We start from the raw sequence: 72,089 nt of genomic DNA, 5'->3' as shown, positions 1-72,089 counted from the left end.
GAGGCTTCTGGTGGGAGCACTTGCAGCTCTGCCTGCAGGCATAGTGTAGGGTTCTCAGTCTGTAAATCACTCCAATTTGACAATACTCACGGATTTGTGAAACCAAAGATGGTTATTGGTAAACCAGACACAGGCACAGATGGCTCTAAGAGAGACTTTCTAGACATTAGCCACTCTGCTGATGGACAAGAATTATTTTCAGTGTTTATAAGTTCAGCCCAGTCAACTTATATGTGTATTTAGGGGGTTTGGAAATGACCTGCACCAAAATCCTTTGAATAGTTTTATATTCAGCTTGTACCAACTGATGAAGTGAATGCATTGGAATGTTATACCTAGTGATTTATGAAGAGAATGAGTCTGTAATCTTTCCTCTAGGTTAAAGCCACCTGGCAACTATGATGTGGAGATCTGCCCAGGACAGAGTCAAAAACATTTACCCACAGATAGCATTTCAGCCCTACAAAACCCAAGAAGATCATTAGTATCCATCATCTTTTTGAAGCAGAAACACTGTATTTATGTGATAGATTCTTTGTCTTTTGATGTTTTTCTGCCCCTTCCCATCAATACATGAAATATTTTTTTTGTTTATCTGGGCTTCTGTTGCGGGTGTGTTGTGTAATATAAGGAGATCTGAATTCTCCTCTGGAAGTGTCTTTCCACTGACTGCATGGAAAGCCTAGCATAATTATACTGTCAATTTAAGAGAGCCTAAAGTCAGGGAAGCTGAATCTAACATATTGTGGCTCTTTGTGAAAGCTAAATCCACAAGGACCATGCCAACATGAGTGAACTAAAATGAGCCAGGATATGGGTCCTTGCCCTGGCACACAGTCATCCATACAGTTTACCTTTCAGCATCATCCCTGACATAGTTTTGGCCATGGCCAGCTAGCAGTCCCAGCCAGTGCCTGGGCACAGTTCAGGGGTTAGACAAGCCAAGGACTGCTTTCAATGGCAATTTGGATGCAATCTTCCTATTTTGGATGAAGAGTGTGGTGGGGAACAGACATGACAATTCAACTGTATGGAGGTGAGTGATGACATGGCAGCTGGCCTTGGGGCTGCACAACAATTACTGGTGCATTGTATTTGGTAAGGCAAATACAGAAAAAAGGACTTTACAGTTGCATCCCTTATATGTGGTCTATCACCAAGTAGAAAACAGTAAGACCCTTTCTTCAAAGCAAAAGGAGTGTTAGCAAAAAGAATGATCAAAGAACTCCTAGAGTGATACAGCAGGACATGCTAAGGAGCAGAATAAGACTTGGGCCAGATCTCTAAAAATAATTAGATGTGTGTTTTCACTTGGGATTTTCAGCTGTGATTCCTCTTGTTGAGGTAGGTCCCTTAGGATAGAGCTTTTCCTACAAAGGGTCATGCTGAATACTTTCAAGGAACTCAAAGTAACCAATGAGCCAGGAAGAAGACTGAGAATTCAGATTAGTATCTCAGTCCTTAATTAATACTAATTTATACAGAATGCAGAAATTTTAACTGAACTAGACTCAGACCAAGTTTGATGCTGTAACTTGGCTAAATGAAAAATCACTAGGTACAGAGTAAATTTCAGTCCCTTGTCAAATACACGGTTGCAAGGGGTCAAGAGAACCAAACACCTTAAAAAAAATTCTTTGTTTTCCTCAAGCTTTTTTTTTTTTTTTTTTTTTTTTTTTTTTTCTGAGAGAATAATCTGTTTTACCTAAATCAGATGATGAAACATGTCTGAGCCTAAATGTAAGTGTAGTGGAGTGTGCTGAGATCCTGCTCTGTGGCTCATCCAGACTGGAGTTTTGGTAGAAAGGCAGCAGGACCCTTTCACCTGCTTCATTGCATGGTGAGTTTTCCTCTCTGGGTACTGGGGAAAGAAGGTGGTAACTTAGGTGCTTGTCTACAATTTGGCGCAGCAGAACAGTAAAAATCACTTCAGACACATTTAGAGTTGAAGAACTAGTGTGAATTATGCTGAGGTAGCCTTTTATGTTGGATTTAAGTCTAATTTCATAAGTCATAGTATTCCATTTCTGCACTTGCCATTTGAGATAGGTACCTTTTACAGCAGAGAGCATTTTAGGCCTATTATTTTGCCCATACAAGACATTTGTAAGATGATAGCATTTAGTTATATTGTTAGTACTTTATCCAGCACAGAGCTACCTCATGCTGGTACCTTTCTCCTTAGCACTCTGAGTATTTCCAGCTGGTGACACCAAATAGTCTCCATTTCCTCATGTGGAACACTCACCAGTTGTTTTACCCCCTCCTCCTTTCCTTTTTATTTTTGCTGCTGGAAGGATGTGGGTGATGATTTATAGAGCATGTCCAGTTGGGTCTGTTTGCCTGTACTGGCCTGCTTCATGCACACTGAGGTCAGTGCTGTATTTGTAGGTAGCCTTCCAAGGAAAACACCTCACAGCAGGCAAAAATGCAAACTAAGTAAAACAAACTCAGGAATGTGATCATCTGTTTAGCAAAGTTTTCAGCAGTCTTTTCCATTACACTAAGGTTTCAGTCCAGTTCTACAAATTCAGAAATGAACATGGTACTGAAATATTCCAGGCAACCTCAAGGATATAGGAGATTTGATTTACTGAAGAGTGCTTGAATGGGGGAACAGGGGTATCTCCTTTCAAATGATGGAGTTAGCAGTATGTATATTTTTGTCCCAAATGTCAAAGGAAAAAAAAAGCTGTAGGCATGAAATTAAAAGCTATGAGGTTTGTTAAAGTTTTACAAGGCAAAACTAGGATTACAGAACAAAAATGATCTCCTGTTGCCCAATTGTTAACTGCATAGCCCTTTCGCCTACCTCTGATCTGATCCCCAATGAGAAATTCTGCTGATATTAAGGGGAGTTTTGATCTCATTTACACAGCTGGGAGCTGACACCTGTCTCAGGTTTTCTGCAGTTGTAAGGCCAAAAGTATCTTTCATCATGATCGAGTACAGAATGAGTGCAAGAATTCCCAGTTCTGCAAGAGGGCCAAATGCATTGGCAGGCCCTCCACAGCGAGCACCCTGTGCGAGGGGCAGGAGCGGCACCCTGGGGCAGCGGCCAGGGACCGGCTGAAGCCACGGCCACAACTTTCCTGGCGGAGCAGCCTGGCCACAGGCAGAGTTGCAGGTTGTGTTTTCTGGCCAGTGGCTTCCTTGAATGGGTATAAAAAAGGGCTCATGGGAAGATAATTATGTGGAAGCATGTGAGAGTTTCATGGCATCTAATCCGCTGCCAAATTCCCTCAGCACGGAGCGACTGGGCCGCCTGGTAGAAAGTGGCACAGAAACGGCAGGTAACCTGCAACACACATGTTCCCCTCTGAAGATCAGGTGGCATATGCTGTGCTCTTTACAAATTGCCTCCCCCAGCCCGGGCCGGCTCCCGGCCGCTCTTTGGGGTCGGCAGTCACACTGTGCCCATCTGGCAGCGCCGGCGGCCGCACCTGGCGGCTCTCGCTGCTGCGCCCGCCTTTGCCTTTGCCTTGGCCTTTGCCTTTGCCTTTGCCTTGGCCTTGGCCTTGGCCTTTGCCTTGGCCTTGGCCTTGGCCTTGGCCTTTGCCTTGGCCTTGGCCATGATTAGTTTGTATCTGATTTCTGCTCGTATGGATATGTACAGGGATAGCAAATTACTTGCAAGTGATTTGTAGATTCTGTGAAACCTTCTTTTTCTTGCCCAGCACTGCAACCCAGCTGAAGAGCTATCCCTGCAAAAGCAGGTTTTTTCTTTTTTTCATAAATAACTACAGCTGTGTATATCCCTCTGTCATCGCTATCCCCAACTCTGCTTTTTTTATACTTGCTTCCAGCCTTCTCTTTCCTCAGCAAACTTGCTTATGAGACAGGAAAGGCAAACACTTCTTCTTGTTTTTTGGTGTTGTTTTGTTGGTTGTTTTGTTTTTTTTTTTTTTTTTTTTTTTTTTTTTTCAGTTTTATAAAAGCTCCACTGTATTTTGAGAAGTACAAAAGTTTTGACAGATGAATCTCTACCGGAAAGACCTTGTCCAATTGTTTTTAATCCAGCAGTCTGGGTTGCAATAGTCTAATTCTTAAAACCCTTACACAAGGCAAACTCTCTTAATGTGGAGACAAAATCACTTCTGATAATTCAGAGGAATTTGATCTAGTTTGTTAACATCATGCTTGATTTTTAGAGGCGTTTAGGGATCTATCAGGTCCATGTCTGCAGCTAAGTCAACAATATTTAGGTCCCACATATTGCAGAGGTAAACTGGCACAAGCCAAAGGAATGAGCTGTCCTTTAAAGGAGGCTGTGTACCTATATGATAATAGGTGGAAAAACAGGAAATCAGTTGCTACTGTCAGAGTCCACACATTTCTGTGAATTAGTAAAAGATTTAGCAACAAGGAGCCTTACTGCCCCTACAGTGTGTCTGTGTCCCAAAATCAGGGCACTGCATTCAGCTTTCAGGCTTTTCATATCCTTGGTACTGAGGTAGATGGCAGGCATCTGCTAATGAACACGTGGCTTCATAGAAGTGTTTCTATAATCAAATCAATTCTTTTAGAACTTCATTATTTTTGGCCATAGAACTGTAGATGCTATTGTGCTCCATCAGCCAAGTCTGTTACCAGTAGATAAGAAAGAGATGGATCAAATTTGCATTTCTACATGTGCAAATGAGAAGTCCCCAGCTTCCCCTCCCCCCCTCTTTCTAATGCTTGTCTTTGTTTTTTCAAATCTCTTTTTTTTTTTTTCTGAAATACTTGCCAGGTGGTTAAAAAGCCTGCTTTTCTCTGTAAACATCATGTAATACAACACAATGCACTGCTTTATTTTCAATGATATATTGGTTTCTATGTTTTTATAAAAACAGTTATGAGGCCAGAAAAAGCATCTACATGTTTTCACCCAGATTTATTGCATATGTTATACTTTTTCTACTTCAGTGGGCTTCTATCTCTGCACCGAGCAGGACAAGTGTCTATGTGACCAAACCCCTCCTTCTTCTGCACACATGTACATATGAAGCCAAAAACCTGCTTTTCATTAGCATAGCCAGCACAATGGAGGCAAGAGTGGAAGCAAGGAGAGAATTTGAGATTTATGGCGTCAGACATCTCATGTGAATGAATGTTCATGCCTTAATGTAACTAGCCACAGATAGAAGATAAGCCCAGCACTGAAAAGAAAAGCTGCTGTTTCATATTGTGAATATATTCACTTACATTGAATTCTTTCTCTGGGTAGCTTCTTATTTCTATCTAATTTACTACTTATGACCTGAATCCCAAAGCGCATTGACTCATTCACACTGGATACAGATGTGTACACACTAAGAGCACATGTGGAAAGGTAAAACTTCTGCCATAGCTGAGAGCAGCTTTGTCAGCACAATGGCTGCAGAGTTAAGGGCTCCAGGCTAACACAAAACAAATACAGAGCTCTGGGTACATACTACTCTGTTTACAAAAAGTGTGTATCATAATTTGTCTTCATACAAAGAAAATGCATTTTAACCCTACTTTTCTTCTCCATTTTAGTTTAATTTTGGACATCAAATAATAACAGCACGATATATTTAACAGGAAGAAATTTTTTAGTTTTTAAAAAAGGAATATAATTTTTTTCACATTCAGCTGCAGAGTAATTTAGAAAATCTCTGATTTCCTGCTGAGAAATTGAACCAAGACAAGGTTCAGTTATCTGAGTACAGCATCAGGAGTCACTAATCCTTGAGCACTTTTTTTTTTCTTGTGGTGACTTTCCCTGAAACTGTGATCAGGTTGTTTCTCCTCTTTGTACATAAATGCTTTTTAGAGTAGATTGCATCCACATGTTCTGAACATCCATGCATTATAGGTATTAAGGGATCAGATCCAGGCTGCATGCAAATGGATCCAAGTGCATGAAATTCAATGCTATTTAGTCAAGTTTCAGTGGCATCTCTCCCTTATTTAAGTTTTTCTCAACATTGTCAAAGCAAATTTGAAGGTATATATTGTTAAATATAATTCTTAGATGAAGCTTACAGGTGAGCCAATGTCCATTCATAGGGAGATAAATTAATCACTTGGGTAAATACCATGGTTTTATTAGTTATACCAGAAGTTGATATAGTTAAATTATTTTCAGTGAATAAAAGTTAGTATGTGGATTTCAAAACTGAATGAGGCTACAGAAAAGAGGAAAAGATGTCTTATTTTCCCCCCAAAAGTCAGTGTTGCTAAGCTGAACTATTGTGGGTTCAATAGCTACACTAAGAATTATCTGCTGGACCTTTTCAAAGTTTTGCTGTTACAGTACTCTCCTGCTGAAGCTCCTTAACCTCATGGCTTTCAGTCCACAGCAGCCAAACCTCTTACAGTGAAGCATGAAGCAAGAACTAATCTGTGTGGTGAACAAGTATGGTTTGGCATAGTAATAGAGCTGTGTAATAATATTAAAAACAGCAAATTCAGCCAAAAGTTGATTGTCCCCTACGAGTCTGAGTCAAGCTCCCAGCATGGCTCCAGCTGGCCAAAGCTCAGCCACTTCCACGAGAGAAGTGAAGGAGGAGGTGAGAGCTTGGGTCATCTCCTTCCCTAGCTGTGGGCCAGGGGCATCTTCTAAACCACTACATGCTACAGCAATAATGCCTCCTCTAGAAATTTTCTGCTACTAATAAAACACTGAAAAGGATCTCTGATACAAATTAAAAGTACCATGAGAATGCACTAACTGTAAGACATGGAAGTCTGTCACTTCCACGTGGACTGCCTGGGTGCCAGTCTGTGCACCCCTGAGCTTGCACTGACTGAAGCAGCAAGAGAAGGAGATTGACAATGTCCTGCTCCTGCACAGCCCAGAGAATAAAGCACAGTCTTAACAGTGGGACATGGATTTTTTTTTCTTTAGGAGCCAATGGAGTAGTTTAACATGATTTTTTGTATCCTGAAATTACCACAAGGAAGCACTCTCTGCTTTTTGCTTTCTAATTTCTGTTTAGTTTTATAATTTTAGACTACTTATTTTGCTTTTCTGAAGCAAACTCTATCTCTTCTGCTTTAGGTAGTCTGGAACATTTCTTTTAAATGAAATTTCAGGGGAAGGGGGAGTTAAGAAAACAACAATTGGTTTGATCTGATTTTTTTTTTTTTTTTTTTTTTTTTTGTTCAACAGCCATAGTGAAAAATCAATTATTTACACTGCACAGAAGGTTCATGACCCTGACACAGATCCAGGGCTGGAGAAGACTCAGCACAGAATATGGTGCAATCCTGCATTACTTTATATTTACCAACCTCCTCCTGAATCTATGACATAAAAATTTAGTTGTTGTAGAAAAAGTAAACTATCCAGGTTCTCTCTTTTTCCCCATTTGATATCTGAATGAAAAACACATTATAAGTGTATTATTATTGCTATTATAATTAATATCTATGTACGAGGCTCATGTTAATGTATCTTTCTTTACCTTATCTCATCAGCTTCTCTATAAGTAGCATGGAACTAGCACTACAATCCTGGCAATCAGACTGGCAATAATAATAGATCATTGTGAATGTGGAAAAAAAAAAGTTCTCTTTCTGATATTCTTTCTACATTTTTGTTATAGGTCATGTACATAACAATAAAAAAGATATTCAGAAGATTTGCAGCAAAGATAATCACTGAATCACAGAATATTCTGAGTTGTAAGGGAAAAGAGAAAGGAAAAGGAATGCTAGGAAGGAATTCACTCAGTTGCAAGTTTGTGTGGTGTCACAATACCCACATTTTGCCAGAGAAAAGGAGAAAAAAATATTGATTTCTCTATAGCAAACTAAGACATCTAAACAATGGAGCCATCTCAAAACATTTCCATTTCTTCTTTTTAACAAAAAATGTAATTTACTGTTCACAATAATATTCCATTTTGACCTAGTTACAGCAATCAAGGTCAGAAGCTAATGACAGAGTTGGTTAATCCCTCATTTATTTTGTTTAAAATCTTCTTTATGTTTATATATAATGTTGAGAATTACTCTTTGCCCTTGGACATCACAAGAACAAAACAGCAGAATGCATTTTCTGTAACCAAATTTCTAAACCTCATCTAACTGGAAGTTTGCCCCCAAATACCAACATAGCTGCTTTTCAGCATCATATCCCAGGCATCTCCTAGATGCTCTCTGGTCTTCCTCGACTTTCTCTGCTCATTCTGCTACAAAGACACACAGATGGACTCAAATCAGTCCCACTGTATGTCCATTCAGTGCTGGACCACTTGGATGGCATGGCCTCTTTTTGACAGCATTTATTCTTTGAAAACAGTTCTTCGTTACTTCACCTGTCACCAAACAAAGGAACAAAGCTAGTTCTTCCATCATGTAGCCCCTGCAGAAATGAGTATAGCCCAGGCCCAACCATAACATGAATAATCTTATACCATATAAGATATTCCAAGGAGATATTCCCTTTCTTTATACTGCAAAGATGGAGACCCCTAACTGGCACCTAACCTAAACATCAATTAAAGTAATAATTTTGTATTAGTGAGTATTATTTTTATGTAGTTAATCCAGCTTGTTGCATTTCTTTGATTTCTAATCTGACAAAGCTTAAGCAAAGTCAAATAAATATAATTTTTTTTATTAATTTATTTTTTCCAGAAGCCTTACATGACTTCCACCTCTTTCTACAGGTATCAGACAATAAAGTAGACATATTCAGAGCAATGGCTTTATTCAATACCTGAAACTGAACATCCTAAGGTGAACCTGAGGTGTAAGACTCAGGCCCATTTTTATGTTGACTAAATATATGATTTCAAACTCGTATTTAACTTTGAACCATAGACTCAAATAGTAAATAGTATTGAAAATTACCTCTAAAGTTTAAAATATGATTTTTCAATGTGATTTGGTTATTCCAAACACAGATTCCCACTTTGGAAAAATAAAGCTCTGGAATTTGGAACTTGACACTTTTAGTTCTGTGGTAGCTGTAGCTGCAAATTAAAAAAGGATATTCAGCTTTCAGATCTGTCTTAGATTTTATTAATACAATGTTGCAGATAATGAGCACTGCCAGATTCGCACTAGCTCCCTACATTTGTCTGCTGAAATACAAGAAACCTCTCTCACAATTAACATCCAAATAGTGGGATGATTACCATATTTAGATACAAGAACTAAGGGCAGTGGGAGAAGTCAGCCTCCTGTCTCCTAGACATGTAGGTTTTTATTTTCTCCAATATGAAAATATTTCTGATGGATAGGGGAAAGATGCATAATAGCATTTTAAAGAGTGCAAAAAAAGAATGTGGTAGAATATTAGGAAGTCAACACGGCCTTGATGGTTAAGTGATGGCTATTTTGCTCAGGCAGCATTGGTCCTGGAGTGCTCCTTGGGAATGCTCAGTCAAAAGGATTAGACAGGCTGTTGCTCCTCCTCTCATGAGCAGCAAGGCAGACGGTAACTGTTCTTGATTATAGCTCTCATATAGTGTTGAGCTGATCTTACAGACAGTGGCAAGGAACCCCGGAGTTCCCATACACATGTCTGGCAGGCACTGGGGTGTAGATGAAGATGTGGCTGAACTCTCCATGAGGCCACTGTGGTTGCGAGGCCACATGTGCTATGGCACTGGCAATAAAGGTGTGGACATGGAGACAGTGCACCTGCATTCTCATACTGCCAATGTCAGTGCTGTCAGCAGTTCAGCTCAGGTGACCACCCCAGATGTGTGTCACACAGAAGAAACAATGCCTAAGTATGTCACAGTATTATATTTTTGCATCCTGTAATGAGCAACCAGATGCTGAGGACAGCCTGAGCTCACAGTGGTGGTGTGTGCTACCTGTCAAAACAGGGTAGGTCTAGGATCAATGGAGATAGATTCAAAGAATCACAGGATATCCTGAGTCGGAAAGGACCCATTAGGATCATCAGCATCATCAGGTCCATCTCCTGGCCCTGCACAAAACAATCCCAAAAAACACCCCATGTGCCTGAGAATGTTGTCCAAATGCTTTTTGAGCTCTGTCAGTCTTGATGCTGTGACCACTTCCCTGCAGAGACTGTTCCAGTGCTCGGCCAATCTTGTTTCAAAGTGTCTGGCTCTTCTGAGGCCTTGCCTAGAAACCCAGGCTTTCACCCAGTGCTGCAGATGCTGCCAATGGTGTTCCTATTTATCCATGATTCCTTAGATCTTTTTTTGATCTGCCTTAGCCTAAGCCTTATATTCATGAAACTTAATTCAATGATTGCGACAACAATTTCCATTCAATCACTCTCACTAAGGTATTTTGGGTCTTGTGATATTTCATTCAACTGAGAACAGAAAATAACTGTTACTGTGGTGAGGTGATAAAAGTAATAACTGTTAATAGATAGTGACTAGACTAGGCTAGACTCCAAGTTAATGGTCTGTGTTGAGCAAGGAACTGAGCCCCTGAAACAGATCATGAAGCAGCCTGTGCTAAGGCTGCCCTAAATGAGACTTTCCAGGAATCATCTTTGCAGCCTGGCTTGATGGATCCTCAGCTGGGGCCTCAGGAAAATCTGGCTACCATGATCATGCACAAAACTGATTGCATTATACTGTTCTCAGTCATAAATGAGTATACCCTCAGTACACTTGTATGTCTATATCTTGATTGTAAAATAATATTGACAAATTTCATTGCTTTATTCTAAGTCTTGTGATATTTGGAAGTAGGTCTTTCACTTGAGATGTACATAAGACTCTTACGCTGTGCATTAATAAAAAAAAAGTTGTTTTGTTACCAAAGTCAGAAAGAAAAAATAGTACAACCATGGTCTAGGTGATCAAATGTTACAAAGGGATAAAACCGGAAATAAAAAGAAAAATATTTAAAGTAGTCTCAGAAATTTTAGAGACCCAATTAATAATTTTTGAATGTCTGAAATTACAACATTGACATGTCATGTAATCTGTAAAAACTGTTGGATGTGTACATATTTTAATTTTTTAATTTTTTGTTTGTTCCTAAAATACATATATAGAGTGTTTGAATTTTAAATTCAATTTCACAAAAGAGCTAGGGGTCCTCAAAGTGCTATCCACAAAATGCTGGTTTACATCCTTCCATATAGAATGAGGTTTGTATCAATTGCATCTATGGAAAGGGAATCGATGTGCAATGATTTGGCACATTCTACCTTTATTTAACTCTATTGATTTTAAGTTCGCTTACTGTTGTACAGTCCTTCTGGCATATTTCCCTTTGTAACTAAAACCCACATATATTTTTACCCATCCCACAGCTGTGATTTGAGGAAAATAATTTTATGCTTAAAGAACTATTAAAATATTTGCTTAAGAAATTATCCAGTAATTATTTGCAGTGGGCTTGGCTGCAGGTGGCCTTCTGTAGCTAGTATGACAGGATGCACTATTGTGAGGAGACACAGTTTTGGAGGCACAATTTTTGACAAGGTGGGCACACTACCAGCCCACCATAACTGCTGCCAGTTTCTCTAGTGCTTGGAAGCAGGCAAGCCTGCCTTACATGTGGCTCCTCAGAGCTGAAAAACAAGGCTGGCTGGCTGTACTTTGCTTCTGTAAAAGTCGAGGCTCCTGAACCAGCAGGAGCTGAGATACCCCTAGTACTGGGGGGCAGACCCCCAGTGCCAGGGTCATCTGGCTCCCATGTAGGTGCAGCTGCTGGACTGGGAGGGAACTGAGCCCCACTGGTGACTGCGCCCACAGCTGAAGATAAGGCTGCTCAGCTGACTTCAGGCATCTCTACAGGAAGCAGACACTGATCTCCAATATCTTAATCTGACATATAACCGGAATTTGTGGCTACTCAGGGAGTTAATAAAGCCTTGTACCAACTACAGACAACAGATCTTTTCTGAGGGGGGCAGCTATGTCTCCCTCCTTAGCCACTCTCAGTTCTTAAGCAACCTGATTCTTGCCGAGATCAGCATCATTCCATATGATTTGGAGCATTGCACGTACACATATGGAGTCAGGTTTTCTTCTGCTTTACACCTTGTATGCATACTTACACTAGCACAGGGTGGATGAGGATTGCCCTTTATTTTTCAATAGCACTTAAAATTCTTCAGTAATTTAAATGAACACACAAGATTGAGGGCAATGACAAATCTAGTCTGTGCTCTTTCAATGCATGTCAGCTATGTTCACAGATATTAATTTGACTGGACTTTTACTTTCTTTTATGGCAAGTCTTTTCATTAACAGTAAAATAGCATAAGCAGTTCCTTGAGGGATTGAGGGTTTACCAAAGCTCATTTGAAAAATGGCAAAATAGTTTTGAATTTTAGAGCTGCAATTAGCTTCACAGATCTGTCATAAGGCTGATTTACAGAAGCACTGAGAACAGATAGCTCCTATAAGCTCTAATGAGCCATGGGTTCTTAGTCTGAAAAGTCAGTCCCTCAGCTGAATATCTAAAAGGTAAAGATCCAAATTATAGTATTAACATAATGTTGTGGAGAATGTCTTAATCAAGTAATAAGGAGAAGCACAAATGCATCTTCACATAAGGCAAAAGCTAAAAGCTTTGTATTGCACTTCTTATGAAGATGTAAGAGGCTCCCCCCTGCTTCTTTTACCCCTCAAAACTATTTCAAATCAAGCTTAAAATAGAAAGGAACTAAAATTAAAAAACAACCAAAAGGTTTGAATCCTCTTGTTCACTCGGTTATTGCTTTCATAAATCAAAACTAGACAGCATATGAATTGGCTGTGCTCACATTGTTGTTTATTTGCCGTGCAGTTATGGGGCCATGGCAAAGCAAAACAAGATGATCATTGTTTCAACCAGACCTAGAGTCTTTAGCCTATCCCCTGCTGTCTGTTCTGGCTTTCTGGTCAGACTAGAAAAAGCAAGAACTAACGTGTTTGACTGCTGCTTTATTTTCCCTCACTCTTTTTAGAAGCCTGATTGACTTGAGTGTGATTTAAAGGAATTCAGTTTTATTGTGGCAGTCTGGGAGAAAGTCATATAACAAATGCCAACCTCACCAAAAATGGTAAATGCCATGGAAATCACAATGGTTTTAAGAGCCAAAACTTGCAGGTATTTATGGAAGGTAATGTAATTGTAAGCATTTTAAGAACAAAAAAACCACAGAAACTAAAAACAAGCCTAGCAAAAGGCAGTGTTATGCCTTCTAGGACCTTTTTATTATTTCTACATAATGGTTCCTTGACACTTAGAGCTGAAATGAAAGATGGCATGGGCAAGTTAAACATACAGGCAGACAAGATGAATTGCCCTGTCAGAGTGTTTCTCCTCATCATCCCCAAACAGCTCTGCAATTAAAAAAAAAAAAAAAAAAAAAAAAAAAAAAAAAAAAAAAAAGCCACTGTTTACTTATGTATCTATAAAAAAGGAAAGGTCTTCTGACAACACCATGAAAAACTTTAGGTTTTTTTATGGCTCCAACCTTCTGCATATCCTCTCTCATGGGCCCTTGAAGTTTACTGAGTTCTCAGCACAAGATCAAGATCTCTCATGAACTGTTCTTTTCAACTGCTAGCACTAGTGCTTTTCCCCTTTTCTGTATTTGGGTCTCAGAAACATATGGCTGGTTTTGCTTGGCCATCATGAATGATGCTCCTATATTGTCATAGCTGTCAACTTGCACAGAAAAATTCTCAAGTGTCAAATTGTGTTTACTAATATAAATAAACAAATTGAAGAATACAGACTCCTCCCCATGCCTTGGCAACCCTCCTAAAGAAACAGCTGTGTTTATAATCTCTGCCTCAGTTGCTCTCTGTTCATGCTTGCTACAATTCATTTTCTCAAAGTTGTATACCCAAAGCAAATATTAAAGCTATGGGGAAAAATTCATCAATACCAAAAACTGCTCAGAGGGTGCATCAAGTGTATCTCATTCATTGTGTGATTTCAGTTTTTCGTTTTTCATAATCAATCATCTTCAAGCAAAGAAGAATGTATTAAAAAATTTAGAGAGGCACAGGACAATGTAGTTATTTACTTATTTTTGAAGTACTAAGTTAGAAAGGCATTTCAAGAGTAGGTTCTTCACCTTTAACATATGGTAAATAATGCCACTAACTTGAATGGATTAATTGTGGATTTTCAGGTAGTTTAAGTGAAAATACATTTTTCCTTTAATATTAAAACATGCTCATTAAAGTTGCTTTTTACTGTGTTTATACCTCTCCCTTTAGCAGTGTCACACTCTCTGGTATGTCTTTTTTTCACTCAAATAGTCAAAGAGTTATGAAAGGGCAGAAAGCAATTTTACTGTTCAAAGCTCCATTATGCCTGAAAAAGAAAAATAAACAAACCTAAAGACAAACCCATTCCCTCTGCATTCAATCACCATGATGAGAGAAAATGCACATTTTTGTAATCAAAGCTGTATGAAGCCTTCAAGTTTCTGTGACATGTGAATGGCAACAGATTAGTGGGTCAGTTCACATGATCTGAGTTGATATTGCATGCAAACACGTTTCTCTAAATATTTGCACCACTTGTCAATTTCCAATGGGGTACCTGCCTAATTTCACTTAGTTGAAATTATTGTAGCAAAGAAGCAAAACTTGCAGCCTCTAGAGTTTGCAGTGGGAGCAGACATCGTCTTCTGGATCTAGTCACACAAGTCATAGAGTTTACTCTGGGCTTACTCAGATCACCCGTTGAAGCTGTGGGATCTAAACCCCTTTGATTTTGTCTGAAACAGATTAAGAAAAATTAAAACCAATGCCTCTGCCAGCAAAACTATGGGGGCAATAACCCTGGTAGGTTTAAAGAGTAACTGGGAGATACTGGGGAGAAAAAAATCTCCTTCCTTTGCATGGTTGGATGTCTGCCAACAAACAGAATGACTCTGGACAAGAGGAGCAGCTCCACAGTGTCAGGAGCAGTAGCTTTCCAGAGCTGACCTGCTGACCTCAGATGGGCAGACTTGAAGCAGAACAGGCTTGTTTATTCCTGGTCTGAGACAATACCCATTCAAATGTAGGGAAATATTCTCACTAACACAGTCATGCTGAGCAGCCTTTGGCTACTTCTCTAAGACTGTTGACAAGGGCCAGCAGTTACTGTGGAATATGTGGTTCAAGATGAAATCCTTTCAGTGATTTTGCTAGGGAGAGAGGCAGAGAACAGGGTACAGCTGGTGCTGGAAACAGCTTTGAGCCCTGCCAGTTAGGATGAGGAGTTTCTCTTTGCTCCTGGGGGAGCAAAGCCCCCTGGGTGTTGTGCAGCAGCTGTGGTCCCCGTGCTCCCTCCGGGGAACATCGGCTCTAACCACTAACACCTGACATGAGCGAGATTTAATTCCTGACTTGGAGGTGAAACACAGCGCAATTACTGAATCTGGTTTGAATTATAACCCAGCTTGAGTACAGTCTGAAAGCTACAGCCCTCCTTGCTAAGCATTTGTCCATGGCAGACAGAAAGGCTTAAATAAAGTTTATACATTGAAGCCAGCCTGACAGCAGCTGGGAAAATGCTGGAGTAGGGACAGAGGGGAGCCTAGCTTTCACCTCCTCCCAAAGGAGGCAAGACAGGAGTCAGATGGAGACTTTGCTGGGGGAAGCATTCTTCCCACCCTGTCCTTCTGTGGGGCAGTACATGGAGTCCCCCAGAAGGGAGGAAGGTGTGCATGGGCATCCACACCACGGCAGGACAGAGGCCGCTGCTCCTGCACTGCCACAGGGCAGACCCGGTTCTGCTGGCCACCAGCATGGCTGGGCAGAGTGGAGGAAGCACCTTCCCTCCTCTTCCTCTCCACTGGGACTCTCTGCTTTGTCTCTTGGGGGCAAGTCAGGCACTGCTGTGGGGTGGACACTCGTGGCCTCCAGGCTGTGGCAGACCCCAGCTGGACCCTCCAGCAGGGAGATGAGATCAAGAAGTGAAATCCCTGAATCCCACGTAGCACTTGCAAATCCAGCTAGAAGCTGAGGCATGGTGCAGACACTGCAGGATGTTTATTCCCCACCACCTCCCTGCTGGTTACTGACAGTGTGTATCATTTTGGAGAGGTACCCCAGCATCTTGCTCCTCCGTGATGGAGAGGCACAGAGGCACAGCTGTGCCTGAGTAGTGGAGGCCCCTCTGCTATTGATTCTTGCCCATTCAGCCCTGCTGTGGTATATAAAGTAGGTTTAGTGTGAGCTGTTTGCACCAGGGTTAGATTTATTCTCAGTGAGCATGGCTGTGTCTGACATTAGGAACACAAGTTGCACAGAATCTCATTTTTAACATCCGCTATAACGTGCTTTGTAGTAAAGTGTTCAACAAAGGAAAGGAGGATTTTTGGGAACAAACAAAAAGTTAAGCCAACATGTTACAGCAGTTTCTAATGTAGGATACCTCCAAAACCAGAGCTCACCATATGCTAAGAGTATCGTATATTTCTTGTACCTATGGGAAAGATTTTTCTCTTATATCTGAAATGGACTATATTACAAACAGCTTGTTAAATGTGTGACAGATCGGCTTGAAACTATGGTCCTTGTACTCCACAGGCCTGCACATTTGCTAATAAACTGACTAGATATACAAACAGTCTGTTCCAGGGTTTAAGCTCCTATTACACTGGTTCATGTTTCAACATGCAGCCACTCCGTAGTTTGTGTTTTCAGCAGAACGAGTAAGTGGATGCATATGCATTACAATTCCAGACATCATTCCATACCAGATGTGGTGCCTTTATTTTTAGTACTGCAGGAGTGTCTGCTGACCCTTTCTCACCCCATGTCTAATGAAAGATTGACTGCTCTGGGTTTTCTTATGTTGAATTATATATTAGAGGACAGTGGATTTAAAAATTAATTCAAGATTAATTTAGGGATGACTGCACATGGAATTATTTGGCCAACAGATGAAAAATGAAAATTTCACTACAAAGAAAAAAAATTGTAGAAGTGTCAAATTTTAATCCAATTTTCTATAAAGAATGATCATATTCTGAGACCCTTCTGAGGAGTACAATTAATCATTCAGAGTGATACCCCTTTTCCACTTACTATGCAAGCTCCCCTCTGAGCCAAAGCACCATTCGTGCTCCTCTGAAGCAGGGATTCATGTGCTCAGTCAGTAAAATAAATTAGCACTGTACCAAATGGCTCCAAATTCAGGAAACACAATGGCTGAAGCACACACTTAGGTGAAAGGAGGCACAGCTCTTTTTTTTCTTTTTTCTTTATTTTTTTTTTACATGGACTAAAAGGGAAAAAATCTAGTCCCACTTCTAGCCAGATTTACAGCTTCTACAAAAGCTTGTAACTTTTTAGGCAAATGAGAAATGAATCAAAAGCCAGAAAATGGTTCTCTTTCATTTGAGGCTCTGTTAAATTTTAATGGCAGTGCCAGATGTAATACAGACACCCCTGCTTCACTAAATCAAAAGGAAAACACAAAAATTGACTAAATCTTATCTTATATGTTTAACTATTGTTGGACTTTTATATTAAATAAAAAAAGAAGAGACTATAATGAAAAGCAGGCTAAGCAGGCTAACAAGGTGGATTCTAGCAGCTCAATTTACTGAGTGAGGATACAAATGTTTCAAAAAAGGAATAAATAATTCCTTTTAACTAGTAAAACATATTTATGAAAACAAGACCGTGTTAACTAAAACTCTCAAATTGTCATTATTTCAGCGATGTGGTCCCATGTTTATTCTCCTTCAGTCTAAGTATTTTAACATTGCATAATTTTTTATTGTTTGTAGGAATCCTTTTCTGGACATAAGGTACATGGAGGAATGAAAAGAGGAAAACAGACATAATACACTGTATTCTTCAACTGGCAGAATTCTTTCTGGAGATAACTTCTCTGTATTCTCATGTCCACAACTTAATTTGTTTGGATTTTTTATAGCAGTTTTTAAAATTTTACAGTGCCTATTTTTCAAAGTGGTGACTGAAATGCAGATGATGAAGCCTCATGCAAATGAAACTGTAAGCTGAAAAGAATTGTATGAAATTGAATGCACCTTCCATTGTGGAACATAGGAAATTTAAAGGCCTTGCTGCAATACATGAATAGTACTAAGCACATAGTATATGTTAATGACAAATTAACTGGGCAGCCGTGGGTGCAGGATAAAAATTGCATCAAATCAGGGGTTGCAGCCTGCAGGAACAGAGCAGCTGATCTGCATAAGCTCTCCCTATCTCCCTGTCCGTGCAGCACATTTCTCTGGTTTGTTACCTTATTAGAGAGGAAAACATTTATAAAGGGACTCCTGGAGGCTGGCTGATTTCTTGCTGAATCAGCCAGCTAGCTATTGAATTGATTTCTACATCTTCCACCTCAGGAAACTAGGAAATGTTTTTAATTGAACATTCCCTTAATTTACAGGACATGCTGGTGCAGAAAAGGCTGAGAAAGGCAACTAATGCAAAAAATGTATCCTCTATTTATATACATAGCAATGATGGGGTCTTTTATATATTGGAAATGAATGGGTATTTAATATGTGTTATTTACAAAAACCAGTGCATAAACCATTAAATGTATGCAACAGAATCATAGATGAAGTAGCATTCGATTCTGAAAAGTGAATAGAATCTAGTGCGGGGGGAGATTTTGGATAAGGATTTGCTTCCAGTGTACGATAATAAGAATAAGGGCCTGTTCTACCCATGATCAGACACCAGTGACACTGGAAATTGTTTTGACAAGATCACTAGTTTTCAAATTAATCTGCTGAAGCTCAAATACATTTAATTGTGTTGGCAGCAGAAAGGAAATTTTTCTAACTCTAGTTGAATAGATCTTTTTTCAGTCAAAAACTTCTAACTTAAAAATGCTTCTAAGAGTGTTTAAGAAAAAAAAATGCAGAAATCTTTTCTTGCATGGTGCAAGATATATAGGTCTATTAATTATAGCCTTATGATAACTCTGTGGAAATCTGAAGTTTCCCCTGCATATACAAAGCCATTTCTACTAGGAAGCCTGGTCTCCCATACTGTCTAGCCCAAACTTAATACAGATTTCAATTGAGAAGCAATACAAGTTGGATTTATTACTACCGAAATTACCATCTACCATTTTTTGGAAGTTTAGTATTTTTGGATGAAAGCAGTCAAATATACTGACCTCTGCAGAGGACTTGAGGGGAAAAAAGGTGAAAAAAAGAGTATGTAATCAGTCCTACAAAATTAACATTTAACACATCTTAAATGCTTTAAGATGTAACATCATCCTCTGACACCAGCTCAGGGTGAGCAGGTCCAAAGTTTTATTCCAGCCCCTGCTACCAGTCCACTGTGTAACCTTGGAGAAGTTTGCAGCGTGGGGGATAATGATTACTGAGCTGTAGCCTCATTGACCTAAGCATTTGTATTTTCGTGCTTTTTCAGTTTTTATTCCAATCTGTAAGTTTACAAGGCAAGGACAGTACCTGACTTCATAAGCAAGTGTTCTGGGAGGGATATAAATCTCCAGGCTTTGGGGCATAAGGCAGCCTGTAATGCTAAACAAGGGAAACTTAGCTTGCAGGCAGATTATCTCCAAACTGCCAGCTGTAGCATTTCTTTGTCTGAAGCAGCTGGTACTGACCACTCTTGGAGATAGGGTACTAGGAGAGATGGATCACTGCTTTGATCCAGTATGGCAATTCCCAGGCTCTTTGACAGTGCCAATAATATTACTGGCATTCAATAACAATAATAAGATTACTGGGAGGAATTTAACTAATGAGATCAAATAAAGAATCAAAATTTGGTGGGGTAGGGAAGGTTCATCATATGTCCAGATGTCCAAAACATATCAAATGGAAGAAGGCTTTTTTTCCCCACGGTAATTTTAAATACAGATTTTCAAGTTTCCACTTTTGGAGTCTGCTAAAGTGATATTAGCGGTTGCATAAAAAGAAACTTGAGAAGGGGTGTGATATACAATTAATGGATATGAAAGAAAGTGGGATGAAGCAGTAGAAAGTTTGTAAAATTTTGCAGGATATAAGTGTGCAGGTTGGAAAGTGACAAATAATACTGAATTACACAAGTAACCACAAATGGAAAGGCAAGAAATAGAGGAAGTCTTGTTGCACTGTCCTTAGAGTACATTATAGTGTGTTTTCCAACAACAGAGTCTGGGAATCAAAATTATGCCAGCAGTTAGCAGCCAAGATCTGAAAGCTGCAAAGCACTGAGTTCCCTCTGATGGAGGTGGACATTTGGAGATTGTGAGCACTAGGAGGATTCGAGCTTTGATTAGGGGCAGTGGCTTTTGCTTTGCTTCACTTTGCTAGTAAATTCTGTTGTAGGAAAGGATAGGGAGCCGTGACTCTGCTGGAGGTGCGGGTAGTCTGTAGTTTAGAGTACTGTGATCCCAGATGGTTGAAGCAACGCCAGCTGGTAGCACTTGGACAAAGAGTTCAGTCTGATGAAACACAGCCTGACAGCTGGTATCAGATGCTGGAGAACTGTAAGTTTCCGTGAACGTGTTGCTATTGGAGTCATGACAGAAATTTCAAGGGAGAAAAAAAAAATAAAATTTGAGAGACATTAGTAGAGGATCTCATTTCCATTGAAAGAAGAGCTCAGCCATGCTTTGCTGATGTTGCCAGTTCAGGACTTGGCCTGAAGTTTCTAAGGGCCTGTTTACATGACAAAATAGCAGGAACTTAGTATGATTTCTTGTTCAGAGGAACCAGTGATATGTTCCAAAAACAAGCTTATACTTGAGGCCATTAGCTCATTTGCTAAACGCAACTTACTTGCCTAACTTACAGTCCGTTACTATCAGTTGTAGTCCAAAAGCAACAAAAAGTCAGGATTCAAACTTTTTGAAGATTACAAATTAAAGGCCAATATTTTTGACTGCACCTAAAGATTGACCAGAAGAGCAAGGAGACATATAAAGGGAATGCTCTGCATGCAGATGTGGCTGCATTTTGTGACATTTGGGCTTCCAGCAGACACAGACTTCAATAGATTATGTCATGGATATGACAATGAAACAGATGTTTGTGAGACAAGAGACCACTTTGAAAGAAAAGTCTCTTGTCTTGGCACAGGTGGAAAGGCAGCCAGCCTCACATGTGATGGGCACTGCGCCCTGACCATCAACACTTAGGGAAGAGTCCAAGGTACACTTCTCTTATAACATAAGAGATGTTATCATATAACATATATCTCTTATAACATAACTGATGTCATCATATAACTTATGCAACAGAAGGTGCTTAATAAAGAACTTCGTGTTTTGATAATTGTGTAGTTACCTCATAGAATATGCACTAGGAAGGTAGAGAATATGCATTAGGTGGGTGGGTTCATGTAAATTTTACTGCATAGAAAAATGCTGTGCAAACGATTTTGATTGTGGCCAGAATTTGTGAAAATGGATTCAAAGTTTTCAAGTAAGTTTGGTTAGCTAACAACTTTGTCTCCTTAAAGCAGATTTAACCTCAAAACAAGGTGCATTCAGCCAAGCCTGAAACTTATGGTCAACTAAATATATTGTTTGAGGTATCTGCTAGTCTGGTATTTTCTTTGATCATCTGTGCCAGTAGTTTCTGAGTATTTTACATTTAGAGGTCCCCACCCCATGCCAATATTTCTGATTTTTGACATATCATCCAAGACTCTCTGTCTTTCCTAAGCAGCCTGTAGCATATTTAAGCATATTAACACTTTTGGGGCTGGGATGCATCTGAAATTATTTTTGCAGCCTAATGCTAGGCATCAAATCAAAGCATCTGGGCTTTCACAATAGCTAATTGAGAGAATAAAACGTGATGGAAATAGGTGGCATGAATTGCCATTGACAGATGCCTATTGCCCTCCATTGGGTATAGAAAGAGAGTATAATGGCCTTCTCAGTGCAGATGTTATTAGTGTTTGTTTAGTTAAAATCTGGGTGGGTCAGTCCCACTGTGTTTGATATTTTAAGGCATATCCCTCTTGGCATGATTTGTTATGTAGGTTAGGTGTGTCCCCATTCATCACATCATTGTGGTGACTCCTGTTTGCCAATAGCTAAGTCTTTCTTTTCATTGTAGGAAAACCAGCGTTTTACTTGGGGCTGAGATTCTCGTGGCAGCACTGTGCCCTGAGATATCTATGCCCTTTTATGGATTTATCTCTAAATACCAAATGAGCAGGATCTGGGAGGTCTTAGAGTAATTTAAAAGACTGGATACAAAAGGAGGCATAAAAATGTGTGTCCATACTGATGCACCAGGCGCATGCCTGCCACATATAATTTTGTCCTGGTTTAGGACGGTCACCCTAGGACAGATGTTCTGACATAAACTCAGTAAGAAAACCTCTTAAAGAGATGGAGTATGAGTTAACCTTGGCCAAGGGCCACACACCCATCAAGCCACCCAGTCACTCTCTCTCTGCAACAGTACAAGAGGAGAAAGCAGGATGAGAAAACTCCTCAGTCAAGAAAAAGACAGAGGAATCACTTAACAATTGCTATCATGGGTAAAACAGGCTCAATGAAAGGAAAAACAATTTATTGGCAGTTAATATAGATTCATAGTGAGAAACAAGATAAAGCATTAACCAACACATTTCCTCTTCACTTTCTCAGGTTCAAGTCCAGACTCCTCTCCCTTTCCCAAAGGCACAGGGTGGGTGGAGGAGATAACAGTCCAGACAAGAGTTCTTCCTCTCTGCTGCTGCTTCACATTCCCACCTTTCCTGTGCAGGTGTTCCTATGGGCTGTAATCCTTCAGGAAAGACCTGCTCCTCTGTGGGTTTTCCATGGGCTGCAGCTTTCTTTGAGGCACAGCCACTTTCTGAGGTACAAGGTCCTCTGGTCCATAGTGTGGGTATTTGCTCCATCACGGTCTACCAACTGTAGGGAAATACCTGCCATAGAGCTCTTCCTCTTCCTAGGCACCAACAACAGGTACAGGAAATACAAAGATCTTCCAAGTACTTACTGTAAAGATACTTCTGTTTCCATGTTTGGCTTTCGAATTTTCCCTTTCTAAATATTTTTTCCTAATTTTTTTTTCCTTTTTCATTTTTTCCATTTGGCTTCAAAAATAGAGGGTGGAAAACGAATGGCACACCACAAAAGGAGAAAAGCAGGCAATGTACAGAAATGAAAGCCTTCAAAAGCAAAGCATTTTGTTTTGCAGTTTTGTCTTAAAAAAAGAAATCAAAAACCAAAAACCAAAAAAACAAAAACAAATATAAAAAACAAATAAAAGAAAACAGAAACAACACCAAAAACACCAAAGAACTTTTCCTAGAAATTATTCTATAGTCAAAAGTGGTTCTTTTCAATGTGTCGTTATGAAAAGCCAGCAATCCAACCTTCCAAAACAAAATAATTAATGACATTGGGAAACCTTTTATTTCCTTCTTTAAGAGTGTCGTCAGATTAAAAGGGCAACCTCATTCTTCTTCCAGAGCTCTAAGGACAAGGAAACTTTTATTTTCCTGAATGGCACCTAAATGTAATGAGATGATGTCCAAAAGCCAATCTTAGAAAGGCAACAACAAAATGCTTGCTATTCTATCTATATTTTGTAATTACTCAGAGTTATTCTAAATCAATAATCAATGCCATTTATTCCAGTGAGAATTATTTAATGGCTGAGGGAGATCAAGTCATAACTCATTCAATAAGTTGCATGTGTTTCCTCTTTCCTTGTTCCCTCTCACTGTTTGTCACATACACCCGTTGTATAATGTTTTAAATTAAATGGAAAAATAGAGGACAGGAAGTGTGTTACTTGTTCGTCAGATTATTAAAATTCTCTTTTTCACTGGTGCTTTTAAATGCTGTTTCAACTGGAATAAAGAAATCTGGCATAATTTTAGTTCACTTAAAGAAATGAAATATTTATTACTTTAATTAATCAGTGGAGTTATTAAACTGGATTTTCCTTACTTTTCACTGTTTTATTTTTTCTTATTAAATATGTTTATTTCTTTTTTTTAAATTAAGTTATTATTATATTTTTGCTAATCACTATGTGGGAACCCTTGTGTTACACTACATAATTACATCAGCATTCAGAAGCTTTTCTGAAAAAGCAGTAAGAGAAAATGAGATCTTAACACAGAAATCTGCACTTAGTAGAGCTTTATTTAATGCAATTAAAAGAGCCATCGTTTTTCTTACCGCTGCTTGGTGGCAGGCACCAAGCTGCCACTTGCAGAGGTGCCAACAGCACGCACCATTGACTACCCTTCCAGCAGATGTGTAATTTACCAGAGTACAGGACTGAATGAGGTGAAATGGAAGCAAAAGCTGAGCAAAATAAGAGAAATCAACACTGACCTTTTGCACTGCTGAAGTCCTTGCAGTGAAAGGTGGGGATGACCCCCTGATCCACCCAGGGAGGGGACAGGTATCATGGCACTCTGGAAGTGCATTAGAGGAGAAAAGAGCAGACTGCAAGCAGCAGCAGGAAATTCAGTTTCAGGAGATTTATGAGCAGAGGTGTCCAGAAACCCGGTGAGGAGCCTCTTGAATGGCAGAGCTGTGTTAGCTAGGAGAAGCTTATTCCCTCCCTCTTCCCCAGCATGGGCACGCTGGGCAGGTGCTAGGACATTCTGATGTCTCTCCTTGATTTATTTATTTGATGAAAAATAATGAAAGGGATGATTCTCAAGAGTCCTTGGAGATTCCATTAACTCTGCAAATTGAGCATATTGATAAGTTGGTGATTATTTTGAAATGAACTAGAGAAATTGAAAGGAAAAATGATTGTAGAAAGGGCCTATTTAATGTGCTGAGATTTTAAAATGCAGGTAATATTTCAAGTGTATCAAAATACAGTAAAAAGACCAGGGGTTAATTATACTGGCATGATAGCTGGAACCACATTATTATAATTCTCTTGGATAGCACTACGGAGCATATGGAGCAAATGAGGGGCCTATGTGTGCATAATAAGTTCTGTATGGGGATAAGGTGAAGGAGCTAGAGCTCTCTTGTGTGTAAGAGGCACTAAATAAGGGGAAGAAAATGATTTAACTACTTGAAGAACCAACCTTGTACGTAGACACACATTTGCAGTGCCCTATCTCTTAAATAACAACATACATAAATTCACTCATTGCCATGATTCATCTTTACTTTACACAGCAAATTACCCCAAACAGTCTAGAGAGCACATGCTGGAGAATTGGCTGTTCAAAGACATGCTCATATGGCATCAGAAACTTGGTGTTTTGTGCAGTGCCAAACTGTTAAGTGTTTGCATTGCAAGCTTGCTTCCCTGCTACCGATTCTTGTTTGTTTGTTTGTTTTGGGATTTTTAAATATTTTTTTGCCCCTTTTTTTTTTTTTTTTTTTTTTTTTTTTTTTTTTTTTTGGGGGGGGGGGTTGTTGTTTGGTGTTTTTTTGTTTGGTTGGTTTTTTTGTTATTTCTGAATAGCTTTTGATGTTTCCAGTTCTCAAGTCAATGGAATTTTTAGTATGTGCAGGGATCTGACTTGACTCTTAGAGAGTCATCTCAGTAATGGAGACTGAGAGAAGACAAAAGACTTCCTTGAAGTTAGTCCTTGATTTGAAAAGATTCTGCTGGTGGCTTTGAAGTGTGGGTATTTGTTCACCTCACTAAAAATTAATTTTAAGCATTTAACAATAATGTGTTAGAAAAAATTTAAACCTCAAATTTTTAGATGACTAAAGATAGGTGCAGTGAATCCAACTCAGAAGACTGATGCTTGTTTAAAAGGAAAAATTACACTGGATGAAGAATACAGAGAGAATTCACAGAAAAAATTAATCATAATTTGACTCTTCAGCCTAGTTTCCATTCAGCAAAGTCTATGCTGAGCAGAACCTTTAGTTCATGCAAAAAACATTCTACTAGTAAGCAGTAAATTACTCAAGAGATAAGAAAAGCAGCCCAGTTCTGTAGGTGGAACACTGAACTAGGGTCTGATACTAGTTTTAGGCCAGCACACCTAAATATTTTTAAATCTTTCAGGGACTTGATCATGTAATCAAATATTCCATGCTGTGAGATTCAGAAAAAAAGTGTGGAATTAAAGTAACACCTGGATTTTATTTTTTTTCTGCCTATAGAGTGACTGGTATTTTTTCTCTTATATTGTTTTAGCAGAATTGTTGCATGCACTAACTAGTAACAATAAGGCGAGAAAGGCAGTAAATGCAGTGTTCACTGAAAATATTCACTGAGCTTTGCCAAACTAATCTCTCATGCTCAGTTTATAGGATTTATAATACATTTGGGACTATATTTCCACTTTTCTTTTAATGTCTGCATTTACTTTCACCTCTAATGAATTAAGAATACCAATATTGATACTTTAACTGGTAAAAGTCTTCATTTACAGCATTTCTACTATAAAATAGAAAACAAACAAACAAAAAGCACCAATTGCTTTAGAAACCAAAATCTGTTACAAAAACTTACTGTGTAGCTGATGCCACTTTTAGGAATCTACTATAATTGACTTAATTTTCCATTACCAACAAAAGAAAAAGAGAATCTGGAGTTGTTTATAAGACTGCACCATATAAAGGAATCATTTTCAGCAGTTTATCAGATTTACACTTGAATCCAACTGCCATGAATCCAGCTGCCACAAAAAAGCCAAACTATGAGGCAACACAACCGCTTCAGTAGTAGGATTCTTCATAAAACCAGTCTCACAAAAAAAAAAACCCAACCCGCAACATATATATATATATATATATATATATATATTTGTATCTCCTTAAAATTTTTTCTTTAACTGAAAGCCAAAAAAAGGTCAGCCCTTGCTAGAAGACTTTACAAGACTTTACAAGAATTGACAGTCTTTCTCCAAACTCAGTCCCGTCTTGCTAAGAGAACAAGGAAGCAGGTAATAAGGCATAAAGAATATGTTTTAAACATTTTAAGGTTAATCTTTGACCTGAAGTTGTCCAGGTATAAGCTATTAAAATAATGCAACATTATTTTGTGTAAATATGTCATTAAACTTAGGGTTATAGCTACTGCATTGTGTATCAGTATTCAAATATGGTGTCCACTGGAAATACTGTAGTGAATTCCACAACAGATGGACAAATAAATTAGAGATTAGAAAATAAACGGGCAAATAAACCAAACCTGTTAGGCTAGGCAAAGAGAAGGATGAAAAGTAACTTGGTGACAGTATGTACACAGTTAGGTTTGGAACCTGAAAATAATTAGGCAAGGGCATTTTAGCATTACTGACAAATGTATATTTATCTAACCTCAACTTTCAGGCAGTGTCTGGAAGCTGTTCCTTATGTAAGTCAGAAACTGTCTAGTAATTGGAAGCTGAAGTTAAACAAATTCAATCTCAAAATAAGAAGTTATTTCTTAACAGAGAAAGTAACTAAGGATTAGAAGCTGATTTTGCTTCACATGAAGATAGTGAATTCACCATTAGTTTAAATGCAGTTGTAAAACAGGGACACATTAATCCAGCTTCTGAAAGAAAATGTGTGGCCTGTGGGAAATGCTGAAGTGAGAGGACTGACGGGTATTTGCTACAGGCTCTCTAATGGATTCCTTGTTATTGCAAGGATACAAGGCATTAATGGAAACTTTAGTCTGTCTTGTTCCTCTGAAGTGCTTTCATCTTATTCAAGTTCTCCGGCACGAGTAGATAGGGATAAGAGGATGAAATTCAGTGGCTTCAGAATATTGAGGTTAGAGTCCATCCCCCTGGACCTGCAAGCAGTGAAATGATGGATGTGAGAGATCTGCAGCAGATTTGCAAGGAGTCCCTTTATGCCTGAGCCTTTGCACAAACCACGGTGTACACAGCTCCAGCTGGCAGTGTGTTTGGATATCACTTGGGCCATCCAGGTGGAGCTCTGTTCTGCGGTGCCTAAGTTTGTACCAGGTTTACATGTCATTAGGAGACCTACCATTCTGCTGACAAGCTTCACATGGGTGTTCCAGTCAGAAACACCCTTGGGGATCCAGGAGGCACATTTTCCTAGAGATGAAAACAAAGATAAAAATGAAAGCAAGGGACTAGGGAGAGGAAGCTGAAGTTTGTTCTGTTTCAACAACTGGAGGCCAAAAGGGAGGCACCCTATTACATACAGTGAGACCAGTGCTTAGATAAGCAAAGGAAATGGGGGAAGAAAACAGATGTGAAGTGCCTTTCCCAAGATCACACAGCTGGCCATCTGGGACCCCATCCGGAGCCTATGAATCCTCCAGCATTTCTGGTGCAAGCCATTGAGTTGAAATATATTTATAGTTTTGACTCCTGCAAACAGAAGTAGTCAAGGGGAAAATGTCATCGTTTGCATCAGCTAATTTCCATATCTGCATAAAACAAGTATTAGAGACCTCAGGAAAGACATCCTGACCATTACTAATTTTCAGTAATGGTACAGTGATGACCTAAATACAGGAAAATAATTGATAGTATTTGTTCATATTACAATTTTGCCTTCCCTCTCTCTAGTGTCTTTTGTTTGACTCTTAGTGTAAATAATTGGTTGTGTTGTCTAAAGCATATACCCTGTTTATTGGGTGGGAGCATAAAACAAGGCTCCAGATCGGTCTGATCGGGACCTCTTTGTTCTTCTCCCTCCCTTATTAATGAAAACATTGAAAAAATAATACCAACAAAAGTAGAATCCAATAGAGAGAGTGTGTTCAGTGAACCTCTGTACCCCCCCTGTATGTTCCTCCTCTGCACACCCCACTGTAAGTCACATACAAGAACAATTATAACACATGCCTCTAGCCAAGGGTAGCAACTGGCAAGCATTTCCAGTGTGCTGCAATGGGCTACAGCTCCCTGGAAAAGTGAGATTTCATCTTCACAGCTATGCTGAGCCAAACAGGGATCTGGAAGAAGAAATGCTACCAGCCACTCTGAGCTCCTCTGCTTTGGCATGGTAACACACTAACTCAAGCAGAGTGTGTTATAGATATTGTGAAAATATTACTTATAAGTAAAAAAAGCTTGGTATTTTGGCTAGAATAATAGAGAACATGACACTGTCTCACTGTCTTTTCTCTCATTACTTTTAAAAAACTCATTTTGGAGAACCAGAAAGACAAGTTTAACTTAAACCATGTGCATTCTGCTATACAGCCTTGTCAGGCACTCAAGCCTTAAGGACAGTCAGTTCCTTGGTTTTCCAGAGGTACATTTTAACTCTACTATTCAACTTCAGCAAGGACCCTCCATACCCACACAAAATCTGACTATGACTTGATCCATACAACCACCTTTCTCTGGGACAGAAGGAGGAAGTTTACTTTTTACCCTGTTTTGACTTATTAATTTCATAGCTTCTCAGCTCCTGTGCTCTCACAAATTTAGTATTAAATCATGCTCTATGCACCTACAGAAACGAGCCCTGCTTCCTAGAAGCAAAGAGGGCAGCTGCAACTGCAGCATGGGAAAGGGACTTCCCATCTCTGTTGCTGCCTGGTGCTGCCCTGGTTGCTCCTACTTGGCTTTGTCCTGGCAGGCTGTGCTGGGCTGTGCTGGGCTGTGCTGGGCTGGGCTGGTGTGGGCTTTAGGGAAGTAGGCTGCATTCCCACATGCCCAACCCCTTCCCACCTGCTGTCCACCCACTGCATTGCAGGAGCTTGTAGGAAACTCCAGAAAAGGTATTAATAGGCTATCTCAGAGTAAGGGTCAACAGAGGAGCACACATACTGCTTAAATTAGTGTGCTATATTTACAGCAATAGTTGCAAGTTGCAGTCACTGGGAGCCTCTTGAAAAGATATGTGGTCTCTATGCTCATGACAAATCATTATTTCTTTCTCTGAAGTTATAAGCATGGACACCTACAGTAATGAGTTATGAGACATTTTAAACTAGGATTATATCTGTGCTTCTTTTTAAGGATGTAGTATATAACTGAGTGATCTCAGTAGGAGATTAGATAGAACAAAGCAAAATATTCTAAAAATTCCTAATAAAGTCATCTGTCAGTCATGAATAAGCACATAAGCAGGCCTAAGAGAGGACCTTTTTTCATATATGTGATGAAAATAAATTATGTTAAATGAAACAAATAGAAACAGATAACAAGAATTCAGCATGGAAGTAATTTCAAACTTTTTTTTTCAGATTCTCACAAAAGCAGGACTCTTCTAATTTTACTCTATTTTACATACAGTAATCTTTTTCTAGAACTTACAGTTCTAGAATCTCAATGAACCTTGTGTGTTTAGAATCAGTTAAAGGAATGCAGTCTGTGCTCTTCTTACCAGTAACCCAGCTTGCAAACTTTGCTGGTTGCATGGCTCTGTGGTGAAAGTACCATGAACACAGGTGTTTGCCTGTGAGGAGATACCACTTGGCAGACAAAACCTCAATGTTGCTCTTCAATACTTGTTCAATAACCAAATCTGTAAGATTTGTTTCTTGATGTATAAATAAGCTCATAGACGAAAATGGCCACCTTTAGATCATGGAGAGAAAATGGATTACTGGAGGCAACCTTTGACCATACATAAAGTACAGATAAAGGAGACTAAATGAAAGTTAGGCTAGAGTGGTTGATAACTTTCAGTTTGGAAACTCTGAGCCCTCTTTGTTTTTACAGCTGCTACTGGAATGTCAGAAAATAACTTCTTAGTTCTGTAGCATTCTCCATCTGGGCATCTCAAGATTTGTCCATTTTATGGTGTAGAAATAAGTTGAAAGGGTGACACTTCACAGGATGATAAACTGAGCTCCAGAAACTCAGAAAAATGTTCCACTTTTCAGTCTTTGGCAAGATGTGAAAATAGAATATAATGTCCTCATATGTAATTTCCTGCTTCTGTAAGCTTGGCCTTGGTCAATATAAACCAAGAGAAATCTAATCCCAAATTTCCTCCCAGCAAAGAATATGCATGAGCTTATCTGAGAGAGACTATGCTGCTGTTCTTTTTATAAGAAATAACTCAGGCCACACCTTAATACCAAGCAATGAACATTTGTGGCATTTGAGCAATTGATTTCCCAGACAACATTTCTTATGGTGACTGGCAGAGGATGTTGTGTGGGTTTTCTTTCTCTCCTCGTCTTCCCCCACTCTCCACCCCCACTGCTGGTCTTACTGCTGTGTCTTTATCATACTTTATATGATGGCATGTCTACTTTGGGAAATGATGATTCCAGTGTGGGTGGATGGAAAGAGATCTGCCAGAGGGTGCAAATTTCAAATTGCTGCCACAGATACACCCTTCTGTGCTGTCTTCTTAAGATACCAGAAAAAGTCTCTAAGGAATGCCTGGGGCTTGACTCTGGTGTAAAGATAGATATTTACACCATGCATTTTTCTTTCAATATTAAAGAAATAGACAACATAAATAGAGCTGGTGAACTCAGATTGCCTTAATCACTTTTTCATGGAGGTGGTTATTATGAAATACTTACTGGAAGTAATGCAATAATTGTATATTTGTTTCATTATTGGGCTTGGAAAATTGTTTAAAATGCTGCTTCCAAGTCAAGGTGACTCAGCATTGGTGATTTTTACACTAAAGTCAGACCATGATTTTAAAATATCAAGAAGTACAATGTATAGAAAATATTTCAAAGAAGGGTGTAATGCTTACAACTGTAAATGTTTTGTTATGTGAAATAGATGAAATAGAAACATCAGGGAAGTAGAAAAATTGTGCCTAAAATAATGTTAGCAATGATATACCATATCTACCTCAGCAAATACCATGCTTTTCTCAAATTAGAAGAGTGCCTGTCTCTAGCTGGGTAAACTGATTACTCTGGTTTAGTTTCTGGTTCCCTGCATATCTGTCCTTATTAAAAGGAAGTGCAGAAGTTCAGCTGTGCTGTAGCCTGTGCTGCTGACTCTGTTTCAGGAGCAAGGCTGGAGGGAGATGATACAAGGAGGAAAACAAAGATTTCAGAGACAGAATATTTATAGTAAAGCATTAACTCAAGAAGTCTCTTGCTCAGGAAATATTTTGCTTAGATTTAAAAAAAATATTTACATCCCTACTTAAGGTTTCTTTTCCCTCAGTGTGGTGTGTACTCTCAAGTGGACGTTTCACTGGAGTTCTGAGTTGCCTACAATGTCTGCGTGGATTTAATATTTTGTACATGAAAACCTTTGGCTGATGTAAATCCTTCATCCTCCTTGAAGAACGAGACCAGTAGATCTAGTTTGCTTTCCATTAACTTGCATACATGTGTCTGTTACCCAACACAGTACTTATAAGAAAACTCAGCTAACCCATAGTTTCTGTTCATCAGAGCAAGATGCAAACACTAAGAGAATAAACTGGCCTGTCTGCTTGTTCTGAGTCCCATTGCACATGCAGGCTCTATCCCTTGGATCCATCAAACTTCTTTTTTATGAGTATTAACTTATATTATGCCTTCTTTCCAACAGTCACATTCAATCACTACAAATGCATAATGATTAGAAATTGTAGGACTTGTTAATAATAATATAGATGCAGTTGCTTTCACAAATAACTGCTTGGAGTAGAGAATAGTGCTCTATATCAGTATGCTTATTTAGTACAGGAAAAGAAAAAGCAAATTATCTATGTCAGTGATTTTAAAATAACATTGTTCTATGAAGAAATCATAGAAATGAGATTCAGCAAAGCTTAGGCAGTAGCACTCTCTTATTTCTTGGCTGAATTAGTGCATTATGCTGGTTACTGTGAGAGGGAGAAGCTATATTATTTTCTTTCCCAAAGAACCCAGGTTCCTCTGCTATGGGGACACTTTCCAGGCTGTGTTAGACTCCAGAAAGTCTCAAACAAGATTAAAATCCATATTCAAGTAAAAAATGATTTTCCCTTGTCAAAGAAAATAGCCAGATTCTCATACGATGTTTGGTTTTATGTTAATAATTTATTAGGAAGATATATGGAGACCTAATGTTTTACTGACACTTCTTTTTATTTTACTCCATCTACCAGTAAATGTGTGTAGAAGGAATATATCTGTTCATTACACATATCTTTCAATTTGTGTGCCTATGTAATGTATGTTTGATAAAGATATACAGAGCATCGTATCCCCCTATATGTTGACTCATATATGTCTGTCTGTAAGTATATATATGCATACATCGAGAAAGACAAATATATTTAAGCTGTAAGAATCAGGCTTGACAGCATCAGTGATACAACACAGCTGTTTTAAAGTGGTTAGCTCACCACTTATCTATTACAACCAGGAACAATATCATCGTTATCATTGTATTATAATAGCTCTAGATTTTCCGAGTAGGAAAAAAAAAGGAAAAAAAAAGGCAGATGCAAGTGGATGCTGTTTAGGAATGACAAAATATATAAAATTTTTTAAACATGACAGAGTGTACCTGAATTCTCAGTGGAAAGGGGAAACAAAGCCATTGACTCTTAGTGTCCAAGCACAAAAAAAGTGAAAAAATGTTTGTTTTCCAGAAACAGTTTCTAGTCTTTATTGTTCAGTGTACTGCTAAAGTGTCCTGCTCCTTTTGCTTGGAGCTTTGTGAACCATGAAAGCAACCTGCTGCAATGTTGCTGCATTGGTGTTTAGAAGCTCTCATCTTGATAGACTCAAATTTGAAGATTTTGGCACATCAGTAAGTAAGCAAACAAACATATATCTGGTCCATTTAAGCAAAACCACAGGACTCTGGAAAAGTCCAATGGACAATTCATATGCATTTACAGCCTTTTTGAAGGATTTCAATAGGTGTTTGTGTATCTTCTTACTAAAAAAAGTTTAGAAAGCCACTGCCTTTGAAACAGGTAACTCAAGATCAATGGAGTTAAAGCTACTTTACTTCTTAAAAATATTTACTATTGACACAAGAAAACACTACTCTTTTGAGAAGTCACTTGAGTTTGGGACCATAAATCTTCACATGTTCCTGAATATTAAGTTAGTGAACTATCCGCTTATGAGAATTTTAACCACAGTAAAATGTGAATCAAGGAGCAACATTGAAACATTTTTGTATTCTCATATTCAGAAGTTTTTGAATAATTAGATTTTCTCAAAATCTCCTGAGTCTGAAATAAGTAACTACTACAATATACTGACAAAATTTAAGAGACTATCATGTCATATATCCTTACAATTCCAAACAATTCAGTCATTACAGTTGGCAAATTATTTTTTATCAGACATCCACATTGTGTGAGTATATGTGAGCTGCTTGCCTTGTGCCTGCTGCAGTTGTAAAATAAAATCTATTAGCATAAACCTCCTCTTTGGTTTCATTTTGTTTTAGCAAGAAGGCAAAACATGCAGATGAGCCATTATGGCACGTTGGTTGACAAGTGGTAACTAAGTTCTTACAGTTGGATTGTTCACAATGGTTATGTCTCTAACAAACCCTTTTCTGCTAAAAAAGTACATATTTTTTTCAGCAAAGAATTGTGTTCCTGAAATTTTAATCTTCATCCAGTGAAAAAGAAGGAAGAGCTCTTTACCTATTGATGAAATCATGATAAGTATTGCTTTTTCTGTTTCACCTGAAGGCAGAGCTCCTGAGAATGCTTAAGAGAACAGATTTTAAAAACATGGTAAAATTTCACAGCCTCAACCACGACTTTCTCTCATAACATTAGTTACAACAATGTACAAGGTGAGATGCTCAGGACTCTGGTACAGAGTTTGTTGCTCCACTGAAACCCAGTGACGTGGCTACACATTACACAACCAAAAGTTAGACATAGCACATTAAATCCTTCTTGCATTAGACTGCTACAGATATTGACCTACAGAATATTCTCCTCTGGGACACCTTTACTGAAATAGCAGAAGTACTACAAGAATGTCTGCTAGCTACTAAGTTCTGCCACGACAGAAGTGTCTGGATGTCACTGGGCTCTCAGCTGACCAGAGTTACTGTGATTGCCCCTGTTCTGCTCACCTTGTTTGAGGGTCTGAGGTGGGGTCTGAGTCAATGAATACTACCCAGTCAACCTTACTGTCCTGCCAGGCTCCTGGTGCCTCTGCACTTGTAGGGAAGTCCTACCCCTACTACTCTTGGAAAGGACTCTCTTCTGCAGTAAAAATCATTTTTATTCTGCTCTGCATTGTGAACTTAACAATTATTCTTGAATAAAGTTACTGTAATAGCAAATTTCTTTATGTAGACCAGATCTAAATGGATTTACTATTTTCAGAATTGGAGGTTTCATGGAGGTCACCATCTATAATCTGGAAAATCCTTTGCAGTATGGATACAACATGTAGAGAATTAACATTAGTGTTCTGTGAAGCATTTGCAATGAAGCTAGACAGTACAAAATTGACCTCTTTCGGGATTTCACTACAAAGTGAGAAAAATAGGCCTGTGTTGCCAAGAGGTTTTTAGTGTTTGCTGGTGATACAGGTCAACCTTGACACCTTGTGTTTTGCTTTGCAGGCCAGGCAGTGTTTGCAAGTTCTTGTGGCTTTTATGCCACATCTGATGTATTATTTTGTTACTACATTTTGGTTTGTATTTCTGAGTAGATTTCAACTAAGGGCTTAGGAAAGAGAAAGTGTGTTTAAATAGCTTAAAAATTGTGAAGAGTATCAATGAAGAAATATCAGAATATTTTTCATAAAAAGAACAAACCCCAGTATTTTATCAAAGACAGCAAGTAGGATAGCCCAGGTGTCTATTAATCTGTTTTCTGATATCAGTGAGAGGAGAATAATAGAAAAGGTTGTATGGAATTCAATTGAAAAAGAATCAAAGGATCAGAATATATTTAATGCCAGACAACAGGATCTAATAGAAAATAGGTCTTGTCATAAAATCCTGAATTCATTTTTTGATGAGAGTTCAGGTTTGATCAACAAAGAACCTATGTAAATGCAGCATTCTTAGAGTTATGCCAGGATTTTACTTCCTGGGGTAAAAGGAATAAAGGAGTGAATTATGCCAAGAAGGCACATGGAAATGAATTCATAATTGGTGGATGCTCAGTGTCAATTGGACATCAAAAAATTGACATTTGATCTGGACAGGCTGGACCGATGGGCCAAAACCCTCTATGTGAGGTTCTGTAAGGCTCCTGCACTTGGTCACAACAACCCCAGACAGTGTTCCAGGCTGGGAGCAGAATGGCTGGAAAACTGCTCAGAGGAAAAGGACCTGGAGGTGCTGGTTGACAGTCAGTTCAACATGAGCCAGTGTGTGCTCAAGAAGGCCAACAGCACCCTGGATTCCATCAAAAATACTATGTCCAGCAGGACCAGGGCAGGGATTGTCCCCCTGTACTCTGCACTGGTGAGGCCACCTTGAATCCTGTGCCCAGTTCTGGCCCCTCTCTACACGAAAGGTATTGAGGGGCTGGAGTGAGTCCAGAGAAGGTGAAGGGTCTGGAGCACAAGTCCTATGAAGAGTGCCTGAAGAGAGGAGCTGGGAGTGTTTAGCCTGGAGAAAAGAAGGCTTTGATGTGGCCTTATTGCTCTCTACAATTACCTGGAAGGATGCTGTAGCCAGGTGGGAGTTCGTCTCTTCTCCCAGTCAACCAGCAACAGGACAAGAGGAAATGGCCTTAAGCTGTTCCAGGGGAGGTTCATGTTGGACATCAGGAAGAATTTCTCCATTGAAAGTGTTAAGCATTGGAACAGGCTGCCCAGGGTGGTGGTGGAGTCACTAGCCCTGAAAATGATGAAGAAATGGCTGGACATGACACTTAGTGCTCTGGTTTAGTTGACAAACTGGTTTTTGTTCAAAGGTTGGGCTTGATAATCTTGGAGGACTTTTCCAACCTTAATGACTCAATGATTCTATTCTATAGCATTTGAAAAAGTAGCTCTCTATGGTGACCCATCATAAAAGACAAAGCTGAGTGGAAGAGTTCTGCCAGTATTAGTGTCAAACCTGCTTCTATAAAACAACTTTTCCAGTGATGCTAAATATACAAATAATAGTGATAAGGTTTTCCACAAAGGTTAGTGGAATAATAAATAGCAATTAGAACAAGGAATGGAGACATCTGCTCTGCAAGACCCATGGTTCTGACTAGCTTATTGAAAGCAAGACTCAAAGTGGGTTGATTTTATTGCAAAAGAATCTTCATGGGGAGAAGATGATAAATCCTGAAAGATAGTTTAACTTGGGAAAAAGGAGTAAAACAAAAATCAATGATAGAGGATTTTAAGTCAAGCAAATTTGCATTAGAAAAATTTGGCAAAAAATTTGATTATTTGGGTAGTCCTGCTCCTTCTGCTTATATGTATATGTAAGAAGACCAACATGAATGATTCCTAATGCATCATTTGTGGCAGCTCCATGACCTCCTTAATTTAGTAGACAGTCTTAATTATACTTAATTATAATTGATTAATTATAATTATATTATCTTCAGGAAATGAATTATGCCTGGAGTTTTTTCAGCACCTTACTCAATTTTTACATTCAGCACAGTCAATGTCCTTTAAGCTTTTTAGTCACAAACAGTTGTTTACAGCCAGCTATGCCACCCTTTTCACCTGTTCTTACTTGTCTTAACCTGTTACATGAGAATACAGAATCTTTAAGAAATATTGAAAGAAATCTTGGTTTAAAATGCTTTTGAAGCATTGTTGAGCCCTTTTTTCCTTACATTGATGTAACTGTTTTCCTTCTACTATCATCAGTGGTGAAAATGTGTTAAAAAAAAATCTAAAAAGATTGGCTTTAAAATTCTTGAAAGCTGGATAAGGACTTTGACATAGCACCTGTAGCAGTTAAGGTAATTTTTCTTTATTAATTTTTAAACAAGATATTATTTCATTCTGGGATATATGAGGACATTGTCTTCAAGACCTTGAAAAAATTTGAATGTTGGGTCTCATTAGTACTGTCAGGCAGCAAGATAATGATTTGAGAAGTAGCTCATGAATGAGAATATTTTTAAGTAATTGCTTTGTTTTATATTTTAAAGGTTATAATGAACAAAGAAAATGAGCAAACTCCTTCTTTCTCAAAATGTATCAATATTAGAATAGGAGAGTGCTTTGCAATTTAAACTAGAATAATTGCTCTACCAGACCATGAGGCTGTAGTAGAGACCTGATCTCAGCTCAACTTTTATTGAATCTTGATTTTTTTAGCTGCAAGGAGACCTCAAATCCAATCCTGATTGCCGTGCAATAACCTTTGGACCCCCAAAGTCTCTTCAGGTCAGCAATACAGTATATTACAGTAGTAATATAAGAGTCAGCACAGAGAGGAAGTGTTGCCTCTTGTCCACTGCTACTCTGCTTGGTTCTGTCTTTAGAGAGTGGGGAAATGAGCCCCTTCGTTTTAAGCATAACTAGTTCACATACATCATGATAAAAGCATGGACAAATTTGCTGTTTTGAAACACAATGCAAATTTTCATTTTATATTTCACCTCTATTAGCTATAAGGAAAAAGCACCAATACCTGAACTGAACAAAAGGCAAACTATGTAAGGAAAGCCAATATATTAAAAAGCAGCTGGTTATTTTTCTGGACTAACATAATATCCCTTAAAGCAGTCTAATCTTCAAATACATGTTGCTCAGTTTGGTCTGAAACTCAGGAGTCTTTATAGTCTGTCCTCTGTAGGCTCAAAAATGGAGACAATCAGAATTGTTAGGAATCCCAAAAATGTAAGTCAAGAGGTTTATATCATATGAAGTTGAAGATTCATTCTCAAATCTTGATAATAATTATTATTAATTGGGATGATGAAATCACTGAAATATCTATCTCATACCATTTGTTTAACAAGGCAGTTTAGGAATGCTGCCATCTGTTATTATGTACTACAGTGATTAGAGACAGACAAAACTGAAGTCCTCCATTTCAGCAGTCTGCAGATCATGAATATAAGTCATCAAAACATACTGAGCAAAAAAATCTGCAGTATTGGAGGAAGAAATGGAAAGAATGGAAAGAAACTACTACATTCAAGTAAATAATTGTACAGCATCTCACCACTACATATTTAACTCCAGAATATAAAAAAGAATCTAATGAACAATCTCCTCACTTACAACAGTGCCTGACAAAGTTTTGACAGAATTATGGGGAGGTATAACAGTATAATATTGTTAAAAACACCAAATCCAAAAGAAACAAATAAATTAAAAACAGTTTCATTTCCAGCAAGCTACTCAGAAAGTTTTCCCCTATCTACACTGTTCTCTCTTAATTGAACCACACCATGTATGACTGGGAGAAGGAGTGCATTTCTATTTTATATTTCCGCCAGGGGAAGTTCTAGCCTGCAGTTAAGTTCTTCTCTGAGATCTTTTTTTGCCTACAACAGAGTGGGGATGCATGGGTAAGGCTCAGCCCAGTCCTCAGGAAGGCTTAGGGCTCGGAGGTCATGCCCAGAGCCCCAGTAGGAGTGGGGCTGCAAAGGGGTCACCTGTAATCTGTTTTTTGTGTGTGTTTTTCCCTCATCCCACAGAGTCAAGCTCAGCAATTCCTTCCCAGGTGTGCACAACAAGGCTTCACCCCCAGCGGTGCTGTGTCCTCTGCACACAGAAATGCAAAAGGTGTTCAGCTCTATCCTGTTCTCTACAGTCCTAGCAGAGACAGAGCAGCAGGGCTGAAGATCACTGGCCACAGTTTTTGTTTATATAAAGTACCACATGGTATCATTATGCTGCTGAGCTACTAATTTTACACTGGAGGCCTGTTTCTCCCATCATTCACACTGACTGCCATGGGAACTCCATTGCTGTCACTACATCACCCTTGTTCCATCAGGCACTGGAATCTAAACCTGAACCAACTATGCTGCCTGGAGCAAAGATTAAAACCACAGCAGATTTAGAGACTATTTCTGATGTATTTATCATCACCAATTTAGATTTTCAGAGCACATGAACTTCTCATGAAAATAGCATGGTTTTGTAACAATCTTTTAAATTTAAAATCCCACCTCCCCTGAAATGCAGCCTTTTCTCATTTAAGACAATAGTTACATGAAATTCCTCATATAACAATATTTTAGTCCCATCCAGGAGACTTTGCTTCTGGAATAAGACTAGACTGTACCTAGGCACCAGCTTTTGGGGCAAACACAAAAATTTATATCAGGCTTATTGTGTTATTTTGTGCAGTCCTCAAAAATGAGAGTTACTGCAACTGTAAGTGCTCAGTTTGAATAGAGTCTCTACCTGTTTGGCAAGACCCTATTATGTTCCAAATACATTGTTGGCCTGGTCATAGTCTCTTGATAATGAACTGCATAAAGCAAGGATTAATTCATTGTTAACTGCTTTATCTCAAACTATGCAGACATTGCAAATTCATTTGCATTTCAAAGCAGGGATTTGCTCAAAATATTCAGATTGGCTTGAGAACACCTGCTTTTCAGATGCAGCAAATAAGGTACACACTGTTTCTGAAAGGCAAATTTCAATCTTATAATGAAATTCAGTATATCAGAAACAGAAGGATGGAAAAAGGCAATAGTAAATAACATCAGTTTTGAAATGTGTAAGCAGCATTCTAGAGATTTTCTTTTTACATTTATACTAATGCACAATTATATATTGGAGACTGAGGTTTTGCCAGGCCTGAAGTCACTTCAGCAATAGGACAGAAGCATCTGCAGGAGGGGAGAAGTGCGGGGTTTGCAGTGCTCTCACATGACTTGCACCTCGCTGAGGAGTTGCCCAAAGAGCAGCTGCAGAAAAGGGTAAATGTGCTGCCTCACAGTTCCTCATCTTCCTCGCACATGAAGACAGCACGTTAAAGGAATAAGAAAAAAAAAGTAAACAGTATTTTAAGTAGTGCCAGCAGAAATGGAGAAAGCAGCCGAAAACCTTAAAGCCTTCTACATGGTATGCATAGGAAGTACAGAGGGAAGGAGTGCCAGGACATCTGGAAATGATCTGGGTGAATTTTTAAAAGCCTGTCAGTAACCATCAGGAAATGTTTGACTCAAAAATGTAGAATGACACAGTGGGTATTGCATTTTTCAAGAATCCAGAAAACTTAAATTCTGTCTTTTAACTAAACATTGATACATAAATGAAATTATCTGAGTTTTATTTCTTGATTATGGAAAATAGATTTTTTAAAATTATGTGCAATTTTATTTAATTTGTATATGTGTATTGGAAGGGGGACATGATGTCTCAACACCAAGGTATGATAGTATCTCTGATATTCTGTCTGTCTTTTAGAGACACTGCTTAACTTTTGCAGTTAACCCTAATGTGCTTCATTTACCCCTTTCTGAACCAGGGATATTTATCTCAAGAAGAAAAACAAAACTTGGTTTAAAATGTTTAGCAAATACTTGGATAGAAGGTATTACATGTATATACACTTCTGTGAGTAGAGACTGAACACCATTTTTAATAAACCCAATGTTACAACAGCTACTGCCAAGCAAAAGAAGCTGCCCACAGTGCATCTGGAAAGCCACACCAATGCTCACTCATGCAATGACATAATCCCTTGCAATTGAATTTACTGAACTTTACTGAATTGAAGATAGATGTCTCTAATAGTTTTTTTTTGCTTGCACGTGTGAAAAACATTAAGTATTTGACTGTACCAACTTAAATACTGTGCATGTAGAATTATAACACTTTTGAGGGAAACATACCTTTGAACTGATTGTTCAAATCTAAAATGATTCAAGAGACATTTCAGCCTATACCTGGTAGGAAAGTTAAATCTTAAGAACAGACTTTCAAATGTGAGTTTTAAAACCTGAATTTTCCTGGCCGTCAAGACATTTTCCCTCATGGGAAAATTCTCACGGGTCTCTTCCATTTGTTCCTCAAACTTTCACTTGTGTCACAAACTGGTGAGATTATTGCAGCTCCAGGAGAACAACTCTGGATGTAGATTAGATTCCTCCCATCAAAAGTGGGGCTATAGGCACTCATGTTACAAGGACAGCCAACTGTGGCTATCTGGAAGCTGTAGGTCAGTTGTTTTTCTCCACAGCCCTCTGCAAGAGCCTTTATCTTCAGATATGAGATTGAGAGAATGAGCATTTCACATTGTTTCCCATAAATCACCTTAATGAGAGGCCCAAATTTGAATGTAGTGATTCAAAAACTATACTTCCGTAAGTAATCCCACAACTACTTTGACTTTCTGAATTTGAAGGCACAGTAGCAGACAAACATGAAAAGAAATATGTCTTCAGTGAGGAAGTATAATTGTATTCTATGGGTACATGGGATTTGTTTATTCCTTTTTTCCTTTAATCACGTCAGTCAATTGTAGACAATTTCTTGAGGTGCCTAACAAAAGATATTATTCTGTGATTCTGTGTTTCTATTAATAATGGCTAGAACTAAAGTTCTCAAAATTATTTTCTGTCTTGTGAGGGCAAAATTAAATTTAAAAGGGAAAAAAAAAAAGAAAACAAAACAGCCACAGTCTTAAAAACTATTGGTTTTTAACTTTTTGTCAAAAGGACAGTTAGAATAACTTTTTTTTTTTTTCCCTAAATGATATGTAGGAGATAATTCAGGATTGGAGAATAAAATCCAGTAAGACTAAACTTTCCTAAAATTTTCTCAAGTTAAAAATTTACTGTTCAACATTGTTTTAAAAGGAAATCCATAGCCATTCCATTTTTTCAATGCAAATTTCTTTTTTGTTTGTCTTAACCTTCTGAAACTAGATGATATTTTTATTGGGATGAGGTAGACTGCCCATCACATGAAGAGTCCTTTTTCAGTTTGGAGGCTTCTCCAAAAGACAGACTGTGGTTCAAGCAGGCATTGCTGCTAAAAAAAGTTATAGACTGAGACTGTATTCACTGAGTCAAGCAGGTCAGACTACATAATTATAATGACACCTTTAGCCTTAAAAATCTATCTCTACCTGCATAAATAATCCATCAAGCATTACACATGATGCACAATAATTATATTATTAATTGTGTCTGATTTTCTTTACATGTGCTACTCTATACTTACTAAAGTTACCCCTTCATAAAGGTATGATTGGAAAATTGAGGATATCAAGAAAAATGTTAGTCAATCTGTTGCACAAGATTCACATTCATGAGCTGGATGATAATTTTCTGACTGATCTTTTCTTTTTCACTTGTTTTTATCCTTTTTTTTTAACCCCCAGCTGCTGAAAAGTAGAGACCAGGATCAACTAATAGAATTTTTTTTCATGTAGGAGTTCTCATTTCTTTTCCTCTATTCCACTCTTTCTTCAAGTTCTGAAAGGGACTCAGTGTTTACCCGCCAATGTGATTACCCATGTCCTCAAAAGAGTTCAGAGCTCATTTAATCATGAAACACAGGAGTTAGACTTTCAAAAATGTCCTCTTTGCATAACTCATATTATGAAAACCTTATCTTTATAGACACATCTGTGCTTCGAGTCCAGCGAGGGTAAAAGGATTATAAAGACAGGAATTAAAAACATAGATGAAATGCCACTAAAAAGAAATAAGGATTTGTGAAGGTAGGGGAGGAAGAAAGTTCTGCAGGGAAACCACCCCTTTACAGACTGAAACACACAAACCTGGAGGTACGAAATGCACAAGAGCTCTCTGCTAAGCCTTGCAGAGGCTGCTGTGAGCATCAAGCCTTGTTTGGGGCTCATATTTCTGGAAAAAAAATGAGCAGCACTTCAGAGGCAGCCTCCAGACTCTTCCAATATGTCAAAGCCAGGTTTACCTGTAATTACTATTACAGGTAAAATAAAGTAAGTTACAGAGAAAGGCTGGTCAACTTATGCAGTCAGAAGTGGAAATCAATGGTTTCCATTGAAGATATTGACAAAGTTTAGGTAGATTTCAGTAGGAAGGATGTCAGTGATCAGAATATTTCAATAGATGCTTCAACAGAAATAACCCCTTGCAAAAGATATCTTAATAGAAAATATCTTAAATGAAGTAGAAACACCAACATGAAAAACCTATTGGGAAAATGCAGGGGAAAAAGAGTTCTACTATAACTTTTTTTCCTAGATATCAGGCCACATCACAAAATCTTCTGCTTCTGCTAGAAAAACATAGAATTGCCACTCTCAGGAGAAAAAAACCCAAAACAACCCTATGAACCAACACAAGCAAACCAAATTAAAACAAATCAAATCAAATCAAAACAAAACAAAGGCATATCAAGAAATGAAAGGAAAGAAGGAACAAATTGTGCTGTCAGGATGTATTAGGAGTTATAGCTGCAATCTTTAAGCCTGTCAATAAGGTGTTTGATGTACCAGAGGGGTGTTATATGGCATCTGGCATGAGCCTTCCAATACAAGGAGGGTGCAATCCTGCTCCAGAGATACCATTGAAAGGTTTGACATTTATTTCAGTGGAGTCCAGTAAAAATCAAGGTCCAGATCTCCCCCATTCCACCCATGGAATTTAAGCACCAATCTCCAGTTAATGTCACAAAAACCAAAAGCTTCTCTGTGAGGTTTCCTATCCCTGGAGACTTTTTGAAACTTGCTTGAATCTTCCTGATCAACCTGAAAACTCCCAAGATTCCTCAGCTTGTGTCCCTACATGTTTTCAGGAGCACCTGGCTGGAGATTTGGCACTGATTCCTACTTCAGGAAAAGTTCAGGTTGAGAAGTGCCTGAGGCTGCAACTCTGAATAGTTTTTTTTGTTTAATTTGTTGGTTTTTATTGCAAATGATGAAAATTCCTCCCTCATCTGTCATTCCTATCCCAGCATTGCAATTTGTTTCCAGTTGCTCTCTTGCAACTGTCTGTGGGTTTTATCATAAGTGGGACTTTAACAATGACCCCATGACCCCTTCTTGGAAAAAAAAAAAAGTGCTTCAATATAGCTCACTCTTGTGGTCTGGGTTTATGGCTTTGCTCCATGTCTCCATGTGGAATTACATCAGAAAATTGAAGCAGGCAAAAATCTATGATGCTAAAGCAAAACCACAGTGGCAGGAGGAAGGCAAACATGGTCAACAGGTTTTGCCATGGGAGGGGGTCACAGTGCTGGTCCCCTGAGGGACAGAGCTCACCAGCTGTACCCTCAGCATGCCAAATTCCTGCTGTCAGTGCTGCAGACCTTCCAACCCCAACCCACTTTCTGTGCAATAGTCGTGAGGATCAATTTTGCAGCCAGTAGGTATCTATTTGTAGGGTTTAGGCCTTGCCTAACATGATGGAACTTAAGACATATGCTTTGCAAAATAGCAGAATAAGCAGGTCATGTCCAACTTGTTGAACTGAAAGTTTAGTTGTTTCTGTTTTTTAGTAATGTCTGTGCAATGTGAAATGGGAGTAACAACTTTTGCACAACCCTGCTGGAACTGCAAAGATAATTTGATGGTGGAATTTTTATTTTTTTGAAAGCCCTGAGTTTTCCCTCTGCAAATCATCATGAAGCAAATGCTACTTTTTGAGCTATTTTGTCCTTGCAGAACTTCTTTTATGGTAAAGTTTAAGGCAACACGAAGAGCAAGTGTTGGCTTTGTCTCAGAGTTAGTTTTCTTCAGTGGCTTGTATGAGGTTATGTGGTGACCCAGTGCTGAACACAGGGTTGATAATACAGAGTTGTTTTTGTTATTACTGAGCAGAGCTAAAACAGAGCCAAGGCCTTTTCTGCTTTTCATACTGCTATGCTAGTGAGGAGGCTGGGGGTGCCTGGGATGTTGGGAGGAGCTGGGACAGATGACCCAAACTGACCAAAGCGATATTTCATATTAGATTGCATCATGCTCAATATATAAAATGGGGGGAGAAAGGAAAAAGAGGGATGTGTGTAGTGATGGTGTTTGTCTTCCCAAGTCACAGTTATAGATGAGAGGTCCTGCTCCCCTGGAGAAGCCTGAACACCCATCTGCCCATGGGAAGCAGTGAATTGATTTGTTTTGCTTATGTGTGTGGCTTTTTCTTTCCCTGTTAAACTGTTTTTATCTCATGATAAACATGAGTTTGTTAACTTTTACCTTTGCAATTTTTTCCCCAATCCTGCTGGTGGAGGAGTGAGTGAGCAGTTGTGTGATGCTTGGCTACTGGCTGGAGTTAAACCATGACAGAGCAGAATCACTATTTCTTATATCTGGAATATGAAAAAATATATTTTAAAAATTAGGCTCATTAATGTAGTTCTGCCTATGGCAGGCAAAGATCTTAACAGCAATAATATATAAGACCGCATGTGAGGCTTTCCTTATTGAAAACTCAAAAACATTGTTTATCCTTTTGGGGCATAAGAATGAACAGAAAGTGGGAAAGAAGAGCTGCAATGGCAATGCCTGAAGTCACGTTCTCTGGTGAGTAACACTATGCTAAACATAGGCTATAAATGCCTTGCAGCAGACTGATTCGGATATTTCCATGTACTGCTGCCTTCCAGGTGGATACTTTCTGGCACAAAAAGTAGGTTAGAATGAAAACAGATTTGAGGAGTATGGCCTTTGTGTTGAGCTGCGCAGTTAGATGTGCCAAACTGTGCTTTCAGGCAAATATTTTCAGGTCCAAGTTTAGTTCTCTTCAAATGGAGATGGACTTCCAATTGGCAAGAAAGATGCTGGCACAAGGCAGTAAGTGATAGCCAGAAATGAAATCAGGAGTTTTCTATCTAGCAGAGTGACCAGCACTTCATGGAAGAGAAGTCCACCTTAAGGACCAGAGGCAGCATTGTCTATCTCTGACAATTATCTCCTATGCTTCATCAGGGTAAGCCGTGCAAACATCTCTGAATGGCATCTTGCTCGTTTTTTGGTGGGTTTTTTTTTTTTTTTTTTTTTTTTTGGTCGTTGTTGTGTGGTGTTTTTTTTTTTTTTTTTTTTTTTTTTTTTTTTTTTTTTTATATGATGCGGGATGAGAGCAGCAAAAGAGAGAAACAACCCCACTTTTGAAATACTTGAAAATCCCCAAAGCTCTTCAGGAAATTGGATTATGTTATCCGGTGTGTTTGTCTGAGGGTAGTTGTTTTTCTCAGAGGAAGTGGGGAAGTTAATTAGACTTTACTGAAGTAACAATGAAGATTTAAATCTCCTTACTTTGTTATTCATGAGCAAATAGACTAAAGATGGTTAAACCTGATCTCACTGGGGCAGCTCACCCATGCATCTGGTAGCTTTTACTTCAGCAGATTCTTAGCAGTTTTTCAGTTAGTTTTCATAATTCTTTCAGAGCCTGATACTCATCTGGATAATGTAAATGCTTATTTACATGTACATATATGTACTTAGAAAATAATTAATTGACTGATGGAACTACTGTATGCATTTTTATTCTGTGAACAGATGACAATATTTTGGTTTTAGTTAGTTCAGATTGGCATTACATATTACAATACAGCCAAAGGTAACAGAAAGTACTGTGCAGTATTTTATTGTTTTCTGCCACTTCTTCCTTACAGAGCAGAATCTGATCCTAGCCTAGGAAGGAGCTCAAAGGTGACATTTCCCACAGGACCAAAACCTGAGTCATGATATGAAGGTGGCAGAAAAGGTCCCTACATCACAGAGGTACATTAAGAAATGTACCTTTCATTAATTTCAAGCTAGGGTGATTTGCTAACTAATAAAGTCCTGCTTCATATATTCAGTGTCTAGAGGCCAAACTGCCACCAATGTACAAATTACACCTTTCTCTGGCTGACACACACAAACATGATCTGCTGGCTGCTGGTTTGGAGGAGCTCATTACTGATGGTCATGCAAGTAACTGGCCAGTCAGAAATTTTTCAGGGAAATATTTTTGTTTCAGAAAAGTGCTGATGCACCGAGGTGGATCCTCTTACAGGGAAATGCTGAGATAGACAGAAGTTTCCATGAGAAGGGATGCTCAGATGCACTCTGCTGTCTTATCAAAGTCAAACATTAAGGGAGAGGGAGAAGCTTTGTCACTTCACCTTCTCTCACCCCCAGGCCACAGGCGGACACCTTGCGAGCCCTTGTGTCTGCCCTGGCCTCTGGGGACACAGCAAGGCCCCAGGACAGAGCAGGGCTCTACCTCCTCCATGGGTCTGCAGGGCCCATTTGAGGACTTTGCCCCCAGGGCTGAGCCTCCTCCTGCACCCTCACACATTGACCTTGCTGGGGAGCCCAGTGGTATCCGTGCAAAAATGTCCTGAATGTGGCATAAGGAGGAGACCAATAACTTTTCCAAAATATTCATAAAACAAGGAAACAGATTCTTGTTCTGCTGTTAGCCACAGTTTATGGAACAGATTAGCCATGGTGGTTCATACCAGACAACCCCTCCCAAGACATCCAGACAGGTAGTAACACTTGGTACTGCCTTACATTTAATGAAAGTTTTGCACAGGACTCTTTAGGCAAGCTAGACTTTTAAAATTATACTTTCAGTCCACACAACAGATTGAATAATTCATTCTGCTACTACTTAAATGGCAGTTTACTAATTTCAGTTCCTGAACTTGAGTGTCGTAAAGAACCTTCTGGACCATTTCTCAGCAGTCCCTCCCCACAGAGCTCTGTGGAGGCACAAATATTCCCTTCCCTGGCTCCAACCATCACAGCCGTTTCTCATATATATGTGTATTAATATAGACATACAGAGCACAGGCAGGGATACATCACTACACAGAAACAGCTTGGCATACTGTATGCGGGTGGGGAGTTAAAGTAGCAAAGAGATGGTATGAATATACAATTTGGGTCCTTTTAGGAACATTCCAGACTAACAGTTTCAGATGTAGAGCCTGGCTGTGATTTGTGTTTATTTTTTTTTTTTCCACTATTGTCATAATTCTAGAAGCACATAAAAAATTCTAAATTAAAGAAAAATAAAAATCAGAAAGGTGATTCTTCTTAGAACATGGTAACCTGATACTCTCCACTGACACCTCCTACATTCAATGTGATTTTCTGAAGATATAGAACTTCCAGTACATGGGCTTTTTCACATTTCCTTCCCACAAAGGACTCCTTCCCTCTAAGGTCAGCAGTGCTATAACATGGACTTGCAACTGGATCACTGGTAAATCCTCTCTACACCCAGGACCTCAAGGCAATATGTGATGCAAACTTGATAATTCATGAGCCCCAGATCTAACTTGACTCCTGGATCCTAAGCAAGAAGGTTAGATCTCCCAGGAGCCCCCAGGGTGAACCCAAGCTGTAAGGAGTTTATAGTCTCACATACATGGTTGGAAGTTTGTCAGGTCAGCTTTTTTCTGGGATCTTCATTCTCCTTCCAACATTTGGAATTCCTGGGTCAGTCTTCCAAAGTTTACAGTTCCAGTGTAAATCTGGCAGGAAGATTCCTCCTCTGGATATCATTGAGGGCCTTCAAACTCTAAGACTAGCTGATCCTACCCTTTAGTAGCAGCAAAATTAGAAATGCAATCTGCAGAAAGGCTTCAGCAGGATGCATTCCCTCAGAACAAATAGCGCCTTTTAAAATTTGGAAGTTAATTTGTCTTTTTTTTCAGATTACTTGAAATAAGCACATCAAAATTTCCTAATTGCAGATTCAGTGGACTGCTCTGCATGCCCAGTCAGAAGCTGTGCAGGAGCGGTGAGGTTTTGGTGTGGACCCCCTGATCAGTTTCAACACTGGCTCTGTTTCCAGGGTGAGCCCATGGGATTCCTTTGGGACTAAAGGACACAAGAAGCACTGTTGGAGGTGCACTGAGCCTGCTCCAACCTCAGATGGGTCCAAAGTAGTGACTGGGTCTTTGGACAACTTCAAATCATATGTGTCCTGGTGATATTCAGCCTTCAGTGCAAATTAAAGCCCCTGGACCACATGTGGTGCAGATGGAGGGATTTGACCAGCAAGGGCTTCAATCCACTGGTCTGCTTTTATTGTGCTGAATTGCTTACAAACATAGATGAATTCTCAGAGGATTACAAATATAGATAAAATCTTAGAGCACTGAAACTCAGTCTGCACTGAAAATCTCCAGATTTGGCAAATCTGATCAGTTGTAATCTGTCAGTCCTTCAAAGCTAATTCACAAAGTATAACAGAGAGTTCTGCCTCTCGAAAAAATAAAAGTGATTTTTATAACCCATAGTGTCATTTATTTTTTTTCTGCATGTCAGATGAATAAAAATGGTCATTCTCCTAATGATAGTGATATCCACTGAGATAAATCAGATCCAGATTCTGTCTAAATTCAGATAAAAGGCTTTTAAAAATCTTTTGTCTTTTTTAAATTTCAATTACGCTGCTCACCTATCATCTTGGGCAAAAGTACACATTTATTAATAGAAAATGTTCAGAGTCAAAAGCCCTGTGTGGAGTGCCTGATTTACTATATTCATAAAGAACATATTGACCAAATTAATTTTTGTTATTATTTTTTTGGAAATCTTGTTTATTTGTGTCCTGTCCTAGTTACTATTTATTTATAATCACTCTATTTTAAATGTTTTGTTATCCATTTAAGAAGTATTATACATGTGACTCAAACTGAAGTATGTATACTTGTGAAGGATCAAAATAAGAAGTTAAAAAGGAGGGAAATGCAAGAACCAAACCCCACAGCACTTCAGTGCCCACTACATTGCAGTGGCAGTGGCTGATAGATTTGCTAACTACATGCCATGAGATGCCAACTTTCCTCCCTCCTTCCTGTGGGACATCCTTGGGCTGCTGTTCCCTCACACTCATCTCTAAGATTTTCACTGAGTGTGCCAGGTCGTTCTCAGATCAGTGGGATATGACAAAAAATATTTAAGTGCTGCCTTAAGACATTTGGCAAGAAAATTAGCCTGATTTGTGAATGAATAAAAAAAAATCCAAACCTTGAAGATAATTCATAATTTACAAATTATTTGTTCAAAGTCATCACTGCATATTTCTGAATAGCAAACATTTTTTAAAAATATTCAGAACTCTCAGAAGTTCTGTATGAATGTATTCATACAACCCAGAAATCATCCATATTACCAAAGAATGTTACTACACAGAGACTCTAGTCAGCTGAATTTACTGTTGCTGCAGTCTGTAGGCACACGCAGTGTTGGGAACATGTGGAAATAAATATAACATGGACACAGCTAAAATTTTAATAATGTGATTTGCTCTCTGAACTCATAATACCTTCGAGTAATTTCCCATAGAAGCCAATGCAAAATATAAAATATCTATTTTATCTGAGTTAAAACATGAGAATACAAATACCTCAGCTATTATGTTCCAGGGAAAGATGAGGACAGTTAGTAACAAAAATTTAAACAAGCATGATGTTGTGTACAAGACTAGTGTCATACCAGAGTATACAAACAGAAGCATGCATACTCTATAAGACAGATGAAATCCTCTTGGTACCCTCTGCAGAACAGCTAAGGCTTCAACCAAGCAACTGTTCAATTTTGACCACAGGACTGCAAGGAATACAAGTACCAATCACAGGCGGGAGCAGAAGAATTTATGAGAGTTATGACCATGTTTCGTGATATTTACCTATTGTCTGATATAAATGGGATTGTTTAATCTGAAAAAAAAAAAAAAAAGACCTGTTAAGAATTTTTTAATATGTAATAAATTGCTATGAAAAGAAAGAGAAAAATTTCTTTGTGTCCTTGGCAAACACAGTAAAGAGGATACAAGCTTAAGAGCAAACATTTAGGAAAGCTTTCTAGGAACAGTGCAGCCTGGAAAGACTGAAGAATATGCACCCAACAACAGATTGTAACACTGTATTAGACAAGTGAAGGCTAGGAGTGACAGGAGAATGACATCCTGCCTTGGGACAGAAGAATTGGCTAAATGGCTTCTCCATTGAGAATCACTATATATGATTGTCTCTTTCCTTGATTCTTTTCCTTAAGCCTACCATAACCAGTTTTCTGATTCCTCTCTCAAGTGCTGCAGCCCAAAGCATCGTCACCAGAAAGGTGCTGGTGTTAGCCCAGCATCACTTACAACATAAGCCACAAGTATTAGAGAACGAAAATCCTTAGGCACAGGGGTAACAATTTCCAGGATGTTCTCACCACGAGAACTGAAAATTGTGTGGTTTTAAGGCCTGATCTGTTAGCCTCTGTATCTCATTAACAAACAAGCCTAAAAAAATTTCCCACTTTGCTCCCCTTTTTGGGAAAGAAGCCTTGAAACCTTCACTTGATAATTCAGCTTTCAGGTAATCTTTGACTCAGTGCAACTTTTGGCTTGAAAGCTCTGGGAAGAGCACCTGACTTCAAAACAAATTTATTGTCATTCAGCTACTAGGTGGAAGTTCAGTGTAGCTATGCATAATACAGAGCACTGAAACCTTTGATCTTTTGTATTTCTGTTCACATTTACAATTGTGGAAGTTATACATACAATTCATTTCAGATGCCTATGAAACTGTTTCCTTCAGCCTTCAGGGATGTTATATTTTCCTCATGCAAATGTATTCATTTGTTGTCATATTTCTTGATTTGGAATTGCTTTCCACAGACTGTCTCTGAAAAATAATGAGCACACACACTTCATTATTAAAATCTCCCATACCCATTACCATTAGCAATGGAAGTTGGTGTCAGGGTTTTCTGACCGACAGTAATGTGTGAATTCATAACAAGATGTAGTACAGTCAGATTTTAGCATCCTGTCAAACATGTAAGTAGAATTTAATGTATTCAAATCCATGTTTTACTGTGCTCAAGTTTACAAGCTTATTAGCATTGATGGTATGATTATATAAACCTTTTCAGCTATTTGTACTGTAAAATAGTGAGAAAAATAATTTCATAATTAATTACATATTCTTTCAAAAAGCTCTCTGTCTATTTCTATTTCTCCCTCTCTCACTAATTCTGTATGAGATTAATTTATTTTTTCTGTACATTATTATTCATCAGTTCCTATTATATTACTACTACTGTCACCAGTTACACTGAACAGCTGAACTTGAATATGAAATTACTTTTTTTTTTCCAAATCAGTAAGACTGCAACTACAGTTAAGTTTTCTTGAAGGAAAAATACAGTCTGTCCACCTCCTTTATCAGGTTCATGGCTATTCAGGTAGCAAATGTTGACAAGTTTGTTCCTTTTAAATTATGTGTGTGGTTGTGTTTTTTTTTTTTTTTTTTTTTTTTTTTTTTTTTTTTTTTTTTTTTTTTTTTTGTCTTTTCAATTATGTGTTGCTTCATAAAAACTGTAGCTTTTCCTGTAATTTGTGGAGCTTGTGGCATGTTTTTATTGCCTCAGATATGGATTACTATAATATGCTGCTCTGGTTCTTAGTGTAAGAACATTTGTGAATGGCATTTCTTGTTGAATAAGGCTTCTTTCTTATAATATGAAGTTGCACAGGAAAAATGTGTTTTACCTCTGCTCCATAATATGCACTGACATCAAGTTGATTTTTGGGTAGGGTTTAAGATGACAGTTGTCTTCAGTCTGTTGTATTCAGTCTAACTATGTGAAATAATGTACCTGAAATTACATCCCCCAGTTTAAATGTGAAATATTCTTCAGTAGGGTCCTGAAGGCTGGAATACTTTTGTTTGTTTGTTTGTTCCTCCATTGTGATAGAGCTTCAGCTTTGTAAGTGCTTCAGAAGCTTTTATATAAATTTGTGGGAAAATAAAAAGAATGTTGGTCATTTTGAGAAAGGAGAGAGGGGAGATTATGTGGTAGTGGAGTCAGGTCGTTCATAGATGTTTGGACCTGGTGGTGGAGAACTTCAATTTCCAAAAGTCTGAGTTTGACCTAAGCAGCCTCTGTTACAGCAAATCAGTACATTTCATGTCCAGGTAGACCTCTCTAAAAAATGGCTTAGAAAGGAAAGTTGCTCTGCCATCGTCCTTTGTAAGGTTATCCTCTGTTTTGAGATACTTCTTAAAACTGGTGAGTGATCAGTTCCAAGGTACTGGGGAATCACATCCCTAGCAAAGAGATCGCAAGAATCAAGTTTTTCAGGGTGACACCCATTGCACTGGAGGGACTGGGAATAGTGCTGTCCCTGCTTCAGCCTGCTCTGATCAGACAAGGCTGGGGTTATGTCTCTGTATAAGATTAATACTCAGTGCTTGAAGTATCAGATTGATTGTTTTGATAAATATAGCAAAATCAATCTCTCAATCTCTCTTCCTTACAGTTTAGATTTATTACACCTAAATAGGAATTAGAATAAAACCCTTTTCTATTTTAATGAATGACTAAAATAGGCCTACCTGAAGATCCAAAACCTGGGGGATTTAAGACAAAAACTAATTTACAGAGGAATTACCAGGACCTTTTCCTATTCCATGTCTTCCAACAATAGTTAAGATATTTAATTATCTTTACAAAACAGACCTTTCTTTGCATTTGTGTTTCCAATAGTTGTTAATTCACAGAATGCAGGAATTGTAGATAATTTTGAATAATTTCTTATTTTATATCAAACTACACTCCCATTTCCAGATGGTACTTAATTTTGATCACTGAAACAAGCTCACAGCCAAATTTCTTCCAGTACTTTGCAGAAAAGTTGACTAGGAGATCTCATGATAAGCAAGCAGCTTTTTTTCATTGTGTATCCAGTGGCTACATCTCAACCCTTGTTTCTCCTCATTTGTCATTCAGGGCAATGTGCTTCAGCACCACTCTGACCAGCAGGTCACTGGGGCAGAATGGGTTCCCTGACAAATAGTAAGGGCTGGTGTATTAAAGGAAGGCAGTGCACTGCTCCCACCCTTCCCAGCTTTACAACTGAAACAGCTGCAGATGTTGCTGCATAAAGGGGTTGTGGACCCAAAGATTTTTTTCAAGGTAAAGTAAACTAAACAGTAACAATTGCATTTATCAGATCATAAGCAATGAGAGTTTCCTTATTTTAGGGACTCTAAGCACTTAGAGGGGTTAGTGTGTTGATCCATGTAATGGTTGTTAATTATCACAGTTGGAAAACTCTACCCACAAAATATAAATTAATTTAAAATAATACAGCAAATAACTGTTTGTATGAATAGCAGGAATTCAGTTCCATTGATCAATATGAGCAGATCTTAGCTAGAAATAAAAGAAACAGTGCAAATATCATGAAAGACCTTTTGACCTTAATTGACAATATCAGTGATGGAAGTTTATGAAAGTAAAAAACTTATTTTTGTCCACAATTATTCTGGAGATTGGGGCCCCAGAAGTATAAAAAAGTTTGCACCAGTTAAGACTCATGCCAGAATAAACTGATGTTTTGTGTTTCTTAGCACTGCTCCTGTTCTGAACTCCATCAACTGCATATTTTTCTGCTTCTCAGAACAGGAGAAATTAGATGTGAAAAAGACCTTATAGTTCTCCTTATCCACCTCTATGACAATGCAGAACAGCCCACACAGAATATTTATTGCTGTATTGTCCAGTCTGGTTTTAAATGTCACAACTGATGGAGCTGTTCCTTTCCCTTAGGATATTATCACAAAGCCTAATAGCATCTACTTTCAGGAAGTTTTATTCAGTGTTCAGTCTGAATTTTCCCTTAGCACAATCCAAGCTGTAAAACTTTCTAACAAACAAATTTACTCTTTGTAAATGTGAGAAAAATCAGAAGAGGATAATGAAAATGCGGATGTTTTCTACAAAAAAAAAAAAAAAAAAAAAAAAAAAAATTCTTACTGCTGATTTAGGAGAAAAAATATGTGTGTGTATGAATAGCTGTTTTTGTTGCAACCATTGTGAAACCCAAGGGATTTTTGGCAACCGACTAAAGCTGGTCCAAGTTTTAAGCACATGCTTGTTCAGAACTCCACATAAAACAGAGACAGGGCTTCAAAATGCTCACTTGTTCAGAAGATGAAGACCACATCCCTTCAGATGCTTAGAATATGGAAAAAATAATAAGTAGTGCAGAGAAGGTCTCTTTTTCTTCAAGACCCACATAGACGTCTGTCATGCTGGCAATACTTTGGTACATAACAATTTCTGGTACATAACAATTTCCTTAAGTCATCACCAGAGACAACATGTGAGAAAAGGAAGGCATGACCTTTTCCTATCTATTTAATCTTTGTTTAAATTAATTTTCTGCACCAGCTTTATCTCATTTTTCCCTGCCTCAAGTTACTTCCTGGTTTGGTTTCAGTTTTCCTATTTCTGTGATGAACTAGAAGGGAACTGTGCTCCCTGGGACAAGACTGAAACAGAAGTCAGTGGAAATGAGAACCGACCTGCTTTTACATAGGTTTTTTTAATGACTCAGCCTAGACATTGAAGACATGTTCATTCCCAAGCAGAACGATGTCAGCAAAATGAGGGGAATTTAGAAAAAATTTTATTGCTTGTTTACTATTCCCAGGATTTCCTTAAAATCTTTATTCCCCTTTAAAGTGAGATTGAAAGACTTTGTTTGAAGGAAAGTTTTTGATATGCCGATTTTACTGGATAAATGTGAGAGAAAGCAACATGTTCTATGGAAAATTCTGGACTGAGGATTGCCAATTTTTCCAGTAAATCACATTAACACAACATTCCCTTTTATAGGAATACTTATAGTCAGTATTCATACCAGTAAGGTGTCTGCAATGTGTATCCAAGAGCAGAAGTTTACCTTCACTACTAGATTAACTAATAGGAAGAGGATGTGAAATTTCAGAAGCGCCAGCACATGAAATCTAGTTTGAATTTTGACTGGAGTATTCTGTTCTCACAAAGAGGGTTAAGTATAAAAGATGCTTGAAAAGAAGCAAGATAAATCATCTTAGGGAGAGGATGGAAATGGCTTTCTGGATTTTTTGAGTCTATACAAAGATGCTATCCCCCTGGAATATGAAACCCCTGAAAGGTTATCTGAATCATAAAAGTTTGTGCCTCTCATGTTCAAAGGAATGAAACGTTCTAATAAAAACTGGCACCTCACAGGCGTCACAACCAGCTATCCACAGGAGCAGCAAAGAGCCTCGTCTGCAGCTGAAAAGCACAATCTTTCTTGCAGTGCCCATCTAAATATGTTGTTTGGACAGATTTGGGGTTTTGTATTGAACGCACTTTGAAACCCCCATGACATGCGATAGCACTTAGCTCAGCAGCAAATTCTCACAGGAAACTTACGTTACATATTTTACATCCCTAATGTAATTATCAGGCCAAAAAATATACAGGGGAGCAATGAAGCTTGACCACTCAAACATTGCATTTCCAGTGCACGGTGTTATTCCTGACAGAGCCAAGGAGGGAGAGGAAATTCAGGGAGTGCTGAGCTGAATTTCAGAAGCAGATTCAGATTAATGGCAGATCATGGTTAGTTAATAGTGAGCTGCAACCTCTGTTTGGCTGCTGGTCCGTCTGAGGCTGCAGCACAAGGGCTTCCAGCAGGGCTGACGGCAATTTCTATTGCTAATTTATGACTGCCGGAGACCTTTTGTTACGGCCACGCGTTGTGGGGCTTTTTGTTTGTTTGTTTTTTGGGGTTTTTGTGCGCAAAATCCAGGAAGCACAAAGGTGTGCTTTGAGAAATCGCTGCAAGCAGGCGAAACGGGAGAGAGGATGTACCTAATAACCACCAGCCCTGACTGAAAGGGGGGAAAGGAAGAATATCTTCGTGGCTTTTAAATATAACTATTAGGAGTGAAACTCTCCAGCTAGACCAGATGAAACCAGAAACAAAAGGGAACTGGAGTTACACTAGCAGCAGCTTAATAGCTGCAATTATCAGCTGGGCTCCCAGTTGGAGTTACCACCCATCAGAGCCCGAGGTGAAAAATGTCAGGGGGATGGAGTGAAAGGCCTGCCTGAAAATGCAAAACCGCAGAGCATTCACTTGCTAAAAGACTTGGATGAGCTACTCGTTCTGGTCTTTGTGCTCTTTTAAATACAGCCATCTAGTTGTCTTGGAGACAAGCACGTGGGGAAAAAAAAAAAAAAAAAAAAAAAAAAAAAGAAAAGGAAAAAAAAGCCACTCAATATTCCTATCCCTGACTATAACCCCCTGTTATGGATCAGCTAAGTAATAGTCTAAATACAAAATTTATAAAATATTAACCTGACAAACTGCACTGCTTAAGTCAATGACATATGGATAGGAGATGTGGGTAACAAGAGGTTTATTAAAATGCTCCCTTTCAGCTGCAGCAGGAATTGACAGAATAAAAGCATGACTTGTAAAACAGAAAGGGTAGGGAGATATTAGCACTGAAGTGTAGATGAGCAAAATTTCCTGGAAATCTCAGAGAAGCAAAAAGCAAATGAGGTTGATTAAAATTACTATAATTGTGGTGACAAGTTGTACACCACTCGAACACCCTACTGTACATAGTTCCAGATGCTAATTTGGCCTCTAATTTGCCCGTCCTTGAAGACAGTGATAAAACTCTCCTTGACTTCAAAGAGGAGCAGAAGCAGACTCTTCAATTCATAGGAAAGAAATAAATGTCTGGCTTTACACATAAGATCAGCAGCCCTAAAATACATCTTGAAGGCATCCCTATATTTTATTGATGATAACTTCATCTTGATTGTTTTTAAATTATTTAAATAAATTGTAAAATTTGAGTTACTTCTCATTTGCATAGGGTAAGTTTGAATCTGTGTAACTAAATAACACCAAGCATTTGTACAATACTTTTCAGGAACATTCCGAGTAGGATCTGCATTTTCACAGGTAACCACTCTGGAAAACTCATTTCCAACACAGAGCTCTGCTTCAGATATGTAAAAGAGAGTTACTCTCACACTGAGCTCTCACCTTAAGGAAAACAGTCCCTCTAAGAGGTTTTAAAGCAAAGCACTTTGAAGTCATCCAGAACCATTAATCACTTTTAAAATTCTTGGCAAATGCATTTGTTTTACCAATTTACACCAATGATATCACGCTGTGTCTATGTTAATACACTTCTATTTGATTCTGAGACAGTCACTGTAAGTTTCCCATCCATAAGGGGAGGTACCTCGACTTCCCTGAAGAGGACAAACAAGTTTTAACATCTATATATTGAGGTGAAATTAACTGAGATGTTTTGCCCCTAACTCGTTGTGTTAGAATTTTTGTTACCATCAGCTACCAGGATATTTTTCTTCTTTATATCTTCCTCCCACAGAAGTTGTGTGCATCGCCCCAGCCTTTTAAATAGTGTGCTTGAACCTACTGTTCATAGTCTGCAATCTGTCAAAGTTATCTTTAAAAAACCCCAAACAATTAAACTGAGTATTCGCTAGGATATTTTGCTATCATCCGCCACCAAGAATCATTACACTGGTTACAAAAGTTTGAGCTGTGAAAGCGTTGCTGAAACAGAAGAAAGGGAACTGCAGTTAGGTTACTGCTTCTGGACGGCATTTGTGCCTCATGTATTCACTACACGCAGTGCTTTCAAATGAGTGCACTCCTCTGAGATGCCACGGCATAACAGGCTGTGTTTATCTCAGTTTAAGTCTACTAAAAGCAATGGAGATGCGGAGTTCTGATGTTTTCTTTTGGTGATCCATGAATGACATAAGCAAACTTAATCATGTAGAAAGACTAATAAAATCCTGCCTTTAGCAAGGCCTGTGAAATTTGAAGGCTGTGAAAATATACATACAATGACTGCGATACCAAAGAGAGCCTGACCACTAATGAAAAATAGTCCTGAATGCTTTTGGAGGGCTGTTCAAGCTTGTGGTGAGGTTGATGCCAGATGTTGATGCAGAGGAAAGGGAAGTTGAGGAAATTTAGGAAAAATAGGTACATGAACCCTTAGGATATTGAGTTACCAACCAGCTGGGAGACACCTGGAAAGCAGCTATTTAAATCCGTTTGAAGTAAGGGTCTCTTGTAGAGGGATTGGCCAGAGAGTCTGGAGAGCAGAGAAGACCCTTCTGCTCCTTCCAATGCCTCCTACCTCCCTCAGCCTGCGAGGGGCAACTTCAGCTCCGCACAGCCCGGGCAAAGGGCCGGGCCAGCCCGTGGGGAGGGAGCCGGCTGTGCTGGCCCCGGGGGAGCTGGAGCATCCCACCTCCTGCTGCCCAGGGCTGGGGAAGGGCACGGCAGGGGCGCACAACGGGACATTGGCAGAGAGCGCTGCAGGCACAGAAAGAGCGAAGGTCATTTCATCGACGAGAAAACACTTTTAAAATTTTTTTTAAGGTTTTTTTGTTTTGTTTTGTTTTGGTTTGGGTTTTTTTTTTTTTTTTTTTTTTTGGTACATTAGTTTTATTTTTCCTCATTGTTATATTATCTTTACATTAACAAGAAATTGCTTTGTGATGAATTGCTGATCAGTCGGAATTTATTTCTGTAATTACTTCAAATGTAATTTTGTTCACCTATATCCAAAAGACTGTTTTTATAGATTTTTCTTTTTTCAAGGTCAGAAAATACATCTGCATACATAAATACATAAATACAGAGAGAAATAGATAAAATTTGGTTAATTTCTACTCGTACTATTTATAGATAGATGGATAATTAAATCATTCTAATCTCCAGCTGCCTGAATTGCAATCTTGCTTAAGAATATAATCTTTCATTAAATATGTATGACATAGATTATATATAACATTATATGCATTATATCTCTCTCCTTTTCTTCAGATTTGCATAGAAAACATTGAAAATGGAAAGGTAGTGTATTTTAAGGGCTATAAAAATGAGACAAAAAATAAAAAAATCTGTAGTATTTGCAGAATTCATCCAAATTCTGTGACCTTAAACTAATTCAGTATTTAAGTAGAATTTATTTTATCTCTATCACTGATATCCATGAAGCATAGGAAAGCCAGTCTCTTTTTGGAGACTGCCTCTCCAGGGAACTCATTTTGATCATAGGCTTTTCCTGCCTCAGTTCTCCCCCTGTGAAATGGGGATAACCATTTTCTCTCTGCCTGTCATGAGATGGTCTGTGGAAATGTTCATTCAAGGATATTCGAATACTAAAACAAGGAATCTGTATAAACATTTCACAGAGAGGTAAACAGAACAATACAAAATTGAAGTGCATTAATTGATTACTTTCTGCTTTGCTTTATAGTTTTACCTTTTTGTGTGTCTGCTCCTTGCCTTTGTCTGTAATTTTGCTGAAGGGATATGTTTCTAATTAACGAGAATCAGAGTTTTCTGATTGTGGCTCAGCATTTGAAGCCTAGCTGTTGCACTTACTATTGTTCAGAAGCTTTACTTTTTTTTTCCCTTGGAAAAATCTAATTCAGAGTTTAAAAGCCACTTCAGACAGATTTTATTTTAACTGAACTCATCTTGGACACTTATTCATGCAAATGTCTTGTTATGTGCCAGGCAAAGAACCCCAAATACCCGATCAGTGGAGTGGAGAACTCTTCCACTACTTCAGCTCCAGCTTGTGGAGGAGGATGTTCAGACACCCACTGTCTCTCTTCTCCCTTCCTTGTTGTTACTTGTCTTCCTCAAAGGCATATGCATTCAAAGGTAGCAGGAGATATAAGATTGCTCTGCTAAAAGGGCTTCTGTTTTTGGGAGACTTTGCACTTTCTTCAGGTTTTAAAATGCCTTCCTTAACCTGGAGACACTTAGCACATGACTGAGCAGTGCAGGACACCATTCTTGAATCCTTCTTCTTCCTTCAAGACCCACTCTCCCCTTCACAAACTTCCCTGCCTTACACTCCAAATATATCCTCTGTCACAAACCTATGCCTCCGTCCCAAAAAGGGCCTCCACATGTGGGGTCCCCAAGCTTGGCAATGGATGTTTATGGAATTTTTGAGATAGCATCACATTTTGATAGTAAGTGCAACACATTAGAAACACTTTATTTCTGATGGACATTTTGTGTAGGTAATAGAAACTGTGAAGAATTTCATTCTCTACAGGAAGTACTTTTTAAAAAGTTCTCTAGCTGATTATATCTGCTTTCCGTAAGCCTTCCTGACCTTCCTAAAGGAAGATGTGTCTCTGTTGTAAAGTGATCCAGTTTTCAAAAAGAGCACTCTGATATTAGTGCATTTGAACACTGCCTAATGGGTTTATAATTCTATTCAGCATTTTAACTGGAAAGCAGGAATAGGAAGTAGGTGGGAAAATATGTCCCTGTAGCCCTCCCTTTTATTGACCATTCTGCACCAACACCAGAAAGATGAGCAGAGGGGAGGAGGATCTGGCATCAGTGGACAGGTAGGAGACACTAGAACATTAGTGATCATTTAAAACTTGCATTTTGAAGCCAAAACAGCTGTGAATCCTCTGAAAAGACTGAATATTTTAACACACATATTCTGGTCATAAAAATATATCTCTTTCCAGTGCTGTCATTTTATCTACATTAACAAAAAATATTATGAATACAAGTTAAACTGGCTATTGCAATAAATGAAAATGGCAATTCCATTTACCTAATTGGCAGGTATCCAATACCTTTTTATTCTTAGAATGAAACAGCTGGGATTGTGAAAAGTAACAACTACTGTGTAATAGCTGCTACATGATAACATCCCTTTCATAGGAAGAAGACAGAGGTTCACCCGGCAGAGAAGACATGGCTAAAATATACATCATTAAAATATGAAATAAAAATCAATAAAATCTTTTGTCCATCCGACTCTTTGGGGAATATTTTTTCTGGGTAACAGAATCATTACTTAAAGTATTCCCTTCAAGATTCATTCTGTCACTGTAAGGCCTGATAAAAACTGTCTATTCCATAGATAGCCTCACAGGTAAAATCTGGGATCTTTAATCCATTTTCATGTTTCATACTGGTTCATTATCCTTTACAAAATAAAAACAAACAAACAAACAAATAGCCTTACTGATCAAAGAAACTATTTGATGGGTAAAATATTACCCAAATTAGTGAGTAGGGTATTAGAATTTTTTCATACTGGTTAATCTTTTTGTGTGCTCAGTCCCCAAAGTTTCATGGCCCTGCTTTTGGGATAGTTAGAAGCATTTTCAGGAAGATGCCAATGAAGGATGAATATCAAATGCTACATAATTAAAGATACTGATGTGCAGACAAATGCAATGTATTTTCTTCTTGATTTCCTGTCCCTCACCAGATTCTTTTAAAAGGAAGGATTAATAGATTACAGAGGAGGCCTGAAGTACAGACTAAAAAAGTTTCTGGAAGCTTTTTCTCTAAAGATTTGTGACGTTTTGGGCAGCTGCTGAAATATCTACCATGGCATTTTCCATTCTCATCACATCTATTTCTTGATTTGGAGGCTCTTTGGAAGAGGGACTGTGCGTTTGGAGGGCTCTGGCCTAACAAAAGTCTGGGCAAAGCATTTGTGTATCCCTGTAAGTAACATCACTGACGGCATTGAGTAATGTCATAATGCTTTCTAAATACCCAGCCAGAGTCAGTGCTGCACCACCACCTGATAATACATTTCTGATGATGTCAGAGTAGTTTTGACTGTTCTCTGGAAATGTTTATTATTCACCCTAGCATATTTTTGGCCCACCTGTAGAACCCCAGGCACATGTGTATAATGAGAAGTGGTATTCTAAATAAATTCATAACTTCTAAGACCAAAGGGATTGTAAAGTTATAAGGTTATTCTTCCTATGCATTAGAAGTTATAGTGGTTTTCCCATAAAATTTTCTTTGCTGAGAAGCATAATTTTCATACTTTATTTTTTTCATGCCACATCTCCAAAGCCATGTTGGTGCATATATATACACACACATACACACACCCACCCTATATATACATATGTACATATACTATATTCAGTTTTGGCATCTACAGATGGACATCAAAACACATCAATGCTGACTTCTTCAGTCTTTACCAAATGTTGCAGCCAAGCAGGACATTATTTGCAGAGCAAAGAAGATGGTGCAGAGGACCCTGCATCTGTCCCAGATATGATTTGGAATGATTTCTTTGAACCAGCTCTAATCAGTTTGAATGAAAACTTCCGGATTCTCACAATGTGAGCTGTGCTTCTCCAACACATCTCCCAGGTTTGTTCATTATATGTAAAAAAGGGACTAGTTTTGTACTTTCTCCCAAAATATGCCAATGTACAGTAAGTGCAAGTGGTTTGCTTCAGAAATGTACTCTGGAAGAGAAGGAGAGCAAAATGATTGAAATGATGAGCATTAGGACAGGTAGTGAGCAGCTTGAGCTTGCCACAGGCTTTGAGAATGGGGGAAAAGGAACAGGTTGCTAAATTAATTGATGTCAGAGTCTTTTTTCAGGTTTGCATTAATATAAGTGGTTTGAACTGTAGATTTTAAGGACTGACAATCATTTATGTATGATCCCAAAATCATATGGAAATCAATCATAAGAAAAAAGTTAATTCCTCTACTGCTGGTATAATATTTTGTGTGTGTGTGTGTGTTAGATTTTCTGTTTTTCAATCATACAAAAGATTCCAACAACAAAAATGAACATAGCAGTATCCATAATCAATATTCAACTAGTGGTTTTAAGTCCTGTACATCTGAGTGAGTATCTACCTAAAATTTTTAAAGAGAAGAACTGTTCCATGGAAATGTCTCAGAACATGGGCAAGCAATCATGTTAATATTTGCCGAAGTCAACAAAATGAATTACACATCTTTCAAAACCAGGAAACCACACAAATAGCAGCAAAGTTAGAGAGTTGCTTCAATGGGAAAAGTATAAGTTTAACTGCAGATGACTTATGCCAAAGGGTCCTGGACTCTCTGACAATTTGTGCATTTCTAGATAAGTTGGATGAAATTGTGTGTTAGATCTGCTTTGCTGACAGAAATTGCATTAAACTACCCTTAGTGCTACAAGTAAAATGTTACACTCCCCTCCCCGTCCAGAGTTTGGACACAAAATTGGGTTAAGGATGTAAAGCATGTTGTCAGACGTTGGATGATAACCATAAGTGCTTATAAATGTCTCTATCAGTTTTGGTCTGTTTTATTTGTGATGTAACGGGCCTTAATTTAAACTTCAGAGAAAGAGATTAAATTACATTAATGTACATTTGGCCAGTCTAAGAGCAGAGACACAGAACTTCACTGCAGTGTGATTCGTGGGCAGAGAAGCCTCTTTAACATTGTCTTCTGCATGCTCCCCTCTTGTGGAAGAAAAAATCCTCATATAAAAACTGTTGTACTCTATAGGTATTACTGAAATAGCTTATTGTCACAGAACAGAGAAAGGCTAAACCTTTTTTTGAGGAAAACTACCGTAAAAACTGGTAACAGTATCCAAAATCAATGGGAACTAGAAACATCCATGCAGAGAAGACAGGTGATTTGTAGCTGAAGGAAAGATGTTTGGGATGTGCATAACCAGGCAGGCAGGCTTGACGAGTGTGCAATTTCCAGACAACATCTGTTTGCTCATTAACAGGGCCAATAATGTTTCAGGAAAGACTTTTCCCTTGCGCAAGAAACTGCAGGAGAGCAGTGAGAAAAGATTCAGCATTTGGGAGAGACAGGCACGGCCCTTGTGATGGCTGTGGGGGAAGCATCCCCAGGCCAGAAGGAAGGCCGGTGGAGGCTGCGGTGTGTGTCAGGAAACGCCGCAGAGCCAGCCAGGCCACCGGCGGATCCGGGAGACAAAACACCCAGAGCCGGGCAGGGCAACCCACAGCTGGGAAGTCTGGGAAAAAGCGCTGCCATCGGGCTCTTGAGAGCCAGGGACTGCTCTTCTCCCTCCAAACCCAGGACAGGCCGTGTGCTCGCAGGTCCATAACCCACGGCATCTGATCCCAGCCTGCAGAGCCGGGCAGGGCAGATAGTCAGCACAGCAGATGTTGGCACAGCAGCACCGCTCAGACACTCACCAGCTCTGTCACTCTCTACAAGTTTCTCTTACTTGCCCCTCTGTCCCCCAGAATTTCCACCCATGTGGAAATTCTTTCCTAAAATAACAGTAAATCAGTACATTAATGTCTGCATAATGGGACTGCAAACACATTGGGGTTTTTTTGTTGTTGTTGCTGTATTTGTAGCTTGAATTTGCTCTTGCAAGAATTTGAGCTCCCTGATAACATTGCCTAGTTTAAAATTGTGCTTGAGAATGTTCCTTCAATTTTTTACTTAGAGCTAGGAGAAAATCATCCCTATTCCCTCAATAAAAGATACCAGGCAGCTTTTAAAAAAAATAAATATTTTATTTAAAAAGTTATCAAAATGAAGTTTCAGCATTTTCAGGAGTCATTCTAATTGAAAACTATGCAATAAATTAATTTTACTGCAATTTTGAACAACTCTCTTATTGAATGTCAGTTTAGTTTTTCTCATTGTGTCTTTTGGACATGTTTTTGACAACATTATAAAGTAGGTAAACTGAGAGCATTTTTTTCAGATACTTTTATGTTGTGGAGTAAAACTTATCAAGGTGAAAGCTAACTAACTACCTTTATTTGATCTGGTTAAGTTGTTAAACTGATTAGGAAAATACCTAGATTAAGGAAACAGGGCTGCCCTGCCTGCTATGAACAAATAACTCCTTGCACCAGCTTGGAAATGAAAAGTGAGCTCCATATAGAGATTTAAAAAAATACTTAAAAAAAAGAAAGAAAGAAAGAAAGAAAGAAAGAAAGAAAGAAAGAAAGAAAGAAAGAAAGAAAGAAAGAAAGAAAGAAAGAAAGAAAGAAAGAAAGAAAGAAAACACAACAGAAAAAGAAACCCCAAGCTTAACAGAAAATAGCCTGTTAGGGAAAAACTGATGTTGTGAGGTCCAAATGAGATGAGAGGCTAGCCCACAGACAGTAATCACGCTGATTTTCAGTGATATTTTAATTGTAAACGAGTTGCCTTAGTCTTCTGTAGCCTGCAAGATCAATTGCTAGATCAAAGCAGTGCATAAAAGAAGATTAATTGCAGCTGGTGTTGAAATTTGGGGAAGAACACAGGAAGGGCAGGCAGGTTTGAGAACAGCCTTAGAGCTCCCCACAGCAAGGCTCAGAGACAGGAAGGTTTGTCCTGCCCCAGGTCCCTCAGTCCTGGTGGTATTTGTCTGTTCCAGGACCAGGCACTGCTGCCGGGATGTTGTGCAGCTGCTGCTGGCACACAGCAATGATGGTAAGGAGTCATGTTGCTTCCTTCCCTCACTGTGGATCACATCCTTGTGTTGCATCACACAATGACATCCTATTTCCCATTGAGGTTCCAGTTTTTAAGCTAAAAAAAGGCCAACCAAACAAAAAAAAAGACTGTGTGGATACATGCTCACCCTGACCTCTGGATAGCTATGCTGCTTCTCTCTTCCCAGCTGACTCTGACCTAACCCCCCTCATTCCTGCACTCAAATTAGGCAGAAACACTCACCGGCCCGATGGTAAAGATGTACCTCAACATCTCTCAGCAAAAGTGAATTCTTGGTGTCTTTGGGTTCAGCTAAGTACCTGCACATAGACATCGAGAAAAATAAATGCAAAAAATCTAAAGCCTCAAAATCCCCTCCTTTCCTTCTTTCAGCTTTTTAAAACTCCAAACCTGGGCTGTTTGAAAAGAAAGAGTCTTGGCAGAAACATTGCCAAGAAATATCCATGCCAAGAAGGGGCATGTCATAGTGTGATGATTTCATTGCAGCAAAATTAAAGTACATAGGTACATAGAAATGCTTCCAGACAGCTGAGAAAATCCCCTGAGGAACCATCTGGGCTGGAGGGCAGGCACTCAAGAAGATGTAGAGAGAGCAAAGCATCTGGGCTGAGGTGCTCACAGGCAAGTCTGACCTTGCTGAGATGAGACATGCCATAGGAAAAGCAAAAAGGTCAAAAGCAGAGGAAATGTTATCTCTTATTTTCATTTTATTCTAAATGTAGTTACCATGGCAGCAACAAGCAGTTTTGGGGCTTGAGTTTCTCTACAGACATACAGACACCTTTTGAACTTCCCTCTTCTTCCATTGCCATATCCGTCCCCAGGAGCACAGGCTGAAAACTCACTCATGTTTCCTTCCATGAGCGATGTGTCACCAATGAGAACAACAATGACAAAAGTAGTGTAAAACCTCCCAAAACCATAATGATAATATTTTTATCTTTCCTTCCAGTAGATTTAACCTGACCCTCCCACTTCAGTCCTCTATTTTGTCAGGAACAGAGCAGTCTCTGCACAGATCTTGCTGTATTCTTGCCTCATGCAGTTCTTGTTTTTAGGACAAGAAGAGAAATCCATAAACATCCATTAATATCTTTATTCATTTGCATAACTGAGCTATTTCTCTCACCCTGAAGACCTTTTCTTCAGCCTCCTTTTTGAACACAGCATAATTCAGGACTCTCCTCCACTTATGGGTTGGGCTGACCTGGAGAAAAACACTGGATGGGGAAAAGGGAAAATTCCCATAATTGATGCCAGCTGTAAAGAGGAGAGAACAAGCTCTCACATTGAGTCACCTGGTCATTTTGCCACCAGCAGGCTATGACTGTGAAATATGGGTTATGAACCCCAAACCTAATACTTAACCACAAAAATCTCTGGTTCTTAGTTGCCCCTAAAGAATCTCTCTTCTAGAATAAAATCAAAGAATTGTAGTCTTAGCTGCTTTTATCTGAGAGTAAGTCGAGAGAGCAGCAAAAGAAGTAATATGTGACAGAGTCTGCTTTCTTTTGTGCTACATCTGAACTGACTACAAGATAATACAATAAACAAGATAACAAGATCAAAGAGAGCTTGAGAGGGCTTCTTTTCCATTCCCTGGTCCCAAAGGAGAATCAATTATTTCTAAACTATCCTTGAGAGATGTTGGACTAATCTGATCTTTGCTCTGGATGCCTGGTTAGTATCCTTGATGCACCCATGGTTTCTAGGATATTGTAGGGGGTTCTAGTCAATTAAAAGAAAAGTAAAAGTAAGAAGGTCAAAATGTATTGGGGACAGTTCAAGCAATCAGGTGTTTTATTTACTTAGGATTAGAACTAATTTTTATTATATTTTCAATTTATTCATTTATTAGCTAGTATGGTACATTAAGATCATGGTGTTACCCTTGCCTGCTGCTGAATCACACTTTTCCAGGGCTTGCCCTGTTCCTAGGGGGAGATAACTGCTTTTCAGCAAACCCACTTAAAAAAACACTACTACCTTTGATTTAAAGATTCATTTATTGAGTTGAATCTATTTATTTGGTTCACAAATGAAAAGCATTTCATAATTTACATCAGCAGAAGAGAGAGATTGTGGCAAAATGCAGTTAGGAGTCAAGAATAAATGGCTCCAGTGGCTGGAGTGGCTGGAAGCCACTGTGTCCCAAAGGAGCAGCCTAAAAAACTGTATGGGTTTATAGTCTCTCAGGAACTGAACACCATCTCCTAGGTGAGCTTGTACTGTGAAGCAAAGGAAAAATGATCAGTTTCACTTTGAAAACCATGCATTTGCAGTGAGCACATTGCTTTCCTCCTCCTGCATGGGAGGAATGTTTATCCAACACTTAATGCAGATCCCTTTCTACACTACTGAGTGCTAATTTGTCTTGATACATACACTCTCATAATTCATCCACTATTACATAACTGTAAATTGGTAACTTTAATTGCTGAGGTCTCACCATTGCAGTTCTCAGCATGTTCAAAGGAAAACAAAAACCACAAAAATCAAAAACCAAACCAAACCAAAACAGAAAAAACTCTCCTGGGGTCTCCCCTCCCCAGACAACAATGTCAAGTTTTCAGGAAAAGGAAGCATGGAAATTGCAGACTCAATTAAATCTGAGCAATTGGAACTCCTTGTCAAAGTGAAAGTTACTTCTGAGGCTACAACTCATTTTGAGAAGCTGCTTAGATTTGGAAGAATACTCACAGTCCTATTTTACAATATACTGAAGGCGAGGACCTGAGTATGGCTCAAAGGTAAGGGTAGCTGGAAGGCTGGTAGGGCTTCTCGATAAAGCCCTGACTTTTTGTGTCACATCAAATGATTCCAGCTGTTGTCTGAGGCTTACATGGTTACTTCACTGTTCTTCCATGATTACAATACTCTTACCTACCAGCTTTGCAGCCTGCATCATTGAAAGCAGGAGATCAGACATCCCACGGTCTCCTGCTCCTCTGCTCTTCCAGCTGCAGTCCTGACTTGGTGGTCACATACAGACAGTTGCATTATATTAGTTGCTTGCTTCTTATTCCAACTATGAGGTATAACTGAGGTATAACATTTTTGTCTTTGTCTGACTACTGTCTAAATCTCGTCTTTCCTCATCTTTATATTTCCCTCCTTTTCTCTGGGGAAGTTCTTGGAAGATAAAAATTCTGAGCTCTTTTTCCTCCCATGGAGATAAGTTAGTTCCTTTAAGGAAAGTGACTATGCTGCAAGGTCTCAGCTTCCACAAAGAAAAGAAATGTGACAAGCATTATTTCAGTAGCATTGGCATCAGGCCAACAATAATATGTCCACAGTTCCCAGTGACCTCTTAGTGAGTTCCAAACTAAGATGATTTTTGTATTACTCCTTTCTCAGGTATCCTTGACAAACAATGCAAAGAAAAGGCAGGCATTTAACTTTGGGAACGACCTTGTTATTGAAAGGTGAAATAGAGGCTACTTAGGCTACTTATCTAACATTTGCTTTACAGGGTTGTGGTAGGACTGATACCTAAAAATGGGGTAAAGCAAGGGCTAGAAGTTGTGGGTTTTTATTTGAACATTGCTTCTAACTTTGGAGCTTTATACAACCTTTATTCTGTTTCTAGAGTGCTGAGAAGTGTTCTGTGGATACCATGAGTGAACAGTACTTTTGGTATTAAACATTTATTGCATAACTTCTATGTTTGCAAGCATCCAGATCAATGATTCAAGCTATTCCCACCAGATCTATGTTTGTATCAACTGGTTTTTTTCTTTTCTTTCAGAGAGGATACCTGAACCATGGTTTCAAATGGGGAAGCTTTCTGTTGAAAAATGAATTAAGAAAACTAAAAAGCTATTGAACAAGGGAAATTCTTCTGACACAGAGAAGGAATACCATGAGGGAACCTGTAGTTTGAGTGTCACACAAGTTGCAGAAGACGTTTGTTGGAGAAGCAAGGCAAGTTAAGGCAAAGCATCTCCAATTATCCTTACAACAACTGCCAAATGCAACAGAGAGCAGAGTCTTTAAATAAAGTGAGCAGTCTCTTTCTCCAGAATGAACACAAAGCTGCCTCACAGAATATCACAACTGTAGATGCCAACAAGACATGGAACTTTCAAGAAGAGGGAAAATTCACATCAAAACTAAAGCATCCTGCAAGTTCAAGGAGTTTATTATTTCAAAAAGGAGGATTATTTTCACAAAATTTTGTCCAGTCTTCATCTATGTCTAGTAATAGTTATGTCTCTATTTTCAAATAAGAAAGCTTAGTGAAATAACACAAGACCGAACTACAGACACGGCTGACTGCCTCTGATACCAATGACAGCACCTATATCAGCAAAAGTGTAAGTGTCCCTCCCTCATTCTTGAACTTCAGTGGTCTTCTGATAAAGTATAAATCCTGTTAGCACTATTCCCAGAACTCACAAAGACTTCCCTGCCCATATCCTCCCTGTATCAGCCAGCTCAGACAGCCGGCAGCTGCATAATGAAAAGGAAATGAAATTTTCCTGTTAGCAGCCTCCTCCAATTTGGGGAAACAGGGGCAGGCATCGCATCTGCCTGCAGTACTCTCAGGGCTTCTCACAAGTTAAAATACTTCCTTAGAGACTCTGGTTAAATGTGACTCTTAGAAGATAGGTGAAATCGTGGTTCAGACTGTGTGACTGGACCTTTAAGATGTTCTTTTTGACTGCTTTAGAAGTTTCTTGGTATTCAGGTCTCTATCACTACTTGTAAAAAGACAAGAAAAGAAAGGACTATTTTTTTTTTTTTTTTTTTTTTTTTTGCTGAAGTTCAGCCCCTACAAAGATAGTCTATAAGACCAAGTGATTGAAAGCAGCATGTTTTTGGAGTAAACTTGTATATTTCAGAAAAAAAAATCAATTTATCAATATTAGAATGAGACCTTTAATATTAAACTTTGAATAATTTATTTAAACTACAACTCAATAATCATTTGAAGTAGTTTGTAACTGAAAAGGAAGTTTAACATTGCCCTTTCCATTAAGAAGTATGTAAGAGTAAAGTGAAATGTGAGTCAAATAAAGTGGAGTGTTTTTTCTTTTTTTTTTTTAGGGCTTGGATAATAAATAATAAAGTAAAAAATATTTATGCAACTAGGTCTTGTTTGGATCTCACTGAACAAAATATTACCAGCTTCCAAACTAATTATTTCTTTCATATTATATTTATTTAATCTGTTCTTGGTTAAAACATTTTAGTTTTGAGTCATGACCATGAGTACATCTGCTAAAATTCAGTGTTGGAATATTTTGCCCAAACTCCTTTAAGCGACTATGAATTTATTTCAGATCAAATGAGATCACGGTCTCTAATCATAAAATCCATTGATAATGTAAATTCAATTGATAATATAATGCTGTGATTACAGTACTCATGACAGTTTGGCCTCAACATAAGTAATGTTTAACTTACAAACAAAATGAAGCAAATCTCAGCTGTGGATTTGATTGTAGGTTCTGCTCTACCATGTCTGTCCACTGAAATTATATTCTGGATCTGGGGTTTCTAAAAAAATGCTCCTTGTCCACAACCAATTAATGTAATGGCAAATCAGCTTCGAA

This window comes from Zosterops lateralis (assembly GCF_965231275.1).
Source record: "Zosterops lateralis genome assembly, chromosome: 3".
Classification (NCBI taxonomy): domain Eukaryota; kingdom Metazoa; phylum Chordata; class Aves; order Passeriformes; family Zosteropidae; genus Zosterops; species Zosterops lateralis.
Note: the sequence above shows the minus strand (reverse complement) of the source record.